The 61193-nt window shown below is 52.5% G+C and overlaps 4 protein-coding genes across 4 annotated transcripts; 2 read left to right on the top strand and 2 right to left on the bottom strand.

Moving 5' to 3' along the window:
* Nucleotides 1-3905: 3905 nt before the first annotated feature.
* Nucleotides 3906-18878, bottom strand: TFAP2E (transcription factor AP-2 epsilon). The gene is made up of 7 exons (XM_065744564.1): nt 18851-18878; nt 18292-18738; nt 17979-18030; nt 8155-8377; nt 7668-7786; nt 5895-6036; nt 3906-5255 (listed from the first exon to the last, which is right to left on the bottom strand). The coding sequence occupies exons 1-7, from the start codon at nt 18875-18877 to the stop codon at nt 4970-4972; spliced, it is 1296 nt and encodes a 431-aa protein (XP_065600636.1). The 5' UTR covers nt 18878; the 3' UTR covers nt 3906-4969.
* A 3448-nt stretch (nt 18879-22326) lies between these two features.
* On the bottom strand, nt 22327-26196 carry NCDN (neurochondrin). The gene is made up of 6 exons (XM_065744466.1): nt 26096-26196; nt 25006-25992; nt 24425-24654; nt 23684-23908; nt 23337-23476; nt 22327-23061 (listed from the first exon to the last, which is right to left on the bottom strand). The coding sequence occupies exons 1-6, from the start codon at nt 26189-26191 to the stop codon at nt 22625-22627; spliced, it is 2115 nt and encodes a 704-aa protein (XP_065600538.1). The 5' UTR covers nt 26192-26196; the 3' UTR covers nt 22327-22624.
* Nucleotides 26197-26655: 459 nt separating this feature from the next.
* Nucleotides 26656-50877, top strand: KIAA0319L (KIAA0319 like). The gene is made up of 21 exons (XM_065744748.1): nt 26656-26679; nt 27589-27755; nt 31819-32516; nt 36379-36670; nt 38516-38617; nt 39477-39574; nt 40722-40809; nt 41293-41385; nt 41988-42120; nt 42632-42860; nt 43505-43628; nt 44184-44316; nt 44645-44793; nt 45052-45203; nt 45394-45532; nt 45883-46042; nt 46789-46931; nt 47244-47366; nt 47903-47993; nt 48351-48442; nt 50347-50877. The coding sequence occupies exons 1-21, from the start codon at nt 26669-26671 to the stop codon at nt 50532-50534; spliced, it is 3405 nt and encodes a 1134-aa protein (XP_065600820.1). The 5' UTR covers nt 26656-26668; the 3' UTR covers nt 50535-50877.
* Nucleotides 50878-57233: 6356 nt separating this feature from the next.
* Nucleotides 57234-58012, top strand: LOC136053687 (interferon alpha-inducible protein 27-like protein 2). Its single transcript, XM_065744563.1, has 3 exons — nt 57234-57310; nt 57494-57655; nt 57902-58012. Exons 1-3 carry the CDS (start codon nt 57235-57237, stop codon nt 57988-57990), a joined length of 327 nt encoding a protein of 108 aa, XP_065600635.1. The 5' UTR covers nt 57234; the 3' UTR covers nt 57991-58012.
* The last annotated feature ends 3181 nt before the right edge of the window (nt 58013-61193 follow it).

Below are 61193 nucleotides of genomic sequence, written 5' to 3' on the forward strand. Positions count from 1 at the left end.
TATTCCTAAGGTTGTGTTTTAATCTTTACTTTAGTGCTTATTGCCCATGCTGTGATGAAACACCAGGAAGGCTGGTTGTATGAACACTGCCAGAGGTCAGCTTGCCTTCATCTCAGATGTTTACATAAGCTGGTTAAGGATTTGAGGTTAACCTCTGCTGATGCATTTAGGAGCTGTAAAGCCATACGGTTTTGGTTTCTGTGTTGGCTCCAAAATTTGCAGAGAACTAAACCAAAAGGTTCTTCATGTTCAAAAGCTGTTAAAAGAGCTTATTAACACATGGCATTAATAGGAAAGAAAATCTTTGCCCTGAACTGAGCAGAGCTATTTTCCTCATTGCACTTAGCTGGATTACTCCTTAGCTCACCAGATCCCAAGGCACTATGACAAATTAAGGTGTTCTTAAAACAGGAGTATTCATTGAAGTCTTTGGCCTTTACCAGATCAGACCTAACTTAGAGATCCTCTGTGCTACTCAGTGTTCTTCCTAATGCTAGGTAAGATGCTCTGTTAGGTGAATGGGTTCCCCATCTATTACTGCATGCTGAGATGGAAACCTGGTGGGGAAGGGATGTCCCTGGGTGATAAAGTCTGCACGGGAAATAGAAGGTCTCTCCTTAGAGAGCTGCAGAGATTTCAGAATGAGTGATGTCTCCAAGGTGTGAGGGCTCTGTGAACTCCAGAATAAAAGCATGTGCTATTCCAGCCACCAACAGTCTGAAGGAAACGATGGATCCACTTTGCTGAGATCTGTAACAGAGTGTAAGAAAGAACACGATTTGCAGCATGCCCTTGAGAGTAAGTAAATCCTACTCTCATCAAATCCTAGACGCCACTGGAGAGTTAACAGAAATGTATCTATTGCAGAGATAATAGAACCACATGGAATGCATGAAAAATTGGTTTGGACAGAGAACAGTGGGCTGATCTTGGTTCATGGTGAGTGCAGGTCACTCAAGAACAGTCTCAGCAAGGAAATGCTGCCCTTTGGGTGTTCTTTAGCCAATTTCAGGCTTTGCACAGTGGAAAAATTCAGGGAAACCCAGGACAGCTGTGTGCAGGCAGACTGATCATCAGGAGAGAAGGCTGGAGCATCCAGAGGCATCTTGGCATGCTGCTGAGCTTCTTGGAATGACGTTTTCCTCTTTCTTGAGTTCGTTTCATACCACAAAAAAGCTGGGTTGTGTTCATTTATCAAATCTTTGGCTATAGGCTTTGTGACCAAAGCAAAGCTGTCTTTAAGGGAAACACTTCTGAGTTTCAGGATGTGCTTTCAACTTTTTGTTTGCTGGGAAGAACAAAGTAGGAAGCAGCTGAAGGCATCAGGATAAAGCATCCAAAGGAGCCATCCAGAGCATCCTTCATCCCTCTGCTTTTGGGAGGTTACTGGGATCATGGGGTCAAAGCTCAGGTGTGCATTCAGTGCCCAGAACTATGATCACTATTTATGGTATCCTGTGGGAAATGCAGCATTGCTCAGGTGGCCACTGTGGGAATTCTTCGTGCTACGAAGAAGGTTGGGCAGGAAGACCAAAATGACACCTTCTGGGTCAGCATGTTCAGATTCTGAGTAATGACTGGGTTTGGGATGGTTCTCCTGAAGTCTGCTGGATAATTAAGGCAACAGTGGGACGCTGCACACACTATTTGTCTAGGCTGCTAAATCAATCTCTCAATCAAGCACCTTGTCTCCCTTGCAAATAACTCTTCTTTTAATGCTTGATGGGAAAATGTTTTTGTTTGGATGTCTCAATTCAGTTGTACTTACAGGAAAAACTTCCTTTGCTCGCTGTGTGGCTCCTCGGATTGTCTATGTAAAGTCTGAAACTTAATGAACTCTCTCATATATGAAAGAATGCATTAACTACAGGTCAGCAAAGTCTGTTCGTTGTGCTGTTTTAGTATGGAGAGCTGTTATTACTGTGTTGCTTTTAAGGTTGCCTACTTAAAGGTAATTATTTAGTTTATCCAAAGCCATGCAGAATGCCAACGCACGGCCTCTGCATGTTTGTGTTAGAGTTCACCCTTGGGATAGCTGACTGTAGGGGAACGAAGAAATCTCATTAGTGTTCTCTTTTTCACTCCTCAAGGATTGCCATGTGGTTTCCCTGGACTTGTCATCCATTCAAAATTAATTAGAAAAAGAATTTTTTTTTCTTTTAAACTTCCCCTTTAGGATTGGAATTCCACAATGCTCTGCGACAAGGGTAGAAGCCATGAGCCTAAGTCTATTTTTACTCCTTGACACAATCCCACGTATTTTCCCACGATTTCTATTCTCTATGGGAATTTATAGCAGGGTGGAGCCCCAAATTGTGTGAAAAGCCCTTTTCTCTTAGGATGTAAAGGCAAAGAACGCACCAGGACATGGCCTCGTTTGACAGTGTCCTGGGGAGGGGAACTCCAGCATCAGTGTGCAAACAAAACTGGCCTGGCACAACCTGAAAGCTGTGCTCTTCCTGGATGAAGATGTGTGCATGCAGAAAGCCTGAAATCTCAGCCCATTCGGGAAGTCTCAGTGCCTTCAGAAGCTGACCCCACGTGACATGTCCACTGTCAGTCCTGAACATCCGTGGCAAAATCAACAAGTGAATCCAAATCATCAAACGTCCTTCCCATTACAGGGTAATTGGTGGCATCCTGGCCTTTCAGGCACCAGACTGTTAAAACGCCTCATAAAGCATTCAAAAGACTTGCAGAGGAAAATGAGGAGAGAGGTATTTTTTTCGCCTGATGGACGTGGTATGTAATTACTGTAGGCATATCCTGATTCTCTGTCTGGGTTGCTCATCGCTGCTGTGCCTAAGTGTTACTTGATATTCAAAGAATGCCCTAACGAAGTCAAGTGTTCACAACATGATTACATTATGAAGTATTTCACTCTTTAATATTAGTGTGCACACACTTTCATCATGTATCGGACGGCAGTTTGTTCTCTGATACCATGTGCCATGGGATGTCTGCACATGGAATTATTTCAGGATAGTTATGCTAAGCAGCTCTGCGGAGGGGAAACCTGTACTCTTAACACAAAAGCACCTTGTTCTCCTTTATCATAATCCATGTTTAAAATGGATTATGATGCAGAGCAGGCCACTCCTATTTTGGAATAATTTTATATAGGAATGACTTCTGTGCTCTCAGCTCACACCCTGCATTATCCAAAATAGCTTTGAAGTGTAGACAAGTGTCTAATGTGGTTCTAGGATTTCCATTCTGCTCCCTGGCTTCTCCTCCTTCCTTTGGGAAGGTCCGGAGCGAAGCCAGACGTGCAGAGCCTGTCATTTAGGCTTTTGTTTTTGTAAGCTTCATACCAAGGGACATTTCCAATCTGATTCCCAGTTTATGTGCATCCCCACGTAAGTTTCAGAAGGGAGTATTTAGGTGCAAGCTTCTGACTCAGCCATCCCCACAGACTACGTGAGTACATGAAGTGTTCTTGTTGACACAGGGGTCCCTCTGGACGCCTGTGGCTCCTTCTGGGACCCATTGGATTATTTCTCAGTTATCAATGTCCTCTTCTGCAGCCTCCAGAAGAAACTGATGGATAAAATTTGGAGAACTTTGCAGCGTAATCTGTGCCATGCAGGTTGAGAGCTGTGCCCAGCTGCCTGCTCTCAAGCTGTGATAGCCACAGGTGTGGTGGGAAGGCTGCAAACGTTCTCAACAACGACCCCTCTTTGGTTTTGCCAAACGCCATTGCCACATCTGCTCCCCTGGAGTGCCATTCCCTCAACTTTCTCTTGGTTGGCATCACAGATCGGACACGTATCAGCCACAGAACTGGAGGGAGTCCTTAACTCTACACAACTGCTTCAAGGTTCAGCCACAGAGGCAGAAGGACCCTTGTTCACAAAGACGGTGGAGGTGCTTTCTTCAAATAAAAAGAGGTTTATTAAGGTAATGAGAATGACATTGCAGTGTGGGTGTTGTACATCTATTGCAGCATCAAGAGAAACAACAGCAAGTACAAAATCCTGCGGAACTTCTACCCTTATCACAGCCTATCTCGTCCATGCTACAGTTTTGTGTATCCAAAACTTCATTCCCATTTCTAATGGCAGAAAAACCATCTTCAAAAAAAAAAAAAAACAAAAAACAAAAAACAAATAAGCAACTCAATTTGATATAAATAACTCGCACTGGACACTTTAAAACTTTCAGATTTAATTACACATAAATAAATATGTACAGATTTAGAACAGTTCAGTTTGGCCTGGTTCAAGTTCTGCTCCTTGTGCTTAATTCATTATTATTAATATTAATAATAATTTTAAAAACTCGTGTGCTGTTCTCTGCGGGTTGTGGAGTTGCAGCAAGTCCTGGGCTCGGCGTTCCTGCTTCGTCCCCACTGGGAGCATCGTGGGTACTCTGCAAAACGAAGCCTGAAACCGCTTCAAATCCAAAGCTGGAAGTTTTCTCCTGTCCTGGCTTTAGGACTGGGCTGTAGGATGGGGAAATAGGAAGAAATAGGAAGGTTTCCTGGGTGTTTGCCCAAAGCCAGCTGACAGATCCAAGCACAGCCCTATGCCCTCTGCCACTTGAGCCCCTGCTCCTGGCACTGGGGCGGCCTTTGCTCGCTCATCTCAGTTCTTCACTCAACAAATTCCTGGAGAGCGTCAGGATTTTATTATGGGCTTTAAAAAAGAAAGAAAGAAAGAAAAACTAAAAAAGAAAACAATTGCACATGACTTGGCTTCCTGCATCCGTGATTTAAAAGTAAAAAAACCAAAAAAGGCAAAACTAAAAAGCCATCAAACTGGCTTAATTTCTCCTCCTCACCACGTCCGACAACGGAGTTGCCTTCTTCCTCCTAAACGTCAATCGTTTCTCTTTTTGTTGTTTGAGTTACACGTTTCACCCCCAGTTCAAATGGAGCGGTTCAGGGAGCGCCACACCAGGTCCTCCCGGCACCGCCGACCTTCCTCCGGCGATGGGAGCTCCCCGGGCAGGGAATGGGGTCAGCACTTCACTTCCGATGCTTCGCTTCCTTCTCTGACGCTTTGGAGTCTCCGGTGTGCCCGTTCCCCGTGCTGCTGAGGAACATTTTATCCAGCCCCTTGAGGGACTCCACCAGGTAGTTCTGGAAGGCCGTCAGCGCGGCGCAGATGGCCGGGCCGCCGAAGCCGTGCGTGATCAGGCTGAAATGAGTCAGGCAGCTCTGCACACCCGGCTCCAGGATCAGCGATGGGCGGCTGTTCCCCAGCGGAGAGCGGTCCTGAGCTATCAAGTCTGCAAACTCTTTGCAAATTTGCCTGGAAGAGAAAGTTGGAGGGTCATGGTTTGAGTTGGAAGGGATCTTTAAGAGTCATCTGGTCCAGCTGCATGCGTGACAAGAAGGACATTGAGGTGTCAGAGTGCATCCAGAGAAGGGCAACAGAGCTGCGAGGGGTCTGGAAGGCAGGACTAATGGGGAGCAGCTTGGGGAACTGGGATGGTTCGATCTCGAGATGAGGAGTATCAAGACCATCCCGTTGCTCCCTACAGACCTGAAAGAAGTTGTGGCAAAAGTGATCAGCCTCTGGGGAAAAGGTTGGATACTACAAAGCATTCCTCTCAGAAGAGCAGTGATGCACTGAGACAGGCTGCCCAGGGAGTGGGTCACCGTCCCTGGAGGTGTTCAGAACCATGGAGATGTAGCACTTGGGGACATGGTCAGTGGATATGGAGGGGGTGGATCAGGATTGGACTTGGTGATCTTAAAGGGCTTTCCCAACCAGAATGATTCTTTGATTCAAATTGAACAGGGACATCTGCAGCTCCCATCAGGTTGCTCAGAGCCCCGACCAGGTCTGGCTGCGTGCAGCAATGCAACCACGTCCACCCTGCAGAAAGCAAAGCTTTAGGGGCTGCCCCTGCACCACGGCTGGAGTCCGACCTGCTGCAGCACTCACTTGGTGGCCAGCAGCATGTTCTTCCTGGTGTGGAGCTCCGTGGGGTCGGAGTGCTGTCGGCACAGGTACTCCGCCGCTGCCTTGGCTGGGAACTCTGTTTCACACACGTAGCCAAAATCCCGTGCCAGGTGGACGGCTTCACCTGCAGGTGGGACAGAATCACACGCTGTGTCAGCACCAAATGACCCAAAGGGAATATTTCCTGCAACAGCTTCAGATGTGGCACTGTCAGGGTTTATTTCTGCTGGAGTTGGGGAGCTCTACTTCCTCAACTGTCACTCGGGAGCCCTCTCCACCTCTGGCTCTCAAGCTGATGGACACCACTAAGGGTTTCCCATATCTATCTATAAGACAACTAGTGCACGTGGCTCCAAACAAACTATGGCCATCTCCAAACAGAAGCTGGTCCCTTCCATTGGTGACTTAAAAGGAGAGTGAAAAGAGACCTTAGCAAGCAGGGCCCTTGGACTGGGTGTGTGGCCTCATATCCATCACCCCTGGAAGAGCCCACCCATGGGTGGAATTGATCCATCTCCAGGCGTCCCCCTGGAAATAATCAGAGCTGATGGCAATCGATCACATCCAGCACCCGAAATCCTGCTCGGGCAGGCAGAGCTAATTGGATGTGCCCCCTGAGGCTCACACACATGAGGCCATCCATCCTGATAGCATTAACCCAGATCCCAACACAGCCCTCCCAGCTCCTGGGGGTGATCTGCAGAGCTGTGTCACAGGGAACGTGCCTGTGCTTCCCACACAGAGCTGCTGCTTCCACTTTTACTTCCACCTCCAAAGGAGCAGCAGATCAGGTAAACTTAGAGAATCGGAACTGTGGTCGTTTGTGTGTTAGAAAACAAAGTGTAACAACTGCTGAAGAAGAGTTCTTGTCACACAAAAAGTGGGGAAGGCAGTGGGGAGAAGGACGAAAGCGAGGCAGCAAACATCTGAGAAGGAGGTGCCCGGGGTGCAGGAGGACCAATCCATTTCTGTGTGCAATGACAGTGCCGTAACACCTTCGTCTGAGTGGAACTCCTCTGACTTGCAGATGATATCCAGCGAGCACCAATGGCACCACTATTTATTTACCACGAGCTGGTAACCAAAACATCGGCAGCCACCTGAAATCAGACAGTACGTTTAGTCCTTCCTTTCTTTCTTCCATTCTTCTCTTTCTTTTCTTTTAATGGAAATCAGCCTTTCATTCAGCACAAACCAACTGCCCTCGGTAACAACCTCCGCCTAATGAAGCGGGTCATTTAATTTGCTGGCAACAATGGAGATGATTTTCTATTCAGAATGTGCGGGCAGCTGCCTCCAGCACGCTGGGCACGGACACAATGGGTTCTGGAGTGTCACTGCGTTTGTCTGCGTCCTTTTCTCCAAAGATGCGGCACGACGTCGTCATTTCCATAGTGCCAAAGGTGGGAGGGGACCAACCCAACGGGCAGCACCGCTCCGTGTGGCACTCGGGGACGTGGTCAGTGACCAATGCTTCGCAGAGGATTGAGGGATGGCCAGCAGGGAGCTCGCAGCTGCCACGTTCTGCCCCGTTCAAGTCCCAAATGCCTTTTCCCAAATGGGCTCCGACTGCTCCAACAGAAATGTCTCTGTTTCAGAGGACAGATGAGTCTCAGTCAGCGCAGAGAGCGACACGGGGCACTTCCAGTCCCAGCGGTGACCGCTGCATGCTTTGCTTTAAGTGCTCTCATTTGTGGAAAGCTGCAAATGAGGGGTGTTGGAGTTTCGGCACTCCCGTCTCGCCGGGGCTCTTACCTTCCACCAGCGATGTCAGCAGGGTGACGTTGGCAGCTTTGCGCCGTCCCGCGGGCAGATTGAGGCCGATTTTCTCTAACCTTTCCCTTAAACACCGACCCCCGTTTTTTGATTTTGCTCTGGAAAGAGAAAGGGAGGAAGGAAAAGGATGATGTCACCATTCACGTTATAGAATAACCATAATTCATAGGGTCATCGTAGAATCGTGGAATGAGTTGGGTTGGAAGGGCCTTCGAGGACATCTGGCTCCAAGCCCTGGCTGAGGGCTGGTTACCAGCCACTAAATCAAGCACTAGGCCCCCTTCCCTTGAGGGAAGACTTGCCACAGCCCCATCCAACGTGGACTTGGGCACCTCCAAGAGCGGGGCGTCCACAGCTCTCCAGATTCCAGCTTAAGCTTTCAGGTTTGGAGGGAAAAAAGGGAAAGCAACAAGAAGGCCATTTCCCAGCCAACCACACAGCAGCAATTCCTCACCCCCGCCCTTACCTGCGAAGGACCCCGCCGAGGAGGGAGGCGTTGAGGCACTCGGGGGGGGAGAGCCGCCTCTGCACCTCCCCCACCGTCACCTTGTACTTGGAGGTGGAGCTGAGCAGCGAGAGGCGGCCGGGCACCGAGCAGAAGACCTCGTTGGGGTTCGTCACCCCTCCGATCAGCCCGTCCTTGTTCATCAGGGAGGGAATGGTGCCGTTGGCCTTCGAGGGGATGGGCACTGCGGGGCAGGAAAAGGAAGAGAAGAGAGGAGAGCAGGCTTCAGAGGGCAGAGCTTGGGAAGCACGTCCGCAGCTGAAGCCATGACGTGGGTTCGTGTGCTCCTCAATGAAGGAAAAGAGAGGTGAGGTTGATGAAGCCAAACCAAAGAAAAAGAAAAAAGCATAATGGAAGAAGCCCGGGTTCTGCTCTCACCTGCTTTCCCACGCCTCCCGCCCTGGTGCAATTAAACCCGGGGTTTTGGGTTGGTCTCTGGGAAGAGCGGGGTCTGCCCACGGCCCCACTGCCCTGCACAGAGCTGGGAGGTGCTGGGACAGGGACATGGGAACCAGGGAAAGGCATCAGCCCCACAAAGGGAGCTCAAAGAGCTCAAACCCCAGTAAACCCAGCAGAACTTCCTTCTGCTCATGGGCAGCATCAGTGAGCAGAGCAGTTGGACAGGCACTGGGGGCACGGGCACTCCTCCCAGCAAGAAACGCTCTGAGACGCAGCAAAGGTTTACGGGTTATAAAGCTCTGGCTGAAACTAGTGCCAAACCTCTTCAGCTTTTACATTCTGAAATGAATAACCAATGCAATTCTGGAAAAAAAAATAATAAAGCAGGTCTTCAATGAAGCCAAAAGGGGACTGCCAATGGCACAGGGGCATCGCTCCGCATCGGTTCGGCCCTGGCATTCCCTGTGGTTCCCCTGCAATGGTCGCTCCATGGAGCCACGCACATGGCAGGCAACGCGGGGTTTCTAAAGGAAACACACATGCCCCAAATGAAACACAAACCCCGAAAATTAATGGGGAAGGCTACGTGGGTCGGACCTGGACGCTCACAATCAGCGTATTGTACTTGCAGCTTCACGACTTGCTGGCGTGGCAATAAAAAAGGGGCACGTGTTACATAAAAATGGCTGAAAGATGAATGGGAATGAGCGAAGCTCCCTCTCAGCATGGGACCTGGGCACGGCCAGGGACTGAAGGGCGCAATGCACCGCTCCCACTGCTGCTGGAAGGGAATCACAGCAACGTCACCACGGGACAGAGGAAACCAGAGCTATTTTCAGGAAGAAGCAACTTCAAAGTTCTCTCTCAGGGCCCTGGAACAGGTTGTGTTTGTCTCTAAATTAGCCTCGACATAAAAAGGCAGAGCAAGTTTCGCAAACATCCATGCATTACTGCAGAGGCGTGCGTCAGGGCCGGGCACACGGTGGATGCTGCAGAGGGGCCACCCCACAGCCAGACCCCACAGCCTGGGGAGCACTCTGCATCACTCACACACGGACAGACACATTCCTGCATGCCTGGGATCATGCGGTGCCGTGCGCCCGAGCTTGCATGCATGGCCAGGGAGCTGCGTGCACACGAGGGTGACATGCAGGAGATAGGGGCCATGCTGTGCCACGCGTGTCCCTGGAATGGGGCACATGGGGACGAGGCCAACCCGGGTGGCAGCAGCACCGAGTGCTGCAGAGCACTGCCATAGGATGGAGCACAGAGCGCGGGGCACGCGTTGGCACATCGCTCCGAGCGCAGTGGGCACAGTGGGGTGGTGGTGTGGGGACACACTTTGAAAAGACACGGTGGCATTTTAAGGAACGACCCTACAGTCCGAAACAACCCCACGGGGAGCTGCCCGGAGCAACCCTGCTGTGGGCACCAGCACAGCCCCAGCACGTGCAGGGACAGGGGCAGCCCCGGCACGGACCTGCGCTGCATCCATCGCACAGCATCGCCTCCATACAAGGATAAACAAAGCCACGGTCGCCATTAATTATTAACGATTGTGATTTGGCCTCACCTGCAGTTTGCCTGGTCTGCTCTGCAGCTTGTTTGCCCATAAACATGCTGCAGGAGGGAGACAAGCTACCATTAAAGCCTGACAGCTTTGTTTCCTTGGCTTTGGGGGAAGCAAAATTGTCTCTTGTCATCTGAGTAAACCAAAAGTCCCCCTCGATCTTCAGTTGCTGCTTCCCCGCTCCTGCAAGCAGCAGGTGATCGGAGCACCTGAGCCAGCCTGCAGACAAAAGGAAGCGTGAGACCGGGGTGGCAGCCAGCGTGTCACCTGTGGTGTGGGGCACAGGGAGGGGACACGATGGCAGAGCTGAGTGCCACGCCATCAGGACGCGGTGAGACGCGCTCGGAGCTGAGCCCCGCCAGCACTTGGCAGATGGAATGGATGGGAGTGGGGATGTGGCATCGGGGTCACCACGCTGGGATGTGAGCTCTACTGGGCTCGTGCTCGGGGACCCCTGCCCCCAGTGGGTGAGCAGTCCCCAAGGGGAGCAGAGAATGAGACGAGGGACAGCAGCATCTGGGGCAGAAATGCACTGGAATGGGGAAGAGGCTGCACATCACACACAAACTGCTCGGGTACGGTTTGGGTGCTCGTCCCCTTCCCCGATGGATGAGCCCACCCCAGCCCAGGATGCTGTTGCCCACCCCATGGCATGGCTGTGCTCGGGTCAGCTCAGTGCAGGATACGATCCCTGGGCTGCTCAGGAGCTCCTCAGGATGGGAAGAGCTCACAGAACAGCAATCGCCCCACTCCACCCTGAACCCATAGCGGTGCCCCTGGAGCTGCAGCCTCACAGCAGCTGGGGACAGCCGAACACGTTCAGTGATTTCCCGGGGGTCAGCCATACGAGCACGACCTGAACGCACTGCGGGAGCAGTCCAGGTTGTACAGCACTTCCTAAACACGGGGCAGTAACTCGAGAAAACTGGTTACTGTGTGCTGTGCTTCTGGAGCTCCAGATTCCTTCCAGTGCTTCGAAATAACGGCGTATTTCTCGAGGCACCGTCCTTGCACGGGGCTCAGCACCAGCTGCCAGAGCTCCCCGGTGCCACACAGGACCCCGAGGTCACCCCCACAGCGCAGACATCAACAAAAGGGAGATAACAGCATTTGCAGCACAGGGATGTGCTGACACAGCACCAAACTTGCCATGTGAGCCCAGGTGAAAGCAGCTCCTTCTTTCAGAAGGATGCACTGTGGGTGAGGAGAGGCACAGCGCAGTGTCCCAGGGCAGGGACAGCAGTGCTCACTGAAGGGAGCTGCTGTCCCCACTGCACCACGTCCCTGTGCTGGTGCTGATGGCACACAGACGGCTCGGGTTGCACGGGCAAAGAGATCTTGCCTCCAAAAAGACCAAAAAAAGGGTGAAATATTGAATCGTGCAACCTGCTTGCAAAATCATTTCCAAGCAGGGAGACGTGGGGTTCCTGGCAATCCAATGGCTTATGGCATTAGTTGCTTGGCTCCGGGGCCAGCTGAAGCTCACGGTGCTGCGAAAGGAAAAGCAAGTCCAGAGGGAAGACACGTCAGACAGGTCTGGTTTCCTCCTCCCTCACATCCATTACAGGCACATCCTCCTCCTCGGCGCCGCTGGACCATCAGATGCTGGCAGTTTCATTACAACATCCCTCTCAGAGCAGAGTGTGCTAAAGCTCAGATCACATCTAACACACTCTCAGCTGAACCCCCGGAGCCCGCTTGCTCTGGGGCAACCTCCCACCTCCACCTCCTAAAGGAGCACCTCAGCCCTCCAACCAGCACCATGGGCAACCCTTCCAGCTGCTCCCATCGCATGCTGCATCCTGCTGCCATGCTCACTGCAGGAGGGGCGAGCTGAGGCCACCGATGCATGGAGATGGCACTGAACCCTGAGCCCGGGCTCTGCTCCCTGCAGCTGTGCCCATTGCTGCAGCTCTCCCTGCAGCTGGGTGCACTGCTCTGCATGCAGAACCGTGAGGCTGCTGGAGGAGCAGAGCTGCAGAGAAGCAAAGGGGCCGTGTGGGGCTGTCTGCCAGGGAGAGCTCCCAGCGAAGCAACCCAACCTTTGTTTGAATGCCTCTGATGTAAATTATAAGCCCGAGATCCATCCATCCATCAGGCAGTGTCTGCGTGTGGGTGTGAGCCAGAGGCAGCAGCTCCTGCCTGCTCCGGAGGAGGTGCGCAGTTCAGCTCCTGCCATTTCCTCATGCTTCAGCGCAGAGGTATTTATGGAGGGGCCGGGAAGGAGGTCAGAGCCACGGGCCATATTTCAAACCGCGCTCTGTAATTATCCTTTCTTCCCAGAGGGGTTGTGCAGGTATTTTCTTTATCTCGAATGCACCACCTGAATCGCGTCCCCACGTCAAAGAGCCTCTCTAGGAATCGGCTCGGAGGCCTTTTCAAATGGAAGGACAGAAAGAATCTGGGTTTTATCTCTGGGCTTTCCAGATGGCTGTGCTGCGATAGGGAGCGGAGCTGGGACCCTCAGAGGGGGACAGATCCTCAGTGCCCGCAGCGTTCCCACGGGACAGCGCCCGGCACAGCTGCCCGGCCCATGCAAAGCTCCCTGCGTGTCATTACACCGCCAATGCAAATCAATAGGTTGAGCGACGAGCTCCGCCACAAAGTGCTGTGTGACATCCACGGCCATTTCCCTCCCCGCACCTCTTCCCGCAGCCTCCCCCTGCACCCAGTGCCGTGCTGTGGGGACACGCAGCCACAAAACCCACCCAGACCTTTCCAAAAGCTCCTTCGGGACCGGGGAGGTGAGGAGCAAGAGATGTGCAACCACTGCACTTGTTGCAACTCCTGCAGCTGAGGCATCTCTGCCACTGCGCAGCAGCTCGGCCTCAAACGCTCCTTCAGAATCTGTAGTGGATGTGGGGAGCAGCTGTGCCTGGTTGTAGGGACTGCGCTGTGCTCGTTGATGGGAGCACTGGGAACGTCCCACTGGAAGGCAGCAACGTGAGCAATGTCCTCCCAGCTCGTGCCCAAAGCCCCACAGGAACAAACAGTAAAGGACCTGGGTCCCACTTTTGATTCTCGGATTCCTGGGCGGATCGAAGCAGCTCTGCCTCTTTTTGTACAGAAAAAAAAAAAAACTGATTCACAGTGTAGAAAATACATTCTGAGAAGGACAGGAACCGGGAGGATGGGGAGCCCTGGGGTGGCAGTGAGAGGAGCTGGGAACCCGCAACGAGGGAAGGACCGCGCTGCCGCCCCGCAGCGCTCAGCATCACAGCTCCATTCATTTAGCAGCACAAACTCCCATTACGTTTTGGCAGGCGGTATAGGGGATCTTTATGTGTTCAAACAGTATAATCCATTTTGCAGTAACACGCTTGAGAGGTTCCCCTGCATTCCCTACAGGAGCGCCTGAATCTGTGCGGCTCAGATCGACATAATCTGCGCAGGGAGAACAAAGGTGCAGTGTCTCACTCCGGCGGATCCCACGGAAGCATCCATTCGTTAAAACACACTTCCATTACTGAAGGGCAGAAGAGCCTTCAGCAAAAATTCGACGTGAAGCAGCATGGAAAAACGCTCCTCTTCATACCCAGTCCTTGTGTGACCGCCCTGACACGTGGCAGCTCGGATCAGAACCGCGCACCCGGAGCAGCTCCGGATCCCTTTGGCCAAAGCTCTGTGAGCACCGGGGCCGACCCGTCCGAGCTCGGGCACCTCGCACACGGAGCCAGCTGCCAGATAAATGCTGGAGATAGAGGGTGGGGAACCTCGGCCTGCTGGAATCCCAAGCACGCACTGCAGGACCCGGGGAGGGCGAACGCTCTGCTCCCCCCGGCCACGTCGGGCTGCAGCGTGCAGCTCATTGCCGGCAGCTCTCTCACCCCCTTCTGCTTCCCTGCTCTGCCACACAGTGACCCCCACCTCCCTCTGAGCCCCGGAGCAGCACACGGAGCCGAGCACACCGCAGCTCCACGCGTTACGTCCGTGTTTGCACAGGAGTTCCTCCACGGAGAATTAAAACAAACAAACACACGGAAAGCGAGGATGAGTAACTCCTCAGGATCACACAGCAAAGAACAGAGGGGGGGAACGTGCCCTGCTCTGCACCTCGAGCAGCACGGAGGGGAGGAAGGGAAGGAGAGGATCTGCTGGGCAAGCCGAGCAGAAAGGGCTGAACTGCAAAGGTTTGGCACAAATTGGAGCACAGGAGCCCCGGGTTTGGGCCGGGAACTTCAGCAAGGAGCAGAAGAAAGGCCAGGTTGCAATGCAGTGCCCACGGGGGAGGACACCCCCGGGGCACTGACTTTTCCCCCTGCCCACGTCCCTCCCCACAAGCAGCTCACGCTGAGCGCCCACCGCTGGGTCCCAGAGCACTGCAACCAAAGCACTGCAGTGCAGCAGCACCTCCAGGCCCCCCCCAGCCCCGTCCCATGGACAAACCCCACCTGGAGCCCTTCCCCTGCTGTCGGTTTGACTCACCAGCCACATGCCAACAAGCAACCCCAGATGGCTTTGCCGAACCTCCCCTGTAAGAGCTGCTCTTTGCTTGGAACAAAGCTAAAAAATTCATTTAGAAACATCTAATTAAGCAGTAAGTCACGACAAGGTATATGAAACTTGGAGATAACACATGCCTGGGAGGCACCAGGAAGGCTGAGGCAGAGCCCAGCACCTCCACCAGCACCCCAGTGTTATCTCGCATGAACACACACACCTGGGTTTATCCCGGTGCAATTACAGGACATTAAAAATATAATTTTAATGGAGGAACGGCGATCTGGACGCAGTTCAGAGCGAAAACTCCCTTTCAAGTTCTGCTGTTTGATAGGAGGTGTTCCTGCATGCACTGAGTCCTGAGGTGGGAGCAGTGCTGAGCACACATCCCGGCCCCGCAGCGCAGCTCTGCACCGCACCCCGTCCCACCCCGAGCAGCTCCGACAGCGCAGACAGCAACAAGTCCTCGCAGCCCCAGGTGTTTTATAGGGTGACCTCATTCCCTGCCTTCCTCATCGCAGGAAATGATGTCGATCTAATCTGCCGCCGGTGTCACGCTTTCGGGATTTTCTGCCGCCGCATGTGGCTCCGCGGTGCTCACGGATGGAGCCGAGAGATGCGGCTCTGCTGCCATCAACCCCGACCCACGGAGGGGGGGGGAAGGCCTCGCACTGCCCGCGGTGCACGCACCCCCTCTGCGTTCCTGAGCGGTGACAGCCGCTGCCCCATTGCGGCTCGCAGCCCTGCGAGGCGCAGCTTTCCTCCCCAAACAGGTCCGCATTCCTCGCGTGGAAATCTCTGCGAGTCACAAACACGACATGAGAGCGAAGCGCAGGGACCCCCCCAACGCTGCTCCTCCCCCCCATCCCTACAGACAGCACCGCGTTGGGGAAAGGGATTTGTTATTCTCCTTCGGAATAAAAAGGCTCCGCCGAAAGCTGTCTGCTGCTCCTGAGCGCACGGAGAAGCCGTAAAAGCCCTCTTTAATTTCGCGACCGAGCTGCAGGGTTGGGTTTTTCTGCGGTTTCGTTGTTTTATTTTCGTTGTTGTTTGGGTTTTTGGTTTTGGTTTTGCGAAGAAACGCAACGGAGTAACGCTGCGTTTCATCGACGGACGATCCCACACCGCGAGCGCGGACGGAACTTTTTCAGAGCTCACGATAACGTTTTCACGTCCATTATATCCCCGATCTCACACAAACGCTCGGGGAGGGGACGGGGGGAGGGAAAGCAAAACCAACCCAACCCAAAAACACAAAAAGACTCCCCACAAAAAAAAAAAAAAAAAAAGAAGGAAAGAGAAAGAAAAACAAAACCAACATTTCTGAAATGCGTTTCAAACGGAGAGAGAAAGAACGGACGGGTCCACAGCAGCGAGAAAAGCTTTGCCGCCCCACGCAGCACTTTGCCCACGAGCGATGCATCCCCCGTTCGTAGTGTGGGGGTGGGGGATCCCCGCTTTCCCCCCCTCCCCGCTCTCGCTGTGCCCTTTCTGCAGCAAAGCGGAGCGCTCATCTCGCAGTCCCCGTAAAACAAATCCCGACCACGAGCGGCCGAAGCCGTTTATTTAAGCGGGGTCGGCACGGGACGCGGAGCCGCGGGTACCCACGCACATCTCTCCTCGTCCCGCACCGCTCCCCGCCCCCCCCCCACGGCGCAGCTGAGGTCGCTTTGGGGGCAGCGATCAGGATTTGGGAGCACAGCCACGATGCGCTCCCACCCGCACTCATTTCCATCGCGGTTCTGTCCGACGGCCGCACCGCGAGGAATTGGGGATTAATCCCACCCTCCCCGCGCGGAGTTCGCAATTTAGGGCTGAATTTCTTAGGAGATATCACCCCCCCACCCCCCCACCCCCTCCCGCTCCACTGCCGCCCGAGAAGAGGATTTTCTGCCGCTGCTTTTATATTTCCGACGGCATTGGGGGGGAAAAAAACGTGTCCGGTGAAGGGAACCGCGCTGCAGCTCACAGCAGAGCCGGAAAATAAATCCCAATAAAACAAACGAAAATTAAAATCAAATTAAAAGACACCACGAGTTATCTCAGCACGAAAGGAGGTCCGTCAGGGCGCTGAGGCCGCGGCCGCCCCGTCCGTCCGCGGGCGTTCGCTGATCCCACAAACGCTTCGAGGGGGCGGGGAGGGGCGCGGGACCCCCACCCCCCAGAGAGAGTTCGCCCCTTTCTTCCGTCCACGGCGGAAAAAATAAAGGAAAAATGAATGGGAGGGGACAGTGCGGCGCTCTCGGTGCGGTCTTTTTTAACCCGAACGGAGAGACCGAAGAATTCGGGCACAACTGCGGAGCAATAATTCCTCCCGACGGCAAACGAAGGTTTGGGGGGTGGGATTTGGGAATAAGGGGGGAAAGCTAAACAGAACAAAACGAAACGCGCGCGTTGACGCCGAAACGAATGAAAACGGGCGCTGATTTCAGCCGAACTCCGGAGAAACGCTGTCCCTGAGCGCATCTTTTCCCCACTGCCGCCCGCGCCCACAAAAGGGAACTCGCGTGGAGCGGAGCACTCACGCACACCGCCAGCATTTCTCATGCGACGCTATTTCGCGCAGCGCCTCTCGCTCCTTCTCATCTGAGCTCAGATAACGACGGTGCGCTCACGTTCCGTGGGTCACAAACTCGCGGAACGCTCCGTTTGTAGAGAACGGGGCACGAACGCTCCGGGAGCACCGCACCGGGCAGGGGCTCTCCGTCCCCCGCAGCCGCCGGTGCCCCCACGTTGTCCCGACCCCGCACCTTTCGACATTTAGTCGTCCTCTCCCTCCACCCGTTGTTGTTACAAACGCCGACAGCGGTGCCCGGCCGCTCCACGCGGCTCTCACCCCGCACGCGCATCGTTCCCCCGCGCTCCTCTCGCTCCCAGCGGTGCCCCGGTGGTGTTTTAATAAGAAAAAATATCTTACGGAGTGGAAGTATTGCGACAGCGGTGCCGTGTTTGGAAGCGAAGGGTCGGGAAGAACCGAGCAGGAGGCGGCACAGCCCTGGGGCCGTGCGGGGCTCCAGCCCGGAGCCTCCTCGGCCCCGTTGAACGCTTCCTTCCCGCTCCCCGGAGCGCTGCGGGATCGCGGCTGCATCCCCGGCACCGCTCCGGTCCCACCGGGGCTCCAACCACGAACCGCCCGCAGCCGTCGGGGCTCTCCGGTAGCCGCGTGCGCTCGGCCCGCCGGGACCGACCGCGTTCGTTTCGCTCCCGGGTGTAGCAGCGAGCTCCGAGCAGCCCTGGAGCCGGGACACCGCGCCGGTTCTTCCCCCGTGTTTTCCCCTCCCGAGCCGCGCGGTGCCGGCTGTCGCGGGGGGACCCGACGGAAGAAATCCCCGAGGGCAGGAGCCGGGCCCGGCGCCGCGTCCCCGCGGCTTCTTACCTTTCTTGATGACGGACTGATCGAGCAGGTTCATCCCGCCGTCGTCCGCCGCCTGGAAGCAGCAAAGCAAGAGCCGTCAGCGGGGGCTCCGCGGCTGCTGAGCGCGGGGCGACCGCGGGGCCACGGCGGGATGAAATCGTTCGGCCGCGGCGGCCCCGGGGGAAGGAGCGGAGCGGCGGTCCTCTCCCGGTAACGGGGCAGGACGGTCCTCGCCCGGGGGCCCGAGCGCCCCGAGGCCCCGCTCCGCACGCGGGATCGCTCCCGGCACCAGAACCGGATCCACCCCCCCGTCCTCCCCCCGAGCCCCCGGTACCTGGATCTCCTCGAGGCCGTGATGCCCGAGGCCGTGCAGGCCCAGAGGGCCGTCGGGGAGGCCGTGCCCGCCGTCGGGGAGCCCGTGGAGCAGGCGGGGCACGGCGGGGTACTCGCGGCGGGGGTCGAGCCCCAGCGCCCGGTGCGTCTGCGAGAGCAGCCCCGCGTCGTCCTGCCGGGAGCGCTGCGGGGGCCAGGCGGGCTGCTGGTGCTGGTGCAGCGGGCTGAGAGCCGCGTAGGGGTCGGCCAGGTGCGGGTAAGCGGGCTCCTGGCCCTGCGGGTAGGGCAGCGGCGGCTGCGGGTACGGCGGGGGGAAGTAGGGCGGCTGGAAGTCGGCGGCGGGAGTGTGGCAGAGCGGCGGAGCAGAGCCGTAGGGCGCCTGGTTGAGGGCGGGCAGCTGCGGCAGACGGGCCCCGGCCGACGCTCCGGGCAGCCCCTCGGCGCGGTCCTGCGGCGGCGGAGACAGCGGCGGTGAGGGGGGAGCGGACCCCCAGTCCCGGATCCCAGATCCCGGCCCCAACCCCTGCCCTCCCCCCCGGCCCAGCCCGGCGCGCACTCACCATGCCCGGGTAGCTGTGCACCAGCATCTGTGCGGGCCCACGGCGAGCCCCGGGCGGGCCGGGCCCCGGGGGTGCCCCCGTCTCCGCCCCTCTATCCCGCCGGAGCGGCGTCTCCCATCGCCCGCCCGCTCCACTGCGCCGGCCCCGACTCCATGCACTCCAGTTATAGTGGCGGGGGCGCGCCCGCCGCGCCGGGGGCGCGCGTCAGTGCGCGGGGCCGGGGACGCGCCGCCCGCTCCCGTGGGGCCCCGACGGCTCCCGACGGGCGGAGGGGGCGAGGGGCGGCCGGGGCTGCTCCAGCGCCGTCGGACGGCAGCGCGGCTCCCGCGACCCACGGGCACGCGCCGCTCCCGCGTCCCCCCTCCCCCCCCCCCGGGGCACCCCCCGACGTCGGCTCCCCCCGCCCCGGGCCGCGTTCCCCGAGAACCCCGAGGGCCGGGAGGGGGCGGGTGCGGAGCGCGGCGGGGCCCGACGGTTTCACTTTATTAACCCGAGCGGAGTGTCAGGGCCTCCGGCGGCAGCCCGCAGTCCTCTGCCCGACGGCGGCTGCCGGAGCAGTGCCCGGGGCCAGGACAGAGCCCGGGGATCTCCCCGGGGTGCTCCCCACTTCTGCCCGACGGGCACCGGGGACAGAACGAGAGAGAGAGGAACGTGCGGAGCTGCGGGGCCGGCTGCTGCCCGAGGGGACGGGCGGGACGGAGCGCGCTGCGGCGCGGCACAGCGAGGGGAAAGCGGGGAGCAGGCGGCGGCGTGCACTCCCTGCTCTGCCCAACGGCCCTCCCCTCCGTCCTCCATCCCTCCCTCCTCCTCTCCATCCCTCCCTCCTCCTCTCTGGGCCCTCCCTCCAGGTCGCAGCGTGGCAGCGTCGCGTCCCTGCGCGTAGCTCCGGCTCTGAGGTCCTCTCGGCAGCGCGCTGACCCACACTGATGCACACACACATGCAGACACTGATGCACACTGACCCGCATCGGCACGTTTGCACACGCGGCCACGCGCCCTCGCCGCACGTGGGTGCCGTGGTTCTGCTGCCCGCGTCCCACATCCTCACCGTGCCGGGACCGCGCTGACCATCGCCGCGCCGGAGTTCCCACTCGTGGAGGAGGGCACTTTGTGTGCGAGCAGAGAACAAACACTTTCCCCTAAACTGTAACACGCCGCGATGTGTGATAGACGTTAACAAACACAATCCCACATTGCATTTAATTTAATTCCGCTCTTCCTGCCCCGAGCTACAGCTCCCTTCATTTTCATTTTTCCCCTGAATTCCCACATCTCAGACCTCTTTGATTTCCAGGTTTAATTAACAATGCTCATTAAATGAATTTTTATTCATTTCTTTTAATATTACCCTGCCACCTGTCTTTAGGAGGCGAAGGCTCATCATTTATTCTAATTTATTTCTGCTAAAGATGGCATTTAGGGGAAGGGAGGAGGGATGTGCAGAGCTGTGAGGGGTCGATCTGTTCACTTCTCTCCTTCTCCCGCCCCCCCCCCCCCCCCCCCGGCTGCTTTTCAAGGGCTCTGCTCCTCAAAGTTCCGTGTTTATTTTCCACCAGATCCGTTTCATTTGCTGAGAAGAATCGGATTGGACATGCTGTATTTTGCAGCGATGTTCCAGTTCATTCTTAGAGAGCCCCGCTCCTCTCGGCCGTGTGATGCTGATTCTGCATCCATCTGAAGGAGGTGAACCTGCAAAACGCTCACGGTGAGCACAGTGAGTGGGGAACTCACAGATGGGAACCTGCAGAGCTGAGCACCCCCCCGCTGCCCCCGTCCCCTCCTGCAGTGCCAAACTGCACCCTCAGGAAAGTCTTTGGTCGCCAGTGCTCGTGGGATGACACGAAGACACGGTGGAGCGAAGCTGCGGCAGCAAAACAGAATGTGCATCTGCTCCTTTGGGGCTTTTCCATGCTGCCCAAGCCATGGGAAGGGACTGGTTCCTGCAGGGCTCGCCCCGGTGTTGCAGATGCAGAACTACTGCCCAGCACTTGGAGGACTTCTGGAGCTCCGGGTTTGCTCTGGGAGCAGTGTTAGCAGGCAGCCTGCCTGGGCACCGAAGGCAACAGGGAATGGTCCTCAGGTGTAGGGCCACTCCAGTCCTGGTTGGGGTCCTGCCAGGTACTGTGGGATTAACAGCCAGCCCAGCACCGGGAACCTCCCTGAGCTGGGAGCACCGGACAGCTCCCACCTGCTGATACAACCCCCTTTATCTCATTAATGCTAACGATAGCCTTTATTAATGAGAAGCCCACAGTCTTCGGCTGGAACCAGAGTGTTGTGTGGGATTGAGAAGAGCTGAGGCATCGGATGGAGTTGGATTTATGGTTTTTATTCCCTGATAATTCTGGTGCACTGCAGGGTGAGCTGCTCGGGGCAGGATGGGAGGCCTGCAGCCCACGCACACCAGGCATGCTCTTTTCCAAGTCCAGCACTCTCATTTGCCTGCTCGGCTCGTGCTGCTTTCTGCTGGCACCCGCCTTTGTTTCAACTTGCATTAACGTTTTGAGATCAGAAAGATACTTCTGATCAACAGCAGATGCCTCTGCTTACGTAAGGTGTTGGTGTTTATAAAGCCTGAGCTCGATATTTGTGTAACGTGGAGGCTGTGTTGTCAGCCCTCCTTTCGGGGCAGCTCCCCGCCTGTTTTTCGCCCCATCAGCCGATGCCGCAGCCCTCCTCCATGCAGGGCAGCAGGATCAGCGCTGCGCCCAGCGGCCAGCCCGGGCTGTATCCCTCCCAAAGAGCTCCTAGGCTGACACCTGCTGGAAATGCCTCGCAGTGCCCCCGCGGAGCTCCGGGCCGGGCTGAAATCATCCCTGGCTCGTCCTGCTCCTGCCTCCACCCCAGCCAGGCTGCTGCCTCCGCTCCCGGGGCACCCCGGGGCTGACAGCCCAGCTGCAAAGCCGGTGGTTTACTCCTCCGCCATACAGGTGTGTATGCTTTTACACCTGGATTCCTTCTTAGGAAAATCAAATGGTAATCCTCCGGCTGCAGGGAGACGTTGAGGTGCAGTTCACTTAACTTTTGTTTTCATATTTACCCGAGGCTCTAAAAAGAGGGGAGGACTGCGGGTTGAACAACCCCTCTTCCTCACGAGATGAAGCTCCTCCTGCACATCCCATCCCCGCAGCAAGAGGGAGTGTAAGCAAACACGAAGCAGAGCTTCGTGCAGGTGTGTTACAGGGTGGATTTGGGATGATGGCAGTAGGCGTGGATGTGAGCAGGTGAAGGTGTGCATCTCCACGCTGGAAGGGCACAGGTCTGTGCTAAATCTGAGTTACTCTCCCTGCTGTTGTTAAAGCTCTTCCTGCTGCTGCCTTCTGCAGCCTTAAGTGAACTCCTTCACCAACGCGAAGGTCTTCCCCAGAAAGTAAGGTGACCTTCTGGAGGGGTTACTGGGACAAAACTGGAGGTGTGTTACAGAGAGGGAACCCCTCAAGGCCTTGGGCAGAAATAAATCCCAGCACTGCATGAGGTTGGAAAATGAACAGAAAACCACTTTAATAGTCAAATGAGCTATTTAAAAAACCAGAACCCTGCCAGGTGAGCTAGGTACATCTTGAAATGTTCTGAAGCAGCAAATAGTTCTGCGTGTCAGATTCTGGACAGAGGAAAATCCTTCAGAGCTCTGCTGCACTGTTGGTTTTATGAAGTTGAGTCCCTTAAATGTTTCTTGTCCTCATGGCCCAAAGGGTGCGTGAGAAATGCTGCACAGATGTCCTGCAGGTGTCTTGCTTCGTGTCCCACACCAGGGAGCTGCTGAAAAATGGCCCTTCACTGCTTGGATAGACACTGTTCCAGAGCTGCCATACCATAGAGGTTGGCCCACTCCTCCCCGTGGTGTGACAGCATCACTTCCCTGCACGGCTCGCTGGCTCTGGCCAGCTCAACCAGCACACCCTGGAAAGCAGCAATGAGCTCAAAATCCACTGAGGCTGCAGTGACGTGTGTCAGTAGCTCTGAGAGCTCTTCCAGCCATTGAGCCTGGAGGATGGCTTGAGGCAGCCAGGAGAAAAGTGGCACGCAGCTGGCCAAGGCCTGCATCCCCAGGAACCAGAGCTCACGGATGTCATCCCAGGCACTCATGTAGGCAGGGGATACAGCCAGGGCCAGGCCGTGGCTCCCAGGGTCTGCTTGGGCTGTGTGAGCCTGTGACAAGAAGCCAATGGCGGCTCTGAAAAATTCCTTTGCAGACCCAGTCTTCTGAAGAACTGGAAGAAGAAGGAAATGAATGCGTTGACACAACACTTATTTGGCCAAAGGAGGGACCCTTAGGTGGGCTGGCCTGCAGCAGGGCTTTCAGGGAGGGCAGCACAACATGCTCTGTGCTGTTTCCCACCCATTCAGCCTGCACACTCCCTTCTCCTCTGGGATTTAGGTTTTGTCACGCTTCCAGGGACAAAAACCTTTCCTGAAACTGGGTCTGCTCCCCTTATATTCTGGGGTCTACAGTCTGTGCAGCTTTGCCATTAGGAATGCTTCTTACCTGCTGAACTTGAAAGGATCCTTGCCATCATCAAGCCCAGAGTGGCAATGTTGGCTGCTAGAACCAGGTGATCCTGAGGTAGAAGGAAGGGAAGAGACTTCAGCAGTGTGCCCATCAAAGAAGAGAAGGTTTCCTCCTGCCTAGAAAGAAAGAAAACTCTGAGAAACTTCCTGAGTGGAGCCACAAATGCTTGATAAATGCAGCATTAAAAAGTAATGTGATTGGCACTGCGAAAAGGGGCATCACTTTTTCAGTACAAGTGTCTTAAAAGACCCTGGAAGCTCATCTCACATTGCATCTTCTTCCCTTCTACTGAGGGTTTTAAAACAAGCTTCTGTAGCTGTTACCTGATGAGGTCAGGTGCAGTCACAACCAGGTTAAGGAAGATCCCACATAAAGTCTGCAGGCTCATTTCAGTGCTTGTCAGGGGAGTCAGGGACTTAGACTGAGAGGTCAGCACCTCCCACTGGTGCAGAAAGTAGTCACACAGTAGTGCTGGTGCCCCTTCTGAGATGAGGATATCTCTGGCTCTGTCCTCTGCTGTCAAATGGCAAAAGCCAGGTAGCAGAAATCTGTAGGAGGAAAAAAATTGAAAACAAAAGGTTGAGCACAGAGAGCTGGGGTCTAAGCCCTGCATTTACACACAGCTTGGGGAGGAAAGAGCTGTAGAATTGGTACTGAAGAGAGAACAGAAAGGAGAAATTACTCTCAAGATCAGCTCAATCAGCAACACAGTGCTGAGCTCCTCGTGCCTGAGGGAAGTGTACTGAAATCTTACAGAAGAGACCACGTAGGCTGATCTGCTTCTATAAAGGCTCTTATTCATTTCCCTGCTTGCTATAGCTAAAGCCTTGATATACAGCTTCCACAAGTCCTTCCCTCCCTTTTAGTCTGTGAGCAGCTGCCAACTCACATTAGTCATACATGGAGGGCTTGAACAACTGCATTACACTGCAGCAGTTCCAGTTGCCTCTTTCACAGCAAAGGATCAACAAGAACTTGACCTAAATGCAGGATGCATTTCTCTGGATACAGAAAAAAAGTTATTTTACGTTGAAATGCATCATCTCTGCAATTAAAATACATACCTCAGAGCATCCTGGGCTAAGATGGAGCTGTCACTGCTGAGCAGCCCAGCTGTCTGGGGAGGATTTTCTGTTGGGCCACTCTCTTTGAAAAGCTTCCTGGCATAATGAACAAGGAAAGGCAAGAGCTCACAGATCTCCTGCTTGAGGGAGGATGTCTCTTCTGCCATCCAAGCTCCAAGGATTCGAACAGAAGCGAATATGAAAGGATCCTGTAGCTCCTCCTCTTTAACCTGCATACAGAAGAAAGCAGATGACAGAAAACTACACCTCATGAGTTTCCTTAGACATGAAAAACAGTTTGGTCTACACAGCTATGGACATGAGCTGCTAGAGGCAGTCTGGACTTCTGCAACTACAGCAGATGCTGGTTTTCTTATTCTGAGGTAGGAAAAGGACGGAAGAACAAGAATTGCAGTAATCAGTGAGTTAATTTGCTATCTTGTGATCTATCAGCCTGGACCCATCATACTGCATCCACGTGTGGGTCAGAGGCCAGCAAGACCCAGCTTAAGCACTCCAGGAGCTGTTTAAAAGCCTCCCAGAGAAATCCCCAGTGAACAGACATCAAATGTGTTCTTTACCTGTCTCAAGTAAAACACTACAGCTCCAAATGCCTCCTCCATGATCCTCATGAGCTGCATTCTCTGTGCTTCATCTAGCAGTGATTCATCTTCTTTCAGACACTCCTGGATCCCCATCTCAATAAGGACATAGCAGGCTGTTACCACTTCTTTTTTCCCCTCCAATTCCAAGGGATCAGGCTCCTCTAGGGTTAAGCGGACCTCCACACAAGCCAAGTTCACCAGCAAGGCCAGGAACTTGCTGCCAGTACTCCCTGCTGGGATCCACTCTGACCCGCAGGCCTGCACGAGGCTGGCAGTAAGCTTCAGAGCAGGGTCCCGCTGGGACTGGCTGAGTTTACTGCCCAGAATGTTGGCCAGCCCTTTGTAAAGTTGCTGCAAGCACTCAGAGCCCTGTGAGACCTCTGCAAGTGGTGGTGAGAGGGGAATGAGGCGAGGCAGAAGCTCACACAGCTCGAACTTGGTCGTGTCTTCAGCCTCGACAAACTCCTTGGAGAGCTTGCTCAGCACGGCCACGAGGTGTGGAGCATCTCTCTGCCAGCACTTCACCTCTGCTACAGCCAGCAGCCCCAGGAGCAGTGTCAAGGCACGGTCAGAGCCATAACCACCATTCACATAAGCCTGGCACAGGGCAGAGACCGCTCCTTTGGTCACCAGCTCCCTGGGTCCCCTGGGAGTGGCCAGAACAGCAGTCAGGCACTGGTATGCATCATCCACCATGGAAGTGCTGTCCGGATTACAGGGGGCAACCAGGACGTCACTGAAGGTTGGGATTTTGTTCAGGATCTGCGAGTGGCCGGCCAGCTCCGGGTCGGTGCAGAAGCAGGCCAGCAGGGTGAGGCCCAGCGCCCTGAAGGTGTGCTCGGGGCAGCCCGCCGGTGTCTGCCTGGAGCTCAGCAGGCGGTTGGGAAACGTGAAGCCGATGGCGTCGAAGATCTGGCGCCGGGTCTTCGAGTCCAGTTCTCCGGCTCTGACCGTTTTGGTCACCTGTAAAGTGAACAAAATAAATTGGGAGAAGCGTCGCTAGGGCCTCAGCGTGCTTACAGCGCCGACGAGCAGAGGCCTGGACGCGATGTTGATGCAGCCTTACCAGCAGCAGGGCTGCCAGCTGCTCGCTGTCGTTCCTGGAGTCCCTCAGCACCTCCAGGCACTTCTTCAGCGTGGCGGCTCCGGGTCCCGAGGCCATGGCGACCGGCAGGCGACTATTTTCTGGACAGCAAACGAAACCCTCCCGCCATAGCGATCCGCTCAGAGCCCTTCCGCCCGGAGCCGTCACCCCCACAGCGCCGCTCAGCCAATCAGAGTGCTCGCACCGCGCCGCCAGCCAATCAGCCGCCTTCTTGTTGCGCAGTCCTCGAAGCCGCCTCCTTCGTTCCCTGTGGGGAAATCCCCCGTGGCGGCGCGGCCGGCCCCGCCCAGGGCTGCGGGAGGAGCGGCGACGCGAGGCCCCGGGCCGAGCCAGCCGGCAGCGGAGCAGCGCAGCGTCGAGCTGACGACAGCGGCTCCCGGTGGGATCGGTTCCGTTTCCGGAAGGTGGCGGTGCGCTTCCGGTCTGAGCGGGCGCCCGTCGCTATGGCCACGGGGTGGGAGGCCGCGCTGCCCCCCGGGACAGGTTGGAGGCCCGGCCGCCCGGCATGAGCCCGCCCAGGAGCAGCGGAGCACCATGCGGCCCTGGTACGTGCCCGCCGCGGGGAGCCCGGCTCGGAGGGGCCGTGGGGCAGCGCGGGGTGCCGGGGTTGCGGGGCTCGGTGCCTGCCGGCCGCCCCGGCGTCCCGCCCCGGTGCTGCGTGTTGCTCGAGGCGGGTTCCCTCTGGATTTGGCAAATAACGAATGTTAAGCGATGCTCTGATAGTCGGTTCTGCTATGACGCCGCTTCCTGAGGCGTCAGCGATGCCGGGTGGAGCTCATTGTGCCCCATAACGCTCCGTCGCCCGTTGGAAACAGGCGCCGTTTATCCCTCGTGCAGTAGGTAACGTATCACACCTTGCCTATAGCACTGAGTGGGATTTCAGGATCGTCTGAGGCTCCGTAATTGACGTTGAGGAAATTGAGGAGCATCACTGCTTTCTGGTTTGTGCCCTCAGAGCAGAACGTGGGGCAGAATGTGCTCATAACATAGTGCTGCTCATCGTCTCTGTGTTCTGCTGGCTTTGTCTGTGGCTGGTACCAGCCAGCACCAACGTGAGCAGTGACATCGCTACGCAGATGTGCAGAGTTTGTCAATGTCTGTGTCATGCTGGAGGAGCTGGGTGAGGATCCATTGCCCGTGGCTTATTTAAAACCCAGGAAGTCCCAAATGCAGCTTTGGCATCCAGTAGTCAATGGTGTTTGGTGTTCTGCTGCTGGAAGTGATAGATTCAGGGTGGGGAATCACGAGGCATGCTGTATTCCAGCAAATGGAAATCGTGCTGCTAAAGGTCTCATTTTAGTACTGTGACACTGATGATTACTTATCTGCTGTGCTTAGCTGCTGATAAGATTAGCTGTTCCTTTTCCTCTGCAAACACTCTGTGCTCTTCATCATGTTGAGTGAGTCCTTGCAGGAATATACCAATTGCCAGTGGATATCTTCTGTGTTTCCAGGACCCCGTTGCTGCCCACAAAGGCCATGGAGAAGAGGTTGGAAGCCAAGCTCAGCTTTAGTGCTCCATTATTGCCACAACACTGCTGGGGAAGACCTGCGAGGGAGCTGAGAAGCCTGCAGCTGCTCTACCTGTGTGCTTGCCTGTGTGCCTTGTGCTTCTCAACAGGTGATTGTGCTGCTCTGCCTGGGACTGTGTCTGTATCTTGGGTGTTCATCTCTCTCCCACGTTTGAAATAGTCATAGAGGAAGGTGAAGTTATTTGCTGCTAGCCTTTGTAGCTGGTTAAAACCAAACAAAGTTGATCGTTGCTAAATGAGCTGTCAGAAGTGTGGGGTGACCAAAGCTCTCTGGAGAGGTGTGGGACAATGAGGGGTTGTTTCCTGTAATGCTGTATCACTCTGATATGCAACTGCTGTTAAGCAACAGCAGGGTGTCTGTCCCACATCTTCACACGTGCTGCTGCCTTTCAGGTGTTTGTATCTCACAGAGCTTTCTCTGTGATGAGAATCCTTCTCCCAAGAAGTGATACTCTGGTTAATAATTTCACCTGAGCAGTATTTGAGGGAGGTTGGGAAGGCAAGAGCATTTTTAAGCATCTGATGTTTAAAAGTCTCCACAAACACTCTATGTCAATAGTCTGTTTGCCTGCGGGTAATTTTTGTTTGTTTTCATATTTCTTGTTCAAACTTGAGTAACCAACCTCTTGCTCAAGTAAATACACCAAATGGGTTTCCTACGTGGAGGTTTTCATGTAATGGGCTGGGTGTTTGGGTTGTTTTTTCCTTTATTTAAAGAGAAAATACAGATTCTGTCTTCTCCAAGGAACGGGTTAAGTGTCTCTAAGTTTTAAGGCCATGTCTTCCCCAGGAGGTGCTATTTTTTTTATCATGTGTGCACATAACAGTTATCAGATCTTAGTTCAGGTTGTTCTCTGGGTTTTCCATGCAGGTTGATTTGCAGGTTGAAGACACTGATGACCACAGTATGTGTTGATGCATTTGACAACTACCACGTGCTGGCAGATTGCTGTGTCTTTAATGGCAGCAAAATATGGAAATGGGCTTGTTCTTGTTTAGTTTCTTTGTGGAAGTTTTCTATAGGCTGGCACAATGTCTCTATTGTTTCATGGGGCATTTCTTGGTGCCTGCTGAAAGAGAGGTTTGATTTAAGCTAACAAGCTATGTGAGCATGATCTGTTAATTTAGAACACGGAAAAATATCATTGTATTCCTGTTCTGAGCAAAAGGTTCTCTGAACTTTGTGTTAGGATGGTGTGTCAGGTGGATTGTGTTTCCTGTCTTTGGTAATATCTGAGAAGTGTAGAGCTGTGAATCATATTGTTGTTCTGGACAGTGCTGTGGTGTTTGAGGGCTTATCTGTGTGGGAGAGTTAAAACCATGAAGGCCAATGTGTGTACGAAAACAAATGTGATTATGTTTGACAGTTATCATGGACACTTTTTTCACTCAAATTTTTATTCTTTTGGTTTTGTATGTGTCACTTAGGCAGCAGAGTTTGTCAAACTGAAGAGTGGTGTGCTCCTGTGGAGTTACCCAAGGAACTGTATTGACATACTTGGTTACATGTGACAGATTATAAAAAGTCTGTGCAGTCAGGTTGTTAATCATTAATTCCCTATCGCTAGGGATTATCTGCCTAAGTCTGTGAACCTGAGCTTATTAATAGAAACTGCTCTTATCTGTTGCATTTCCCTGCTGTTCAGCAGAGCTGTGAGTTGCATCAGAGGGACAGGAGCTCTGCAGACTGAGAGAGGCAGCATTTTTTGCAAGCTCCTGGTGTGGGTGCTCACAGTGAGCAGATTCACTGCCTTGCTGGCCTGGCCCTGCCTCCAAGTCCCTCTGTGCAGCTGCCATGCTTAGGATCTAGCACGAGGAGCTGTGAAGGGCTGCAGAGATCTGCATTTGTAGGGCTGCAGATATCAGTGTGGGGGTTTGTTTGTCCCTTGGGGTATTCCTATAGGATCCAGGGAGGCAATGTTGTGTGAACAGGCCAGGTGGATTATTCCTGGTGGACCAGAGATGAAATGGAAACGTAGATAGAGGCACTCTGCTTTCTGCCATTGTGATTTGATGAAGCTGTGTGAATTTGTGACACCTGCCAAACACCATGGGAACTGCACAGGTGAAAATCAGTGTGGTTCTATGAAAAATGCTTATGTTCAGTGCTGGCCTTCCATATTGTGAGTTGCCTGTTTACCTTCTGTTGTTTCTGTGAGTTGAGTTTTAAGCTGTCTGTGTAGAGCAGTACAGAAACCACACTGGCTTACTTCAGATAAATGTGTCCTAGGTGGGCATTACCAGAACTTTGGAAATGAAATCTGGATGAAATATAATTCAGATCTCTGCATTTTGACTTCATAGTGTGTTAAAAGGGAACAGAGTGTTCTCAGCATGATGGTGTTTTGTCATCTGCACTAAATCCTGGCTCTGGCATACCTATGAGATGCTTATGGAGATTAGAGCTTTAAATTTTAGGTGTATACATACGATGCTTGCCTATGTAGTGATTTTCTCACGAGTGGTCTCTTCTTGGGGAACACTTGCAATTTAAATATACCCATTCTGTTTGTGCTCACTTCTGAGCCTTTATTGGAAAGCTCCTGGGGAGTGGAAGGTTTCCCTGGGCTCTGTACTGAGCCTGAGTTTGTGTGGTATGAACCAGGACTCACACCTGAGGAGCAATGGATGAGTTCAGGAGGAACAGAGATGTGGAAAGGAGCACTTTCTGCACAGGAAATATTAGGGAACAGTGCTTCAGAGTGTGATGAGGTCAGCTGCTGGCCCTGGGCAGGCAGGCTGCCTGTCTGCTTGCTGTCCAAGACAGTGCTGTGTTGACAGAGTGTGACAACGATGGTGCTGATCTTAAGGTGCTGTTGTCAACGTCTCTTTCTGTTGAACATATGCAATATTTCACAGATGGCAGTTTCTCAATTGAAGAGCTTCCCCTCCTTTCTTGCAATTCTGGGCTCAGATACCTGCAGAGAGCTCTGGTCAGACCTCAGGTGCCTTCTGTTGTGCCTGGTGCTGGCTTGCTGGAGCCTTGTTTTCAAACTGGTTCTGCTGTGCTGGCCTCACCAATGAGCTATAAATGACACTTCTGCTTCCTTCTTTCTTCTGTCTCATAAACAAACTTTCCACATGATGTGAGTTCCTGTTTTTGAGCTGAAATTCTTGGTGTTGCAAGAGGTTCCACATGGAAGGAATATGAAAATGGCCATCACCCTTTATTTTAAACAAGTGTCTGATCCACTATGGGTAAACAAAATTAATGTATTTGGGAGTCTTTAATGATGAGTAACAGAAGAGCTGTAACACCCACTGGGATGTTTGTGATAACTGAATTAAAATGAAATGCATCTGTCACTACTGCTCGCTTTCGTTGGTCATATGATGTTATCCCAAAGATACTGGGGACTGATGCAGGAGGAGGGGGAAAGTCACAGCAAATTTGTGCTGCCAACTCTGGGTATTAACTGTGATTCAGAGGATCAGAGTTCACTGCCACATCCACAGTGTTGAGGTAAGTGCCTCCGTGGCAGGAACGTGGTGCTCTGAAGTCAAATGATAAAAGTAGCAGAGGTGGAAAACACTGTGTTTGTGTTGCAGTCTCAGAGAGTTTCCCAGGGCTGTTTGATTAGAAAAATAGGACAAAAAGCAAAGTAAAAAAGGGAAATTCGGACTGTTTTAACAGAAAAAATGAAGTTCCCCATTTGTGTGGTGTTCCTACCAGGGAGGGAACCAGATTGGAGCATAGTCTGAGCTGCACAGCTCGAAGTCCAGTGGCATCGTTCATAAAGTAATCTTCCAGTGACCTATTATCCCCTGGATGCTGAGCACAGCACAGTGTTAACAGTCCCATAGGTCATTAGTCTATTTTTAGGGAGTCCTTAATCTTTGGAGCTCTGAAATTTGGAAGCCTTTAATCCACTGATCCCTGCAAGCACTCCAATTTTTCATGCAGGAAAAAGAAAAATCCATATATAAAGCAGATGCTGCTTTACCCCCACTCTGAGATCTGAAATAACTTGAATAATAAAAAAACATGTTTGCCAGATAATTACTTTTATACTGTGAAGCATGGCAGTGTTATTGCTTCCTTCAAGAGAAACTATGGGCAGAGTGTGCTAATTTTGTCTTGGCCACAGCGATGAGGACTTATTGTCAGCTGCTTTAAAGAGCTGAAAATTATCTTTCCCCCTTTGTTCCCAGATGCAGACTGGAACAGATCTCAGTGTGAGCCAGGGAGGATCCTGGTTGGTGGACGTTTGCAGTCATGGGAAGATCATCACTTACGGCTTCTGGAAGGTTTTCACACTGTGCAGTCCTGTCAGACTGCTTGCTGCCAGAGCCCTGCCTGTGATGCCTTTTGGTTTGTGGAAAACATGTGCATCCAGGTGAACTGCACTGTGCCTGCCACGTGTCAGGCGAACAGGACTGGCAATTCAGATTCTGTTTTGGTGTTTTTAAAGAAATCCAAAAGCACAGAGCACTTCTTCAAGCTTAAAACAGAAAATGATGTCAAGACCCGGCGTCGCAGGTGGTTGGATTGGGGCATCCCAGTGCAGGGGAAAAAACGACCATGGAAGTCTTTCTACAAACAGAGCTGGGCAGATAACAGCGTGCAGCTGCTGGAAGGCGACACAGCAGCAAGCCCCAGTGGTGAGACTGCAGCAAGAGCATCAGACAGCAGATCTAGAAGCAGCCAAAGTGACACAGAGCGCTTGAACGATCAAGTCCTGAAGCACCTAGGGGAGGACAGGCCTGTTCCTGGGACCCATCCAAATCAGAAGAAAGACACACTGAAAAATGGGCAGGATCCTAAAGAGCAGAAAACCAAAAGGCTGTTCCCTCCTAAAAGCAATAATATGAATGGATCTGGTGATGCAGACAGTGTTGGCTTCCCACAGGTAAGTGTGTTTACTGGGACTGCAGTGGGCTAGCTTGGACAGCTGTCACTCTCCTGCTTTATATAGATTTGGACTGTTTAAGTGATAGGATAACTTTCTAGAGGTCTGTTTTCAGCCTTCTGTCAGCCAGGAAAGGGCAGGGGTTTGTTTTCTGCCTTGTTTATTTTGGAAAGGTGGGGGGGTATGAGTTTTTTTCCCCACTTCTTCCTATTTGGGATAAACTGAGAAGGAAGATGGAAGTCACAATAGTGCTTACATTTTATACAAAGTCCTGGAGCATGCTGACCAAATGAGATGCAAAAGTGAGATGTGATGGTTGTGATGTCACTGGGAAGCATCTGGGAGTTACACCTGTTACCCATTCAAGTACCATTTTTGGTTCCACAAAGTGAAACAAACTGTTGTCTTTGGAGTACTGAATGGAGGCAGCTAAGTGTGTGATTTATAGACTTCTTTGCATAGGGTTTCCCGTGTCAGCCTGCTTACTTGAGTTGGCATCTTAACTTTTTGTTCTCTTTTTGAAGGCTTTTAGTTTTTCAAATCCCCAGAAGCTGACATTGGCATTGGTTGAATGAAGCCATTTCAGTCTCTGCTCCAAACACATGCCACGTTAATCTAGTAAATCCAGATGTTAGTCCTAGGAGAAGTTTGTATTTTTAAATCTGCAAATATGTATGTATTTCTGAACACATACAGAAAAGCACCACTAATTATGATTAAAGAAGAAGAATCCTACTTTGTGAAACTCTTCCTTATGTATCTTCTACCTCATCTCCAGGATTTGGCAGTGTTGTAGCCCGATGCCTTTTCCTGCTGTTATGTTCTCATGCTGGAAATGCCTGAATTTATTTCTCTCCCTTGAATGCAAATCTTGGTTCCAGGTGGGGCTGTGAGCACCACCCTGCAGAGCAGGATGTGGAGAGCAGCCAAGGGCACCATGTGGAGCTGCAGGGCAGCCCTGCTGCCAGGTGAAATCATGCACCAAGACTTCACAAATGTTTGATTTTCCAGAACCTTGCAGCATCCAGGGCTGACAGAAGAGCTCAGCTTTCTCTCTCCCCTGCAGTACTGCAGCATTTCTACCCTACTATTTTTTTCTTCTTCCTGGTGTTTGAGATTTACACAGTGACCTCATTCTCTCGTTTATTCTGCACATAACCTCTGGCAAGCTCTGTATTGCTCTTGTATAGCCACTGTTCTCCCTGCTTGTTTAGCTTGTAGTGTGCTGCATTCTGAGTGTTCCTGTCATTACTGCCCTGTGCCTGTCAGTAAATGGGCTGCAAATATTAAATTACATGGAGTAATCAATCAGTGAATGTTGCTGAGTATCCAAATTTCCCATCTGTAGAAGCACTCCCCTTTGTCATTAAGGTGCACTCTTGGGTCCATGAGAATGGGGGGAATGGGTTTCCTTCACCTTACTGGATTTTGCTAGCAAGAAAATCTGGATCTTTGATGAAATTAAGAAAAACCACCTTAACAGGAATGTCGAGTTGAAGCTGGTTCTGCTCAGCCCTAGGCTAATTCCTTGGCTGGCAAACCACCCGACTTTCAGCAGCAAAATGTAAGTCAAGCTATGCAGCTGTCCTCACATTTCTGATCTGAGAGCAGTTTAATTTAGGCCAAGGATACAACATTGAAGGCTTTGCACTTGGGACCAGGCCAGCCTTTGCAGGAGGGAGATGCCAAAGTAGGGATTTTTCCAAGCTGGGTCGGTTTGGGGCCAAAATAAGTAAAGTTACACACACAGTGAAATCAATAGAATTTAGTCTGAGCTAGATTTGGTCAGGTACACTGTTTCATCAGGTGAATGCAGTGCTTCTAATTCTGTATTTGTAACAGATTTGGCAGGTAGGGTGGAAGGTGGAGAAAATTACTGCATGCAAAACAGTGCATGCTTGGGAGCATCAAACATCTGAAGTGGGAGAGAATATGGAATGAAAGGCAAGGAGAAAATAAAAGGATTTCCTTTTATGGAGGGAACAATCAGGTGTCTGTTGTAGGAAGACATTGCCTCACTGAGTTTTAATTTTCCTCCCAGTTCTGACAGCCCCATAGCCATCTGCAGTGTCATTTGCTAATTTACTGCTAGCATTAATTTGTGGTTTTACTACATCCACGCTACAGTGCCAGAGATGGGGGAAGGGGAGCATACACTGCAGTACGCCCTGCTCATCTGTCCTTACCTAAGGAAGGGGAATCTGGGGCTCTTCCTTTAGTGAGTGATACTTGCCAGGCACTAAAATCTTTCCACATTGTTGTAGAAATACTTGGCCAATTTTAGAGTCTGGCAGTGCATGTAGTCGCCAGTCAGGAGAAGTATTTAAGTGCAGCACTGCTGACAAGAAGGACTGCAGCAGCACTGCAGCAGTCCTGCAGTCAGACTGTGGGAAAATCTGCAGCCTTTAAAATGGGGTTTTTACAGCAGAGCCAGCAAACAGCTGAAGATGCAATGTAAGCTGCAGGGAGCCTATTTTGTATATGTACACCACTCTCACCAAAGAAAGGCCCATTTAAGTTGAAGGGTGAAACAGAATTCCTGAACATGGGTGTTTTTCTTTAAAGTACATTGAATTCAATGCAGGTTCTGGTGCACGTAGCTGCTCTGTTTGAATCTTACAGACATAAGGCTGTCAGACAGGGTGAGAGGTCACTTGTCCCAGGACAAAGGCAGAGGTTGGAGTAAAAGCTGTCTGACACTCATGTTCTCTTGGGCCAGTGTGCCACTTTTCTCTGTTTTGTAAGCTAATAAGATAGAACAGCTGGCAAACTTCTAGTCTTCCCCTCATCTGTCCCCAAGAATGAGATCTTCTGTTCTTTGCTTTAAAGAATTTGGGGTTATTGGGTAGAGATAAGAAATGTCTCAGCTTACAAGCATCAGAGGCATTTTTGACTGTTATGTTGCCCCAGGCAAAGCTTATCTAACTTGAGCTGTACACAGACATTTGGCTGTCAGTTCACCCTGAAGACTTCTGGGAGGAAGAGGGTCTTTCTTAACTGTCAAGTATTTTAGGCATTTAAAGGTGTCTCAAGGAAGCCTCCATCTCAGTGAAAATATTACTGAGCAAAGCAGAGCTGCAGCTGCTGTCCTTATTTGTGACAGCTGTTCTTGCAGCTTGTGTGGGGTTGATTCTCGTTAAGCAAAGAACGGTTCCCTGTAGTGGTGTGCAGTCACGGAGGCTTTCCCCTTCTGTGCCTTTCTGAAGCAGTCTCTCTCAGTTGTCTGAGCAGTGGTGGGCAATCCAGCTCCAGAACTGTGAGCTGAAAACAGTGAGTTGATCCATTTCAAACATTTAGCAGATGTTCCCCAAATAGGGTTAGCTCGACAAAATGTGCTGCACACGTGTACTTCGTGGTGGAAGGTGAATCAGGAGTACTGCCTGGTGAACTAAGAGCTGGGACAGGGCTGGGTAGTTGAGAAGGAATTTTCTGATGAAAGAAAGGAAATTGTTCCTGCCACTTGGATTATTTTCAATCAAGTGGTTCATCCTGTGTGGATGTGAGCAAGCTTTCTGCCCTCAGGCTCCACTCCCTGCCCCAGCAGCGTCTCTTCTGGCATGCGCTGGGGCGGTCGTTTATGTCAGGCCACCTTGCTTTGAAGAGTGATTCTCAATAAATTTCATCTTGCTAAAAATCTTTGGTTATTAAATGAAAATGCCATTGCAACCCCTCTTCTGTGTGCTTGCCAGCTGCTCAGCCTTATTGAGGGGAAGACAAAAATAAAAGCCAAAATAAATGCCCCAGATGAGCCCCATTTCCTCCTCCTTGTTTTCTGCTCATGTTGTTCCACCTCTCTGTTCCTTTGCCCTTATTCTCTGCAGTTTTGAGCCTGGTTCAACTAAGTCTGCTCTTTCCTTTTCAGACCCATGCAGGAACGTCTGCACCAGAGCCCCCAGTGCTGGCTACGTTCTTCAGTCCTGTAGCACTGGGCTTGACAGCTACTGGAAAGACAGAGAAGCCTGAGAAGCTGGGTGATGCTTCAGTCCAAACCCACTCCTCATATATGCTGCCCACTGCCAGCCCTGTGCAGGGGAAAAGCACAACCGTGATGCAAGCTGCTACTTCTGTGCCAAGTGGTATTCCCACAAATAGCAGCATTTCTCCAGTCCAGACAAGCACTGCTGTGTCACCGAGTACTACTGCAGCTACGCCAGGTGAAAGCATGCAGTGATCCCTCTGTGGTCATCTCTTTAGGTTTTGTTGATAAACCACTGAAGGACATAAGGTGTTTTAATGGTGGTACCATCAAAAGAATGTGGAGACACAGAATGTGTGTTAGCACGTGCAGCTGTTAGTTCATGGGGTCCGGGAATGAGATATTGGCATCATAAATCTGCTTATGACCATGGGGTCTGTTTCCAAGAATGGATTCAAAGTAGCTGTGATAGCTGCATTCCCAAAGTGCAAGTTGAGATGTGGTGTGAGGCACAATCACGTGAAGCATTCTTTCTGCAGCTGTGACCCGTTGCTTTCTATCAAGTTCAGCAGAAGTCTGAATTAATGTCTGTTCAAAATGGAGTGCATCTGATTGTCTCCCATCTCTGAAACGTCAGTGCACATGGAGAGCAGTGTGCTTGGCCATTCTCCTGTGCTGTGCTTTGCAGCAAAGTGGCATTTCTGTTCACGCTGGTATTTCTTAAAGCAAACATTTGGAGATGTATGAAAACAAAAATGCACTTGAGGCAGCTCTGTTAACCCACAGAGGCCATTAGCTCATCCTGTGAGGACATGAGCTCGCTCTGTCCGATGTGTACTGGCAGTGTGGGAGCTCAGAATTCAGTTTATCCAGTTTTCTGAATTGCTTTTGGATTTAGGGTTTCTTTTCCCTTACAAGGAAACAAATGGAAAGCAGAAAGGAAATGTTGCATGCAAGGACATTTTAGGCAGGAAGCTGATTGGATGCCTGTGCTAACAAGTTAACATTCTTTTTAAGGGCTTAAACCCAACTAAAACTGGAAAACTTATTTCAAATATCTTCAGTGGTTTGCAGTGGGAAAGCAGCATAGCCAGGGCCTCCTTGTTTTGCCTAACAGTGCAGAGATGATCACACGAAGGGTACTTTTTTCTAAGAGGAGTTCTGATGAGGTCAGATTTCTTTTTGCCTTGGAACCCTTTGCAGCTGAACGACCGATGGGGCTATAAAATCTCAGGAGATTGGAGAAATTGAAAGGGGAAAAAAAGGATCTGATAAATTTGTTTTCTTTTAGTTAACTGGTTAATTCCAATAGCTATTAAACAAATGGAAGAAAGGCTAAATATTTACTGATCTTTTCCCATGTCTGTCTTGGCTTGGATTTTTGGTGCCTATCTTTGAAACATTGTCTTTGATGGGTTCAAACCAGGAAGCAGCAAACTAGGAAGTGGTAAGCCTTCTTTATCTGCCAATTTATTTGAAAATTCATAGTAAATGCTGCAGTGATTTCCTATTTGCAAAATAAAAGGGTAAAAAGAAAACATAAACAAAAGGAACAGGTTTGTATTTTGAGTTCCCGTACTCAGTGCTGTAGCCATGCAGATTTTAGAAAATGTCTTAGCCCCCAAGCAGTTTTTCAACTAAGAAATGCCTTGGATTCTTCATATATTTGTAAAGATCTGAAATTGCAGTTTGGTAAATAGCAATGTTTGTCTTGCTTTGCCATGAGACTGCAGCTGAGTTCTCTGCCAAAAACCTGTCAGCAAAAAACCCTTCACATCCTGCTGGACCTGACTGAACAGAGGCCTCTGTGCAGGGCCTGAGGGTCACATTTCAGCTCTTCAGAAAGGAAGCAGGAGCTGCCCAGTATCTGCTCAGAGATGAAGGCGATGGAGTAATTTTGCCCATTAGTGCTTGTGCTTTAACAATGAGACTGAAACCTGAAACAGGAGTTACACTGAGTGATGAGGTGTTTACAAAATACAGCCATTTGCTGCTGGTGTTTATTCCACAGTCTCTGAAGCAAAGGTGATTTTTATGTACGTATCTCATTATTCTGTTTCAATTCCATCTTTCTCCCCCTCAGTTATGAAGGAGCTGGTAGTTTCTGCTGGAGACAGTGTAGAAGTGACCCTGCCAAAGAATGAAGTTCGGCTGAATGCATTTGTGCTTCCTGAACCACCACCTGGTAAGGCTACCTGGGAATTCTGCTGAGGGCAGGTGATGGCAAAGTGACAAACAGACATTACAAACAGCATTAAATAAGAGCAGTCTTGAAAGTGTCTTTTGTCAGAGAACAGTTTTTGTGTAAAAAGCTTTTCTGCCTGTGCTGTGATCTCATATGCTGCCTCTCACAGAGAACAGCAAGAGATAAAAAGCATTCAGGGTGCCATGAGGTCGTTAGGTCAGGTTTGGGGTGCTGCATGTTCTCTGTGTTAGGTGAGGGAGCTCTTCAGCACCCATTAGTGATATTTGCTGGTGCATGCCAACCTCTCATAGCACGATACCTCATTTGGTGGTTTAAATCTTGTTGAGTGGGAGTGACAAGCTGAGGCATACTTTCCTATTCACTTTTCGTTTCGTCATACAAATTGTTCAGAGGTATTTGTAAAGTTCATGTTTATAGCTCTGTCCATCATAACAGGAGGAGTGGAGGCAAGCAAGTTACACAGTGCACAGCAGCAGGGGTAGAAGAGTTGTGTTCCTGATCAGAAACTGGCATTCTGTTGTGCCTGCAGGATTTGTGGGCACAGTAAGGCTTTCATTTCTTACCATCCCGAGCTGTGACTGTTCCAAGGCTCTTTAATGCCTTACAGGCAGAAAGATGAGTTTTGGCTGTGGAGTAAACGTGTTTAGAAGCACAGATTGTCTCTTTTCTTGGGTATATTCCCAAAAAGCTGCAGTGCAAGCTCTAAGCAGTCTCATTTCTCCATGCAGCAGAATGGGCCTTGTAAATGTTTAATGCTTTTGCTTTTCTTTAGCATGGCAGAAAGGCAGGCTTTTAAAAACTAACTTCTGAAGCTTTTCTTTTTTGTTGTTTTTCCAAGGAACCACTTACTCCTACGAGTGGGAGCTGATTACTCATCCGAAAGACTACAGTGGAGAAATGGAAGGGAAACACTCCCAGACCCTTAAGTTATCTAAGGTAGAGCTTTTGCTGCTTGGTGTCCTGCTGTATGGAATGCCAAGTGGAGAAAACAGCAATCCTGGCAGCCAGGAGAGACTTAACATGTGATTTCACAATGAATAGGAAATAGCATGATGGGCAAGCAGCCAATGTTTCACTACAAGCCCTCTTCTAAGTCTCTTAGAAAAAGGAGATTGCTCTGGAATGAGGGGAGAAATTGAAATCAGCATCTAAAAGCTGCCTGCATGCAATGTGTCGAATTAAAAATGACACAGTTAACAAAAGGTTGTGAGTGTTTCTGCTACTGAAGCACAGCAGTGGTCTGTGTAGGTTGGAAGCCTTGTACTGCTCTCTACAAGGACTTGCTGATGCCATTAGAGCCATGGAATACCTCCTAGCATGTCCCTGGCTGCTGCTTTTAGACAGGCTCTAAAGGAATGAAAGGATTGTTGGTTTCTGCACATGGGGTTTCTTAACAAGAGAACGACTTTAAATTTTGTATGAATATACAGTTCTGTTTTTATGGGACATTCCTTTGAGCATCATGGATTCTTCTGCTCTTGGAACAAAATGTGCAGGCATTAACTGTGTTACCATGTAGAGAAAAGCACTTCAAAAGGAGCACATCTGCCCCTGTCAGGTTTTCAGCCTTTTGGATAGCATGACTGTTGTGCAGCACCCAGTCCTCATTTTGGTTCAGCTTTGATGAAAGAGTGACAAACTGACTCGTGTCCCCTAGAAGAAAAAGAAGAAATACTTTTATTTTGTAAAAACACATAAGAAGAATTTTTTTTTTTATCTTATGTGCTGGGTTTTTAAATCTCAAATGCCATCTGCTAGTACAGATTCCTGTGACCAGGCAGCCTGAACTAATCTCTTGGACCTCTTCTGTTTGCTTATTGTTGATAGAAAGTTAAGCTTGACTGACAAACCTGTCACCTGTGGCAGTAAGGAATATTAGACTTGAGTTTCTGATGAGTTGCTGTGAACTAAAATATCTGAAGTATCACTTTGGCTTGCAAGCCATGCTTTAGATTGGAGCAGAATTGTGTGTTTTATGCTGCTAACACAGTACCAAGGCACGGTGACTTGATTTTTCAGCTGGTCAAACTGTGGTTCTGCTGTCTTGATTGAATGTGAATAATTGTTTATGTTTACTTTCCAGCTTACTGTTGGCCTGTATGAGTTCAAAGTTGTTGTTGATGGGGAAAATGCACATGGAGAGGGCTACGTGAATGTAACAGTGAATCCAAGTGAGTTCAGTGACACTGCAACTTTTGTTAACTTCATATCTCTCTGTTTTGCTCACTTGACTGGACCCTAGATTGACATAGTGAAAATTCATTGTGCTGAGATCTCAGTGTGTACGTGTGTGTGTTAAGTCACTTCCTGAAATGTGAAGCTGTGCTAATACACACAGCTATTTGCTATACCACATGCAGGCCAACCATCCAGGCTGGAATACTCATACAAAAGTGTATAGCAAATGCCTTATGCTGGAAGACCTCTGCTGCAGAAGAAACTAGCTGTAACCAGGTAAAAAGCACGTAGCAGCAGCAAGAGTAGAAACTGAAAGGAAGCCAGAGCTTTGAAGCTGGGGAGAGGGAAGATGATGTGCAGCATGTATTGTGCTCACCACTCCTAGTGGTGGAGTAGTTTTGCAGAGCTCCTCAGCTAGGGCTTTGTATCGTGGTCTGCCTGTAGATGTCATTGTAACAGCTCAGTTTTTGTTGCAGAGCCTCGAGTGAATCAGCCTCCTGTTGCCATCGTCTCCCCAGAGTTCCAGGAGATTTCACTGCCAACTATTTCAACTGTTATTGATGGCAGCCGTGAGTACCTCCTGTTTTAAATAGCTTAGTATGCCTGGCTCCTTTGTGTTTGGTTCTGGGCTGGCCTTTTGGATAAATGTAGTGAATAGAACCAGCTTCTCCTGCGTGGAGGGGGGAATCCACATGCCCACACACCAGCACCTCTCTGTGTTTCCTTTTGAAGGTACTGCCTTGAGTGAATCTCCCAGAAAAATGGCTCTTAATCAAAGGAAGTGTCCTTTTGTGCTGAGCTTCACGTGCCTTGGTTAGCTGGTACTTCACTTTTAATGATCCTGGCCCACATTTGAGCTTTGAAGGAGTTTATTTCAGTACATTTGGACTGACTTAGCCAGAGCTATAATACTTTATTTGTATTTTTTGGTTTCATGTTTGTTTTTTGTTTTTGATTCCCTCAACACACAAACCTGGGATTAAGGATATTTAAATGTACCTCTGAAGCAGAGGAGATGAGGGCAGACACTTTGGGTAACTGAGTGTGACAGAACCAAGAATGCTTTTGCTCACTAGGCCCAGCACTGAGGTTGGGGAACGGAACATCTGGATTTTGTGAAGCATTATTTTCCAACTCTTCGTATGTCCATTTTCTTTTGTAATTAAAACAGAAAGCACTGATGATGATAAAATTGTCAGCTATCACTGGGAAGAACTGAAGGGTCCTTTGAGGGAAGAGAAGGTTTCTAGTGACACTGCCATACTGACACTGACCAACCTGGTTCCTGGGAACTACACATTCAGGTGGGTTATACCTTGATCAGAATAAAATGTGCAGTATTCCTGAAGTGTTAACCTGCTTTCCAGATGAACAGGAGGAGTGCTCCGTTTGCTCTCTTTGCTCCTACCTTTTCAGGTGGTTTCATAGCTTTTCACTGTAGAAAAGATGAGCTACACATCTACTTGTTATTCTTAATTAGTAGCTCTGGTCTAAGATGATGCTGAGGTCTGCATTTTGCTGTTATGTCCTTGCATAACATCAGCAGATCTATTTGAAATAATATTGTAAATGAAATAAAACAAAATTGAGGCTGGTAATTAAGCATTTAGTGAAGTTGCTATTCTGAAAAAGCAAGTATGCCTCAAAGAATGCTTTTTTCCCCTCTAGAGGAGGACAAAAAATAGACTGTCCTCAACTGTCTGAGGGTTCTAGCTTTTCTCGTGCATCTCATTTCACTCCAGCCACTGTTTTGTATTCTGCTCTGATAATCCTGACTCTTGGTTGCTTTCACAATTATTTGTGTTTTCTCTTCAGTCTAACAGTAGTGGACTCAGATGGTGCCAGCAACTCTACCACTGCCAACTTGACTGTGAACAAAGCAGTGGATTATCCACCAGTGGCAAACGCGGGGCCGAACCAAGTGATCACCCTGCCTCAGAACTCCATCACCCTGTATGGCAATCAGAGCACTGATGATCACAGCATCGTCAGCTACGAGTGGCTGCTCAGTCCCAACAGCAAGGGGAAGGTGATGGAGATGCAGGTCAGTGCAGGTCTCCTGTACTCAGCTCTGATTACTCGTTGGCTGTTTTGTTTTCTTCCTGTAGTCAAGCTATTTTTAAATGGCTGATAGCAACTGTTTCTTATGATCTTACAGAGTAAGAATGTGAGGATTAAATACTTAGAATTAAATCCACACAAAGATGGTATTGGCTTCTGGCTGAACTGGTACACCAGTCTAGCCACAGGTATTTGGTGGCATCCTATTTCCTTCCTTGAGCAGTGCAGTTTTAAATACTGCTTGAGAATAGAGTATTAGGAGAAATGGGAACTCGATAGCTTTGGATTCTGTTGTTCCATATAGCAGGTCTCAGCATAGCTTGTGTCTCACTTTAACCTGTGTGTCTGCTAGGGAAATGTGTTTTCTGTCCATTCAGTTGCTGACTCCTCAGAACATCAGTGGTGTAGTATGGATGCTTAAGTGCTATTGAAAGGTGTGGAGCCAGACTGTGTCATCTTTTAGCTTACTAAAACAAGAGTCAGGATGGCATTGAGATTCCCAGAAGTGGCACAGACTGCTGGTCCCATAACAGGAGTTAATAATAAACACCTAGAATCTGCTGATCTTCAGGTCTGTAATCGTTGGTGTAGGGAATCTTCTCAGTACAGTGATGTGTTTTCTCACAGGGGGTGAGGACACCAGTCCTGCAGCTGTCTGCAATGCAAGAAGGTGACTACACTTACCAGCTCATAGTGACTGATTCTGCTGGGCACCAGTCCACTGCAGAGGTCACTGTGATCGTCCAGCCAGGTAAGCTGCCCTTAGTTGCTTTTGCCTCTTCAGTTCCAGATGGACATCATTCTGTCTGCATCCTCTAGATGTTGCAGTAGCTTTCTGATGCTTCCAGAAAAGCTTCTCTAACTCAGGATCTCTCTAGGATATTACGTTGCTGATGAACCAACTTAAGAAAATTTCTGCAAACATTACCTTTCTAGGCTGTTATCTTATTTTTCACAATGTCATCTAGTTAATATTATCCACCTGCAGTGGCAGGATTGTATTTCCTGAGAGCTGTCTCTGCTCACAGTGCTAACCCTTGGGGGGCAGGACCAGAAAAAGTGAAATAGTGCTTAGAGAATGAGAATCAAAAATCAAAACTGATTTCTTTAATCTACTTTCTAGTGTAGGTGTGACAATAAATCTCTGATCTGAACTCTTTACTGCTTTTTGACTCACTTTGTGTGAGTGTAAGATTGAAATAATGGGCAGAAAATGTGCCAGGGTTCTTGGAGGAGCTTCTTAACTCTGGGGAGCAAGTTCTGCCTTTCTGGCATGTGTGTAAAAAATATTGCAATCCTTTTTCAGAGAACAATAAGCCCCCAAAGGCGGATGCTGGTCCTGATAAAGAATTAACTCTTCCTGTGGACAGCACTACTCTGGATGGCAGCAAGAGCTCAGATGACCAGAAAATAACCTCCTTTCTTTGGGAAAAAACACGGTGCGTGTCATCTTCCAGACCACACTTCTGCAAGTACCTGGGTCTTTAATTTCAAGCAAGACACCCCACATATACCCCTCCTGTCTTAATTCCATGTCACATCAGGCCTGACAAGCTTCACTGCTGACAACAGCGAATGTCACCTTTATTCTTTTGATTCCTTTGCTGTGACTGGAGAGAATAGTTTTGTTTTCTGCCATGCACTTGGTATTTCCAGGCAACTGTGTGTTTCCATCCCTGTAAACTCTGCTTGAGCCTCACGTTTGTCTTGAGGTCAGCTCCCATGCCATGTGCAAAGCTGAAACTGATCCTCTTGTACTCTGTTTAGGGGACCAGATGGTGTCAAGTTGGAGAATGCCAACAGCAGCATTGCCACTGTAACAGGCCTTCAGGTTGGGACGTATGAATTCACTCTTACAGTTAAAGATGAGAGGAACTTGCAGAGCCAAAGTTCAGTCAACGTTATTGTAAAAGAAGGTACGTCCAGCCATACACAGAACTACCTGGGGCCAAGGTTATCTCTGAGCAATTGAGCAAGAGGCAAACTTAGGAGGAATGGGTGGAGAATCGTGCCTGGAGGAGTAGCACTTTTTGCTGGTTCCCACAGTACATAATTGCACTTCTCTCCCACCAGTGTTAGAAGGGGATTTCTGGGTTACAGTAGAGGTCTAAGGCAGTAGTTTTTCATTGGGCACTACCAGATTTCTCTCCAATTGTTTCTTTCTGTTTGCTTAGAGATAAACAAGCCGCCAGTTGCAAAGATTGTGGGGAATGTTGTCATCACCTTGCCTACAAATACAGCTGAGTTGGATGGATCAAAGTCCTCTGATGATAAGGGAATTGTCAGCTACTTGTGGACTCGGGATGAGGGGAGCCCTGCAGCTGGGGTAAAGTTTCTTTTTTAAATGACATCCTGCAGCATCACAGAAGTCAGTGGGAGGGAGCACTGACAGCTCCTGAGGAAAGATGCAGCTGGTCATTGCACTGGTTACTTTCTAGTGCTATCCTTAATTATGATGATACACCATCCTAGTTTGATGCTTTGTTTACTGATGCTTGCTTTGCTCTGCCTTCCAGGAGGTCTTAAATAATTCAGACCACCATCCGGTCCTTCTCCTGTCCAATCTGGTAGAAGGGACTTACACATTCCATCTCAGAGTAACAGATGCAAAAGGAGAGAGTGATGTGGAAAGGACCACAGTGGAAGTCAAACCTGGTCAGTGGTTTTTGTGCCATCCCGCATTTGCCTGCAGTGCTTTAACCTTCTGCTTTTCTGGATGCTGTTTGTGTACTGTGATAAAATTGTGTGTTCTGGATCCAGCTCAGAGATGTAAAAGGTCAAATGATTGGGGGAAGAGTCACGTTTTCATGTGGTTCTTGGAGGCTGATTCTTACCACTCGTCGTTACCTGTGAGGGTCATAGATGTGTGTCCCTTCCTACAGAGAGATTCAGTACTTCTGGATTCAAACCAGAAGCATTTTAGAAAGATGTTTGAAACGTGATTTGTACCTCGACTGTTAAATAGAGGTTCTGAAGATCTGCACTTATCTGTGTGTTTTCACTAGATCCTAGGAAAAATAACCTCGTGGAGATAATTCTGGATGTGAATGTCAGCCAGCTGACTGAGAGGCAGAAGGGCATGTTTATCCGACAGATAGGAGTTCTGCTGGGGGTCCTTGACTCAGACATCACTGTGCAAAAGATCCAGCCATACACTGAGCAAAGGTAGGATTTCTCTGTGAGTGCATGAAGAGAGGGATTGCATAAGGGTTTAGTGATCAAAGGGATGTTTTCCCTTGGGAAGCAGATTGGATAACCTGAACATACAAAGACATTGTGTAAAATTGATGTTTCTGCTTGCTTGGTCAGAAAAGGCATGTTGCCAAGCAGGTCCTGGCTATCCCTCACCTCTGGAGATGGTGCATTGTCCAGAAAAGGTTTACTGCCTACACAACTAATTCAGTTTAATGTGAAATGAAACAGTACAATAGCTGTTAGAACAGAAAATGGAAGGTTTGTTTTGATTGCAGCATAGTTTAGAAGAGACCAGCTCTATCCTATTTTAAACAAGTGCTGGTTTGCATGTAGGCCACACTGTCCGTATTAACAGCAGTGTGTTGTTACCATGGGTGTGTTTGAGGTCCAAGGATCCTGTGGTGTGGGAGGAGATCATGAAAATAACAAGACCATAAGGCTTGGGTATTCCCATATTTAGTGTGAGCATGCAAAGCTGTGCTTGGAGATGTTTGAAAGTAGACTTGGCAAAAACAACAGCAAACTAAAAACCAGTCCAGCCCTCACTTTGAAGATATGGTTGGATCTGATGTCCCAGTGGGACACCACCATGTTTACCACAAGTTTGGCTTTCTAATGAATTTGGGATTCTGATGAGTCCCTGTTATGACAGGCAGAGGGCAATGACTGCGTGGTGTTTGGAGAAGCAGTAGATAATCATTCTGTCTGTCTTCCAGCACGAAGATGGTATTTTTTGTGCAGAACCAGCCTCCCCATCAGATATTCAAAGGATGGGATGTAGCCTGGACACTGAAAAATGAACTACGGAAGCAACAGTCAGACTTCCTCATCTTCAGGGCTCTGGAAATCAACACAGTCAGTAAGTAAGAGTCACTGTGGCACGAGCTGACACCTTTTGCTTGCACTCTTTTTGGATACTTGCAAGAGAGGCAAAACTTTCTTAGCGTGTTCTGTTGCTAATGAAGCAGGGTTTCACTGCTTTGGCATCAGGCCTGGCTGTCTACACTTGCACTTCATCCTGCTTGCAGCTATGGCTGCACAAAGGGAATGAGCTGCACAGTGACTAGCTCTGAGTAAAAACCTCATTGGGGTTGACTGTGTTGAACTGTCTTATCCTTTTTTTGCCTCACGTGTGAGTCACTGAGTTCACCTTGCTGGTTTTGGTCCCCAGCTTGTCAGCTGAACTGCTCTGAGCACGGGCGCTGTGATTCCTTCACCAAACGCTGCATCTGTGACCCTTTCTGGATGGAGAACTTCATCAAGGTGCAGATGGGGGATGGCGAAAGTAACTGTGGTATGTGGAAGCTCCCTGGCTTTGCTTGCTTTTAGGAAGCCACCAGTGTTTGTAGCCCGAGGTGCAGGGGTGCCTGGTTGCTCACTGTATCCCTGACATCATGCTTGCACAACGAGGTGGTCCCTGTCATGATCCCACAGAACAAACCCTTCAGAAACAGTGGACAGGAAAGTGACTCCTCTTCAGAACCTCGTGGTGAACGTTTGCTCACCAAGTCCATTTTCAGTTGATAAACGATGCCTCTTTTCTACTGTGATCCTATAGGGGATTTCCTACCCCTGGAAAAGACATTTTTAAAACAACAGGCCAAAAAAACTCCACCCCTAACTTGTGCAGAAAGCCTGCACACCAAACCCCAAGCCCCTGACATCCATGGGGGAGTTAGAGATCCTGCCAGTGATGGCTGCTAGCCTGTATAATTCCACTGAAGGTCGGGCCTGCCTTTTCTTTTCTCTGCAGAGTAGTCATCTCAAGTGCACACTGTCAACTGTATGAGTTGCCAAAATGTCTTTCTCTCTGGGGTGTTTTGCTTTCAGAGTGGAGTGTGCTGTATGTGATCATTGCATCCTTCGTCATTGTGGTTGCCTTTGGAATCTTATCCTGGATGGTGATCTGCTGTTGCAAGAGGTGGGACTGGGGCCCTAACCCCCACTGTGTCAGTGCTTCAGAGCCAAGTGGCTGCAATGGGAGGTGAAAGAGTTTCAATCCCAGAGTCCCAGCAGGTTTTCTGCTTAGCCCTGTGATGTCAGCTTTTCTTGCTCAGTGTTTCAAGTGGAACACTGAAGTCCTAAAACTCTGGGTTCGTTTAAGAAGTGAGACTTGGATTGGCCTATAAATGTGCAACTAAAGCAATGTTTTTAATGTTTTGCTTTCTGATGTTAACATAGGCTGAAATAAGCAAGTGCTCTGGCTTTGAAGATCAGAGCGCTGGGTTTTTTTATTCCAGAAGTGGCCCACCTCTTAATTCTGTCTTTTCCCCTTCAGACGAAAAGGAAAATCCAAAAGAAAAAGCAAATACAAGATTTTGGACGCAACAGATCAAGAAAGCCTGGAGTTAAAACCAAATCCCAAAGCAGGTAAAACATGAGAGGGAAGAGCTCAGCATTTCCAGAATGCTTGCTAAAAACACTCTTCCTCAGTGGACTTAAAAACCACACAGTGAAACAAACATGATGCTAGTCACTAATGGATGAGTCTCAGAAGATCTGAGCTTGGTTCAGATCTGCAGACAGGCAGATTTTTAATCAAGTTAACTAACTCTTTGCTTTAAATATTTGGGGCTGAATCAATCTTTGTGCTTCCTGTCACAAAGCAGGTGCTCATAAGCACTCCTGATCCAAGAATCCCAAAACTGGGTGAGAGCTGTAGCTTCTCCTGCCCTCAGGTTTTCCATTTAGTTCTGTACTCTTTAAGTCAGTTTGCTTCTTGCCACAATGCAATTCCTTGGCAAGGCCAAGCATGAATTCAGTGTCTTTGAGCATTACACTGAACTGATTGATGTTGACTGGTAAACAAAAGGACACCAAGCAACACGAATGTTCTTGGTGATCTGCAGAGAGTGCTGTTCAGATCTGCCCTCGTTTTCTCCCACTCCAAATTATTGTTTGTGTATCCATTCTTGTCTTCGAGGGCATGAGGCTCTGAGAGTTCAACCCCCCCTTTAATTTTTGCTGGAATCAAATGCTTCTCTTAGGAGAGAGACCAGTGAGGTTCCCTGTGGCTGCTGGTCCATTCCAGTCCCTTGTCTCTGGTATTCTCAGCCAGCATTTTCCTGTCTGCATTTTCCTGTCCTAGGGAGTGCTTGTCAGGTGTTCTGCAGAGATCACAGAGTTATTTCAGGCAGGAGCTGTGTTTGGATCTGAGATCAGAAGTCAGCCTTTGTCACCTGCTGATGGAGCAGGGGAGGGGGGAGAAGTGGGAAGGTGCATGTGAAGCACAGCCCCTCCAGGTGCTGGGCAGTGCTTCAGCTGCTGGAATATGCTTTGAGTAAGAACGTTAGTTCTGCTCTTAGGAGCAGTGGAAAGCAGACCCTGGTCCTTGTTTCCTGGTGGAAAATAATTGCCCATCCCTGTGTTATCCCATGCAATAGTGTTCCAGCAAAGTGAACAGTGCCCAGTGGTAGCACTGGCAGGCACTGCAGCAGAGCTGATCACATAACTCCTCTGAGAGCTGGGCCATCCCAACTGCACAAATACAGATACCCTTGAAGGAAAAAAACGGATGGTTTTCCCCCTCAGCACCCAACTGTGCTTTAATGTGACCATCTGTCACCTCACACGGGAGAGCCCCACTGTAAATAAAGGACTTTTTGTTCTGCAGTCTGTAGCAAATGTGCCTCGACTGTTTGCTCCCTGGTAACCAAGCTCATCTCGCCTCTTGTGCAAGGCAGGCTGCTGACTAAAGTCATTTTTCCTTCCAGATACGTCCAGGGAGCATTTCCTAACAGAGGAAATGTTGCATTTCTCCATTAAGGAAAAGCTAAATTTAAATATTTCCTCTGCTGAACAATATCAGCAAATGTCTCTCCCCTGTCCTTGTGCATTAATCTAAATTCAGCCCATTCATTTATCCCCCTCTCCTTGCAGGCAAGAGAAGTGGAGGTGAGAGTAGGGAGAGTAGTAAGAATGCAGCCATCTCCTCTTGCACACCTGCATTTTCTCTTTACCACGGGGCCCCAGAGAGCTCTCAAGGCAGTGCCCTCGAGCAAGGTCAGGGACACAGATCCCATGGATTCCCACAGCCCCTCCTGGAAATGCTGTTTGTTTCCCTGCCCGTGAGTTGTGCTTTGCACAGTGTGGAGTGGCTGTGTGACCTCCAGGTTTCTGAAGCAAGATCACTTTGGCTTCAGTGCATGAGGGAATAGTGTCAGGCGTGGGGAGGTCAGATTAGGATTACTGCCCCTTAGAGATGGGGCAGTAAAATGAGACCCAGATGGAGTGAGGTGTGGTGGTTCTAACCTGGGAATCTCTCTCCTTCAAAGGTCGCAGACAGAAAGCCCAGGTCCTCAACACTAGCCTGATGCACTCGGAGTCTGAGCTGGACAGTGATGAAGCCATCTTCACGTGGCCTGACCGTGAGAAAGGGAAACTGCTCTGTAGCCAGAACGGCTCCCTGCGCAACGGACAAGTGGCAGTAAAACCCAAGAACCAGAGGGAGGAAATCCTATAGCTCCCTGCAGGTGGCCTTTTGCTGGAGCTCAGTAGGAAGGAGAAGGCCACTCCCGTCCCTGTTCTACAAAGGCCTCCAGAGGCTGCTTTGGTTAGGACAACAGCTGCTAACTTGTTTAATAGAAAATAACTTTGTGGGTTTCTTTTCGTTCAGTTAAAACTGGTTGTACTTGAATTTGAACTGCAAGGGAAATAAAAGGGAGGAGAAGACAACTGTGAAGCATCAGAAGAGGCAGAGCTGGCGTCTGGAGCACGGAGGGACAGAGCCACGTGGAGCAACTGTGGATGTGCAGGACCCTGATGACCCACCTGACACTGCAGCAGGAGAAGCAGCTGTGGACTTTCAGGCCGTGCTCTGAGCTCCCTCCAGGCTCCAGCAGCTCTCCACAAACTACTGCTGTCCGTTTTGTTCTTTGCTTTCCACCTTCCCTAATGGTTTAAGCACTATTTTCATTTAGACTTGTCCTTTCACAAGCACTGGCTGTTCTGTAGCATAGGGGAGGAGGAATCTAAACACTGTGGTTGTGCAGGTAGGAGAGGGGTTTGTAGCCACCCTAAATAATGGTCAGACTCTTCTTGCTGGGACAGTGCAGCGTGGGGAGGCTGAGCCATCTGTGGTGATTAGGGGGGCTAGGAGACCCCCCCCTGCAGCAGGCTCTCCCATTGGGCACCAGAGCAGGAGCCAGGATGCTTTGGTACCTCTGTCTCATGGCAGACTGAATTCCAGAGCTCTGAGATGTAGTTGAGCAGCCCCAGCATTTTCAGTGGGTCCCTGAGCCCTCCGTGGGCCCAAACATGAACCGCATCTCCATTCTGAAGTGCCACAGGCTGTGGATTTTCTTTCCTTAAAGCTTGCCCGGCCCGGCCCGGCAGGGCTTGGTTCCTCCAGTTCACAGCAGCTGGCTGTGCCCCCCGCCTGGCAGCGTGGTGGCCTCGTGTGCTCCTGGCATCCTGAAGGCAGAGGAGAAGGGAACCTGCAGTTCAGTGCAGGGGTCAGCTGTGGTGGTCCTTCCCTGTGCTCTCTGCTTTATCTCACTGTGCTGCACCCCCGTCCTGAGGCAGAATCAACCTCTTCTGGGCACAAGGGATGCTGCTGCTCCTCCGGGGCTGGGAGGGCAGTTCATTGCCTTTCTTCGTGTTCAATCTAAGAACTGGAAGACTTGTTTCACTGGCGTTCTGTTTTGTTTTGTTTGGGGTTTTTTTTTTTTTGAGCTACGAAAGCCAGAAGGCTTTAACTTCCTCGGTTGTATTTATATTGCTGCACTACTGATCTGTGTCGAGTGAGATGAAGATTAAACAGTACACAACGAGGGGGAACATCCCCTCACTCAACGTGGCTGAGTTTTATTTCCTGGGCTCCCAGTTGTCTCTCAGAGGGGGCAGTGCTGGAGCTGAGCACTGGGGCTCAGCCTCGTGCCCCCCCCCCCCCCCCGCAGTGGGGGTCTCCTCTCCCCTGTGTCACAGCACAGCCCCCTCGTGCTCTCCTGGCTGCGTGGGGCTGCTCTCCCTGGGGACCACACGTGGGGATGCTGCTCCTGGAGGGGTCCCAGCGCTGAGCTCGGGGCTGTGAGAGGAACAGACCACGGGGGAAGGAGCGTTGGGAGCGGATGTGGTCCTGGGACTGCGCCTGAAGCCGTTCTGTGCCGGAGGATGCTCTGCCCGTCCTCCCGGGGAAATCCCCTCTGCAGTGGCTGAGCGCTGGCAGTGCGGGCTCTGTTTGCTGCAGAGATCGGTAACGCTCGCGTTGGAGCTTTCCTGGCGTGGGTGAGGGAGGAAACTGCGTGGTTTCCTTTGTCCTTACGGTAGGGAGCACACGGAGGCTGAGGTGCCCGGGTCGGAGCATCCCTGTGCTCGGGATTTCCCTCCGTGCTCATCCGTCAGCGCTCAGCGCGGTTTGTGACAGCGCAGCGATCCCCGTCGGCGTTCCCTCACCGGAGCTGTTAACCCTCAGTGGGGCGGAGCGGTGCCCCAGCGCTGGGGGGGGGAGCACGAGGGGGGACCCCGCCCCCCAGGCTGCCGCAGTGGGGCCCACCGCGCCCTTCCCGCAGACCCCCAAACCCCTCTCCCCCCCCCCGACGTCACCGACGGCGCCGCTCATTCGCTGCCCGAGCGCCGTGCTCCCGCTCTGACCTTGCACGGGGACGGTTTCTGCATCGCTATGCGTGATGATTTCACAATTAGAGACACCCACGTGTGGAAGTTGGAGCCGGAGGAGTCCGTCAGACACGCGGTCAGAGTCGCCGCTTTTATTTCCCTTCACGTAAACCCGCCCCGACCCCACGCAGGGGTGGCCGAGGTGAGCGTGGACGTGTAGTACCAAAGCAGTTTGCGCTCAAATCCTCATCCCGGATCGACGCTGAGAGCGATTCATTCAGACGGGGAAGGTGCTCTGCCGCTGCTCATCTCTCTGCTTCCTCCACTCCCACCCCCCGCTCAGCGCCGTGGGCTCTGCGCAGCGCTGACCCCGGGCAGAGCCACGAGGAGGCGAGGAAAGGGCTCCGCGTGGATCTCTGCGCGGCAGCGTGGGGCTGTTGGGCTCCGCACGTGTTCTCACCCCTCTGCCCGCACCGTCCTTTGCTGTGACCGCGTGCGTTTGGTGCTGCTCCTTCCTCTCGGATTCCCCGCATCGCTGCCGTCCCCTCCCTGTGCTCCCGGGGCCCCGCGGGCACTGCGGTGCTGCGCGCACCCCGGCTGCTCGTGCACGGCCCTCTGTGCCGCTCTCCCAGTGCAGAGGGGCAGCTCTGGGGACATCGGCTGCCGCGTGTGGCTGCCCCGAGGGTCCCTCCATCCTCGCGGGGCTCCGGCTCAGTCCGTCTTCCCATTGTTCCAACGATGCCTTTTCCACGCCCGGTGCCAAAGCCTCCCCACTCGCTCCCGCACGCGCCAGTATATTTAGCTGCCTCTGAGCCTCTACCTTTCCTTATATAGGAGAGGCCAAACGAATTTCGCACTCTCATTATTAATAGCCCGAGAGGAGCTCTTCGGAGGCTGCCAAAAATAGCAGCGAGCAGCGCACCCGGGGCAGGGACAGCGCGGGGCCGCGCTTCGCCCGTTGGTGCCGGGATGAGGAGCACCGCGGGGTCCCCATGTGCCGCGGGCAGAGGTAGGGCCGGGGGGGGGGAGGGATCGTGGGGTCACGGCGTGGGCAGAGCAGCATCGCTCTGCGCTGTGATCCTATAACCGTCCGCGGTGCCAGGGTCGGCCGGGTGGTCCCCCTCCCCCTGGGGGGTCAGCCGGGGGTCCCCGTCCCCCTGGAGGTCCCCGTGCCCACCGTGTCCCCATCGCCGTGGGGTCTGAGCGGCGATGGGCGTCGCGCCCCGTGGGACCTCTGCGCCTCTGCTGGGCCCGGACGAGGGCTGCGGGCGCTGCGGGACACCCAGGGGACGCGGGGGGGGGGGGGGGGGGGGGGGGGGGGGGCGGACGTGGCCGTGGCCCCGCGAGGGAGATGTGATGCTCACGGCATCCCGGCGGCCCAGCGCGGGGCGGGGAGGGGGGCTGTGCCCGGAGGGGCTTCACCTGCGCCCGGCGGCACCCGCAGCCCAGGCGGGGGCTGCCTTAAATCCCTCCCTCCCTCCTCCCTCCCCGGCGAGGAACTTCTCCCGCTGAACCGGAGGATGCTGCAAAGCTCCTGCGGACGAACCGGAGGAGTCCTATGGCAAAGTCACGGGGAGCGGCGCAGATGCCGGGGACGCGGAGAGACCGCTGCCACCGGAGCCCCGCGCCGGGCACCCCCAGGACAGTGAGTGCTGCGGGGGGGGAGCGGTGGAGGGGGGGGGGTGGGCGCGGGGCTCTGCGGGGATCTCCCCACCGCCGGCGTTTAACCTTCAGCGAGCACCGCTGGAAGGCAGAACGGCGCGGGTGGGGATGCGGCCGCCTCCCACAGCCCCACAGCGGGGAGGGCACGGCCCCGGGCTGCGGGGGGGGGGAGGAGGGGTGCAGGTCCCCGTGTGTTGGGCAGGCGAAGCATCAGGGGTGATCCTGGGGGAGGGGGGGGCTGGGGTTACCCCCGGGCATGCAGTGTGGGGATGCCCGATGCAGTGGGGTGGGATGGGATGTGCAACTCTCAGCCCTGTGCGTGGCGAAGCACCGGAGCACCTTGGGCCCTGAAATGCTCCGTGGCCAAAGAGGAGGGTGGGGAACCCCCCACATCCCCCCCCCAGGTTGTTGTGGGGGTGATGCGGCGCCCAGATCAGTGCTGAGCAGTGACACTTGGAGAGGCCACCAACGCCGGGCACGCGGCTGAGGCACAGCGTGGAAAGAAGATGCTTCCTTTTATAGCCAGGCCGGGGCTGTCCGGTGCTGTGTGAGTGTGTGGGACACCACGGGCAGCCCCAGCACCCCCCCCGGGCCGCTGCCACTCCCTACCAGCCTGTTTGCCCCCGTGCCTGGAGCTGCTCCCCGTGCAGGTATGGATGTGGGGGCTTTGGGGTGAGCGCGGTGTGGGGTGCTGCCCTCCAAGGTCACCGTGAGTGCCCTCCCGGGGCTGAGCTGTGGGACAGAGCCATGTGTGTCCCCACGGCCACGGGACACCACCTCTGCAGTGCTGGGAGATGTGCCCGGGGGGGGGCCGGAGCTGTCGTGTCCGGGATGAGGCCGCCCCGACCCCACAGCCCAACGGTGGGGGCTCAGCTGTGGGCTCACAGCTCCCACGATGCCCCTGCAGCACAGCTCAGGGCTGGAAAAGCAGAAGGGGTGAAGCAGGGACATCCCTGCAGCTCGGCCCTGGGATGGCCTCTGGGGGCCGTACTTCTGGGGGCGTTGGGTGCCACCATGGTGGGGACACCCCAGGAGTGATGTCCCCATGGTGCCCGTGGCTCTGGGGCAGCCCCATGGCACTGGAGGGGGATCAGGGCATCCCCGGGCTCTGTGCTGCTTTGACCACCTCTGGTTCCTGCAGAGCTGCAGCACATGGGGAGCTGAGTCACGGCCGTGTTGGGTGTCCCCCCCCTCCCCCCCGGCCCCACAGGGTCGGTCTCTGTGCTCCAACTCTGAGATTAGGGACAGGAAGGTCATCAGGGTCATGGCACAGCTCAGCTGCTGTCACATTCATCCCCCCCAGCACTGTGCCGTGGCCGTGGCCGCACTGTGCAGGACCTGGTGAGCCTCCCCCCCCCCATTCCTCACTGTGGTCTCCAGTCCTAGAGACACCCACTAATCCCCAACACCAGGAAAGGTGCCCCCGGCCTGCTCTGCCTGCTGTGCCAGGGGGAGCTGTGGGGGACAAGGGCTCCTGCACGCTCCCCACCCTGACCCTGGCACCACAGGGTCCTGGGGGGGGTGCACCATGAGCCAGCACAGCTGTGGGAAGGAGAGGGGCCCTGCAGGACCAGAGGTGGCTTAATGAGTGGGGTTAATGAGTGCCTGGCTGCAGCTGGGTCCCACTGGGGGGGGGTCGGTGCTGATGGGAGAAGGGATGGAGCACACCTGGCAGGTTGGAGGCTGTGCTGTAAGCTCCTGTGGGCTGGGGCTGCCCCCAGCAGCAGCCCTGTGCCCGCTGCCTCTCCCTCCCAACCCTACATACTTCTTCATATGCCCATATGGAGTCGGCTGGCATTATGGAATGTTAAGAAGTATGTATCCTTGGGCTGGGACCCCCGTGCCGGGACCCCAACAGTTTCAGCCTCTGCAGAGCGACGGAGCAGTGCTTCCCTGGGGCTGGTAAAAAGGAACCAGATCAACTACAACTGGATTTGGTCCCCTTCAACCAGCTGCAGTGGGGCACATGCTGCAACACGAGGTGACACGAGGCCTGGGGACACGGAGGGAACAAGGAGGGGTAAGGAGTGGGGAGTGGGGTATGGGGAGGGCTGGGAATGGGTGGGTTTGGGAGGGTTTTTTTGAGCAGAGGAGAGGGAGGAGCTGGAAATCTCCACCATTTGTCATCCGAAGTGCAGAGCTTCACTGAGTTCACTGCACGCAGATCCCAATAAAGCGGGAGCCACAGAGGGGAGGCTCTGCCCCTGGGATCCTGCCCTGCACCATCCATCCCTCGGCCTTGTGCTGCGTCGGGGGGCAGCACCCAGCCCTGCCTCCCCCCACCCCTTTTTCCCGGCACCACGTGTGATCCGGCATGGCAAGAGTTAAACGCTGGGATCGCTCCACAGAAACTTTGTATAAACGAAAGCAAAAGGAAGGATTTCCTGCAATATCTGCTTTCCTTACATCGCGGCTGCCCTCCCCCACCCCCCTCACAGCGCAGGGATCGCTGCGCTCGGGGCAGTGGCCGTGTGGGGCCGGGGGGGGCTCCGGGGGGCTGCATTAGGTCTCGCAGGACACGGCCACAGACGAGTTGGCACACACTCCGTGGGTCAGGAGTAGCTCGCGTAGGCACAAGCGTGGGTCGCTCTGAAAGTAACGCCTCCTATTTATTTCCGTAGAAGCTCCAAGAGATACAAAGAGCACGAAAACACCGCCTCGACGGAAGCGATCCTCAGCTCCAAAGCACCCATCCTCCAACAGCCACCACCACCAGCAGCGACGGGACGCACCCCCACCCCTCCGAGGGAACCAATCCACCGTTTGTTTGCTCGACGGATGGGGCGGTGATGTGGGACCGCCCTCCACGAGGACCGAGCCCGGATCGAGAAGCGACGGCTGCGGGCGGGCACTCCGCGCTGTGGGGCTGTGCCTGAGCCGTGGGTGACGTCGGTAGAAGGGCTCTTACCGTCGCCTGGAGCTGCTCGGGGCTGAAGAGCTGTGCAATGCCCGCTCCCCTTTCTTCCTCCTCGGCCGTGGTGCTGATAATCCGTGCCGCCGTCGGGGCCGGTGCTGCAGCAGGTGAGGGGCTCTCACTGTGGGGTGTCCGTGCTGTGGGGAAGGGGAGCAGCGCTCGGGGTCGGAGCCGTCGGGTGCCCCTTCTCCCTGAGGACGGGACGTCCCCCTCCCGTTGCGCCCCAGGGGGCTTTGACACCGCCCTCGGGGGGCCGTGGGCGGCACTGACACGGCACTGTCCCGGTGCAGGAGTGGCACTCGTGGTCCCCAAGTTGGTCGTCAGCCAGCTGGGCTTCAAGGCAGCCGGCATCGCCGCGGGGTCCATTGCTGCCAAGATGATGTCGTCGGTGGCCATCGCCAACGGCGGCGGAGTGCCCGCGGGCAGCATCGTGGCCGTGCTGCAGTCGGTCGGTGAGTGCGGGCTCTGAGCCCCGTGCGGGACTGATGAACGCGGCTTTGTTTAAACCTTGGGTCCGTTCACCCCGAAACGTGAGGAAGGGATAAAGCCTCGGTGGGGTATCGGGGTGGGGGGTGTTTGGGTAAGGGACCCCCGCGCAGTGGGGCAGCGGGGGGGGGCTCAGCCCCCGCGGGGTCAGAAGTTCTCGGCTGCCTCCGCCCTGCGCTGACATCACCATCCCTCCCCCTCTGTCCCCGCAGGAGCCGCGGGGCTCTCTCTCGGTGCCAAACTCGGGCTGACCTCCGTCTTTGGGCCGCTCGGAGCGCTCATCGGATGTAAACCTTTCTAAGGGAAGGACGGCAAAGCCCAGCAACGCTCAGAGGCTGCGCCGCCGCTGCTGCACCCCCACGGCCCCCCCCCCCCCCCGGGGCAACGAAAGCGTGCAAACACAATAAAGATGCTGCAAAAGAGGGGTCCTTGTGGTTAGATGGCGGGGGTGGGGCTGGGAAGGAGGAGGACCCCCCCTCCCGGGCTGTGCAGGGGGATTTCTGCCTCTTTTTGGGGTGTCCCACGTGCAGGGGCGGTGCACGGTGCGACCCACGAGTGGCCCATATGGTCCCCGTGGGGCTCAGCTCCTCCCCCCCTCCAACGGGGCCGTCCAGGAAACGACGCTGCACTCCTTTATTAAGGTTAAAGGCTTTTAATCACTTTTCCAGAATACAGATACGATTCAAACAAAAACTATTTTGAGGGGGGGGGGGGTGTCTCAGTAATTCACTTATTAATACCATACATTGAACTCTATAAATTCTCATATAAGAAAAAAATCTTCTTCATATAGGCTATGATGCACTGGCGACCTATGCGAATCTTTTGAAGGGAGGCTTTGCAGCTCTATTATAGCACCTTTGATCACGGGGCCGCAAAGCGTCCGGCGGAATTCAGCCTCATAATGCCCAAACGAGGTAGGAAAGTCCGGCCAAGTCACATAGGGGTGGAACAGAGGGGCAATGGAGCACACAACACCGGGCCCTGGGGGGCAGTGGGGGCAGTGGGGAGCAGTGGGGGCAGTGGGGAGCAGGCAGGAGCGGCCCTACCCTCACCTTTCAGGGTAGGAGGAGCCCCTCTGGCTCTAAGAGCCCTTCCTCCCTCAGGTTCTGGCTCGTTGCCTTACAAATAAATATGGGGTGAAGAGGTGCTGAGCCCCACTGCGCCGCAGCAGTGCCCGTGGGCTCAGGCTGAGCGTGAGCAGTGGGAGATTCAGTGTTTGGGGCTTTGTTCAGCTCGAGAGCTTCCTGCCCTGCTGCTCCGTAGCACTGCCCAAACCTTTATCCCAGCGACAGCCCCTGTCTGAGAGCAGCCACGAGCAGCTGAGCTGCTGCTGAGGCCCAGAGCACAGCAGAAGGTTTTTGCAGTCGGTGCTGTTTGCCACGGGATGGCGGATACGTGCAGGAACGCGTGCACGCTCAGGCTTTGTCCATCCCCGCTGTGGTCTGTGCTCACATGCAGCACTTCCACCCATCTTTGGTACTGCTCTCAGTGCTGGAAGTTGCTCCCGATCCCAAACCCAAAGGTTTAGCACGGGAAACACGCAGTTTCACCGCCCTCAGCTGCAGCCTACAGCCACAGAAACGCAGTGCCTTCCTCCACATCAGTCCTCATCAGGTTGGCAGAGCAACCACTACAGCAACGGAGCTGCTTTCTGCACCCAACTGCAGCACTGAGCTCCTCCAGGCCCCTCTGCAGCCCACGGATGGATGCTGCACTGAGCACCACTGCCAACAAACACTGCCAGGACAGCAGCCACGCTGCACTGAGAGCTACACGACCCCCAGACCTCAACTGCTACAGCAACAGCCTCCAAAACGAGGGACGCCACCGACAGCTACAGCATCAGCTCTGTGTGCACACAGCCAGACGTGGCAGAGCACGCGGATGGAGGACACTGGCAGCACCAAGCATCGCCTCCTCCTCCTCACACTCATTTCCCTCTCCACTCTGGGATCTACACAGGACTCTCCTCCTTCCAGGAGCACACCCATCGCTGAGCAGCATGGCCAGCAGGGAGCCCAGCTGCCTCTTATCCCAAACAGCTCCACCTCTGCACGGCCGCAGTGCACCCAGGAGGGATCTCACCCCAGAAACGAAACTGAAACTGCTCACTGTGATCCTGGCACCGTCCAAAGGTGCTGCGTCCAACCCTCTCTGCCTCAGAGCCATGAAATAAAGGAGGTAACCCGTGGTGGACAACGCTGCCCTCGGCCTGCATGCTTCTGGGGATTCACCTCTCCTTGCTGGGAGGACATGAGGGGAAACCCCTTCCGTCCCACGATCCTGGAAAAGAAATGGACACGTGGAAGTGCTCACAAAAAAGTGATGGTCTTCAGAGAAAGCAGAGTGAGTTTACTCACAGAGCACAGAGATGCTGTCTGTTCTACGTCCCCATGGGGGCAGCTCCCACTCTCAGCGCAGCTGAGCTCGGGGGGCTGAAAACCTCTGCTCCCCACCAGGGAAAGCACAGGGGCAGCTGACACAGCCCTGAGCTGCTGCACTCACACGTGGGGTGCCCAGGAAACACACAGCTCCTTCCTCCTGACACTGAGGTTGGGACACACACGGACAGAAGCAGCACAGGGCTCCTTCCCACCCCTGCAGCCACAGCACCACAGAGTGCTCCATCCCTCAACCACTCCATCCCAGTACAGAACACTGCTGCTACCCACACCACCTTAATGGCACTGTGGGGAGAGGTGAACCCCCACTGCGGCCTCCGGGCACAGCCAGAGGCCCTTCCCAGGAGCAGCAGCAGCAGGGAGCAGAACACACACACACACAGTGGGCTTTGATCACACAGAACCAGGGGCAGGTTTACTTTTCACATAGTTTTTCTGTATTAAAAAATACATTGGTGAAATCTGTTACAGGCAGGGACAGGACTACCGAGCACACGACGTCAACGGACTACTTTCTGATTTTATTTTTGTTAAATTACTTTCGTTACCGCTAAAAAAAAATAATAATAATTAAAAAAAACAAAAACAAAAAACCATAATTAAAGGCTGTTGATTTTCATCTCTTGAAATTGTAGTGACAAGATCAAATATCAGAGCCCTGTTACAGAAGGTGGACAGCTGACCAGAACTAGATGAAAACCATACAATTCTCTTCTTTAAAAAGAGTTTGGGTTTCCAACGACTCCGTGGTCGCCAGACATCAGAAATGCATCTATCACATGAGAAAACAGACATACAGCATCTGATACAGTCCTGTCCTCTAAGCACAACGTGGCAGCTCTTCTCTTCAAGCAGATGCAGTAACAGCCAAGCCTCCTCAAAGTCTCTTTCGCTTCCCAGCATCGTGCCTACAGCTCTTTGGGGGGGTGGGAAAGGCCCGTGGCAGTTTCCTGCAGTGGTTCTGCTGTCAGAAGTAATACTGCATCCTCTGTACAACACTGCACACACTGCAGAGGTGGAAAGAGAAAGAGCGCACGTATCTTTCATTTGAAATGACAAGGCCCTCTGGATTTGCCTTCCAAAATAACCCAAACCATAG

The sequence above is a fragment of the Cyrtonyx montezumae genome, unplaced genomic scaffold, assembly GCF_038088225.1.
Source record: "Cyrtonyx montezumae isolate F1298 unplaced genomic scaffold, pur_monq_1.0 scaffold_31, whole genome shotgun sequence".
NCBI classification, from domain to species: domain Eukaryota; kingdom Metazoa; phylum Chordata; class Aves; order Galliformes; family Odontophoridae; genus Cyrtonyx; species Cyrtonyx montezumae.

Bases quoted from the DNA above. Each gene is read 5' to 3' on its own strand.
- KIAA0319L (XM_065744748.1), top strand. The intron at 38,618-39,476 runs GTAAGGCTACCT...TGTTTTTCCAAG, and splicing joins GCTTCCTGAACCACCACCTG to GAACCACTTACTCCTACGAG. The intron at 44,317-44,644 runs GTGCGTGTCATC...TACTCTGTTTAG, and splicing joins TTTCTTTGGGAAAAAACACG to GGGACCAGATGGTGTCAAGT.
- TFAP2E (XM_065744564.1), bottom strand. From the start codon at position 18,877: ATGCTGGTGCACAGCTACCCGGGCATG. The intron at 18,739-18,850 runs GTGAGTGCGCGC...CCGCCGCCGCAG, and splicing joins TGCACAGCTACCCGGGCATG to GACCGCGCCGAGGGGCTGCC. The intron at 18,031-18,291 runs GTACCGGGGGCT...TGCTGCTTCCAG, and splicing joins ACGGCCTCGAGGAGATCCAG to GCGGCGGACGACGGCGGGAT.
- NCDN (XM_065744466.1), bottom strand. From the start codon at position 26,191: ATGGCCTCGGGACCCGGAGCCGCCACGCTGAAGAAGTGCCTGGAGGTG. The intron at 25,993-26,095 runs GTAAGGCTGCAT...TTCACTTTACAG, and splicing joins AGCTGGCAGCCCTGCTGCTG to GTGACCAAAACGGTCAGAGC. The intron at 23,909-24,424 runs GTATGTATTTTA...TTCCTCCTACAG, and splicing joins TTAGCCCAGGATGCTCTGAG to ATTTCTGCTACCTGGCTTTT.
- LOC136053687 (XM_065744563.1), top strand. From the start codon at position 57,235: ATGCCCGCTCCCCTTTCTTCCTCCTCGGCCGTGGTGCTGATAATCCGT. The intron at 57,311-57,493 runs GTGAGGGGCTCT...GTCCCGGTGCAG, and splicing joins CGGGGCCGGTGCTGCAGCAG to GAGTGGCACTCGTGGTCCCC. The intron at 57,656-57,901 runs GTGAGTGCGGGC...CTGTCCCCGCAG, and splicing joins GGCCGTGCTGCAGTCGGTCG to GAGCCGCGGGGCTCTCTCTC.